Raw genomic sequence first — 72089 nt, 5'->3', positions numbered from 1 at the left:
TTTTGGGGATGCGATGCTTATGTCAAGAAACTTCAACCTAAAAAGCTCGAACCCAAGTCGGAAAAATGTGTCTTCATAGGATACCCTAAGGAAACCATTGGGTATACCTTCTACCTCAGATCCGAAGGCAAGATCTTTGTTGCCAAGAACGGGTCCTTTCTGGAGAAAGAGTTTCTCTCGAAAGCAGTAAGTGGGAGGAAAGTGGAACTTGATGAAGTACTACCTCTTGAACCAGAAAGTAGCGCAGCTCAGGAAGATGTTCCTGTGGTGCCTGCACTGACTAGAGAGGAAGCTAATGATGATGATCAAGGTACTTCGGATCAAGTTACTATTGAACTTCGTAGGTCCACGAGGACACGTTCCACACCAGAGTGGTATGGCAACCCTGTCCTGGAAATCATGTTGTTAGACAACGGTGAACCTTTGAACTATGAAGAAGCAATGGCGGGCCCAGATTCCAACAAATGGCTTGAAGCCATGCAATCCGAGATAGGATCCATGTATGAAAACAAAGTGTGGACTTTGACAGACTTGCCCGATGATCGGCGAGCGATAGAAAACAAATGGATCTTTAAGAAGAAGACGGACGCGGATTGTAATGTTACCATCTATAAAGCTCGACTTGTCGCTAAGGGTTATCGGCAAGTTCAAGGGGTTGACTACGATGAGACTTTCTCACCCGTAGCGAAGCTGAAGTCCGTCCGAATCATGTTAGCAATTGCCGCATACTATGATTATGAGATATGGCAAATGGACGTCAAAACGGCATTCCTTAACGGCTTTCTTAAGGAAGAATTGTATATGATGCAGCCGGAAGGTTTTGTTGATCCTAAGAATGCTAACAAGGTATGCAAGCTCCAGCGCTCCATCTATGGGCTGGTGCAAGCATCTCGGAGTTGGAACATTCGATTTGATGAGATGATCAAAGCGTTTGGGTTTACATAGACTTATGGAGAAGCCTGTGTGTACAAGAAAGTGAGTGGGAGCTCTGTAGCATTTCTCATATTATATGTGGATGACATACTGTTGATGGGAAATGATATAGAATTCTTGGGAAGCATAAAGGCCTACTTGAACAAGTGTTTTTCAATGAAGGACCTTGGAGAAGCTGCTTATATATTAGGCATCAAGATCTATAGAGATAGATCAAGACGCCTCATTGGTCTTTCACAAAGTACGTACCTTGACAAGATATTGAAGAAGTTCAATATGGATCAGTCCAAGAAGGGGTTCTTGCCTGTATTGCAAGGTGTGCAATTGAGCACGGCTCAATGCCCGACCACGGCAGAAGATAGAGAAAAGATGAGTGTCGTCCCCTATGCCTCGGCCATAGGGTCTATTATGTATGCCATGCTATGTACCAGACCTGATGTAAACCTTGCCGTAAGTTTGGTAGGAAGGTACCAAAGTAATCCCGGCATGGAACACTGGACAGCGGTCAAGAATATCCTGAAGTACCTGAAGAGGACTAAGGATATGTTTCTCGTTTATGGAGGTGACGAAGAGCTCGTCGTAAAGGGTTACGTCGATGCTAGCTTTGACACAGATCTGGATGACTCTAAGTCACAAACCGGATACGTGTACATTTTGAATGGTGGGGCAGTAAGCTGGTGCAGTTGCAAGGAAAGCGTTGTGGCGGGATCTACATGTGAAGCGGAATACATGGCGGCCTCAGAGGCAGCACAAGAAGCAATCTGGGTGAAGGAGTTCATTACCGACCTAGGAGTTATTCCCAATGCGTCGGGCCCGATGACTCTTTTCTGTGACAACACTGGAGCTATTGCCCTTGCCAAGGAGCCCAGGTTTCACAGGAAGACCAGGCATATCAAGTGTCACTTCAACTCCATTCGTGAAAATGTTCAAAATGGAGACATAGATATTTGTAAAGTACATACGGACCTGAATGTAGCAGATCCGTTGACTAAACCTCTCCCTAGAGCAAAACATGATCAACACCAGAACTCTAAGGGTGTTCGATTCATCACAATGTAACTAGATTATTGACTCTAGTGCAAGTGGAAGACTGTTGGAAATATGCCCTAGAGGCAATAATAAAATGGTTATTATTATATTTCCTTGTTCATGATAATTGTCTATCGTTCATGCTATAATTGTGTTATCCGGAAATCGTAATACATGTGTGAATACATAGACCACAACATGTCCCTAGTGAGCCTCTAGTTGACTAGCTCGTTGATCAACAGATAGTCATGGTTTCCTGACTATGGACATTGGATGTCATTGATAACGGGATCACATCATTAGGAGAATGATGTGATGGACAAGACCCAATCCTAAGCATAGCACAAGATCGTGTAGTTTGTTTGCTAGAGCTTTTCCAAATGTCAAGTATCATTTCCTTAGACCATGAGATTGTGCAACTCCCGGATACCATAGGAGTGCTTTGGGTGTGCCAAACGTCACAACGTAACTGGGTGGCTATAAAGGTGCACTACGGGTATCTTCGAAAGTGTCTGTTGGGTTGGCACGAATCAAGACTGGGATTTGTCACTCCGTATGACGGAGAGGTATCTCTGGGCCCACTCGGTAATGCATCATCATAATGAGCTCAATGTGACCAAGTGTTTGGTCACGGGATCATGCATTACGGTACGAGTAAAGTGATTTGCCGGTAACGAGATTGAACAAGGTATTGGGATACCAACGATCGAATCTCGGGCAAGTAACGTACCGATTGACAAAGGGAATTGTATACGGGATTGATTGAATCCTCGACATTGTGGTTCATCCGATGAGATCATCGTGGAACATGTGGGAGCCAACATGGGTATCCAGATCCCGATGTTGGTTATTGACTGGAGAGTCGTCTCGGTCATGTCTGCATGTCTCCCGAACCCGTAGGGTCTACACACTTAAGGTTCGGTGACGCTAGGGTTGTAGAGATATTAGTATGCGGAAATCCAAAAGTTGTTCGGAGTCCTAGATGAGATCCCGGACGTCACGAGGAGTTCCGGAATGGTCCGGAGGTGAAGAATTGTATATAGGAAGTCCAGTTTCTGCCACCGGGAAAGTTTCGGGGGTCACCGGTATTGTACCGGGACCACCGAAAGGGTCCCGGGGGGTCCATCGGGTGGGGCCACCTATCCCGGAGGGCCCCATGGGCTTAAGTGGGAGGGGAACCAGCCCCTGTTGGGCTGGTGCGCCCCCCTTGGGCCTCCCCCTGCGCCTAGGGTTGGAAACCCTAGGGGTGGGGGCGCCCCACTTGGCTTGGGGGGCAAGCCACCCCCTTGGCCGCCGCCCCCCCTTGGAGATTGGATCTCCTAGGGCCGGCGCCCCCCTAGGGGCCCTATATAAAGAGGGGGGAGGGAGGGAAGCCGCACTCAAGCCCCTGGCGCCTCCCTCTCCCTCCCGTGACACCTCTCCCTCTCGCTGAGCTTGGCGAAGCCCTGCCGAGATCCCCGTTGTTTCCACCACCACGCCGTCGTGCTGCTGGATCTCCATCAACCTCTCCCTCCCCCTTGCTGGATAAAGAAGGAGGAGATGTCTTCCCAACCGTACGTGTGTTGAACGCAGAGGTGCCATCCGTTCGGCGCTCGGTCATCGGTGATTTGGATCACGACGAGTACGACTCCATCAACCCCGTTCACTTGAACGCTTCCGCTCGCGATCTACAAGGGTATGTAGATGCACTCTTTTCCCTCTCGTTGCTAGAAGACTCCATAGATTGTTCTTGGTGATGCGTAGAAATTTTTTAATTTCTGCAACGATCTCCAACAATAAGTAGATGATGGGTTGCTAGAGTGACAGAAGCTTAAACCCTAGTTTATGCGTTGCTTTGTAAGGGGCTGATTTGGATCCATATGTTTCATGCTATGGTTAAGTAGTTGCAGATGCTTGCAATAGGAGTTAATCATAAGTGGGATGCTTGTCCAAGTAAGGACAGCACCCAAGCACCGGTCCACCCACATATCAAATTATCAAAGTACCGAACGCGAATCAGATGAACGTGATGAAAACTAGCTTGACGATAATTCCCATGTGTCCTCGGGAGTGCTTTTCTCTACATAAGAAATTTTCCAGGCTTGTCCTTTGCTACAAAAAGGATTGGGCCACCTTGCTGCACTTTATTTACTTTTGTTATTTGTTACCCGTTACAAATTATCTTACCACAAAACTATCTGTTACCGATAATTTCAGTGCTTGCAGAGAATACCTTGCTGAAAACCGCTTATCATTTCCTTCTGCTCCTCGTTGGGTTCGACACTCTTACTTATCGAAAGGACTACGATAGATCCCCTATACTTGTGGGTCATCATAGGGCGTGCCGGCACTTCGACGGTGGCAACGAGGGTCTCCGCTCGACAGCGCGCCCCTTCTTCCCAAGAGCTCATGGCGGCGGAGCCGGCCACGAGAGGAAGGGGGAGGGGGCGAGGCCGAGGTCGCCGTGGCGCTCAGGAAAGAGGAGGACGGGGCGGCGCACCGGCCTCGCCTCTGCCAACGATCCCTCCCCCAATGGAGGGCCACGTCGGGGACTAGCCCCGCGAGTTCTTCATCAGGCTGCACCGGCCAGTGCGTCGTCGCCTTCGTCTGCCTGCTCCATTCGCTCAGGAGATGGAGCTTGACCCGCCACAGACCCTAAGGTTGCATATGAGGGGCTGCGGGAACGGCGGCACACGGGTTGATGTCGACTTTCCGGCCCCTCACGTCATGTATCTTCGTCGCGGATGGAAGACCTTCGCTCGTGTCCATAGCCTGACGGAGGGGCTCGTTCTCTACTTCAAATTAATGGAGAACGGCCTGCTCTCCATCAAGGTCTTTGGGGACTTTGGAACTCGCCTAAAGTGTTGCGTGGAGAGCTCCTCCGACGATGAAGACTCCTCCTCAAGCGGGAGTGATGAGGAGGAAAGCGACATCGACGACTAGGGTAGCGGGCGGGAGGATGACGGGTCCGAGTAGGCGTCGGACACACTGTCCCTGGGCGATGCCGGCAGCACCATCATCTGCATCGCCAGCTCCATGAACTTCTCGAGGTCGCCTCCTTGGGCGGTTGGCTTGGGAAGGCCGGGGAAGACGAAGAAGGTGGGTAGTGGGCCGTCAAGTCGGAGTACGCGGGCACCGATGCCTTCATCGCGTATTGCCAGCCCACTGCCTCATCTTTCGGCTCTTCTCCCGGCACCATCATCACCAGCCCTCTTCTGGACAGCCACCGGGATGTTCTTTTGGTGTCTTCTGCTGCTCGTATCTCGCCTAGGCACTCCTTTTGCCCTTCTGTCATCTTGTTCCATTTCCAGAGGAGAGGTACAAGAAAGGGATTACGGGCATCTTATCTCTTTTTAGTTTTTAAGCCTATGGGCCTTTGTAAGATTTAAATCTTGTGACCCCCTTGCTCATGTATGCATTCGGTGCGAATTGTACTTGTTAGCAACGTATTAATGATGAGAAGGGTGTTTGCCGGGTTTTGCTTGCGCGTGGGTGAGGGCCACACCAAGGAACGAGTCCTCGTTATCTTCAGATAAACACTATACCCCGGCGACAGGCCTTGCCGTCTTCCTGCTCTATAGCTCGGCTACACTCACGCTCTTGGCGAAGGTAGGGGCCGAGTAGGATTAGGCCCTTCGCTCGTCCCCTTCCCATCGCACTACAACCAAGCTCCGGACCAAGAGTAAGGTTTTCGGACACGGGACAGAGGGAGCAAGATGGTATGAGGTCGAGCGAACTCTCGTATGTTCAAGTTTCATACGGAGGCACAGAGTGGGGGAAAAAGACTTATCTGATGTCGGAGCCCCCGACAACCATGGCTTGTTGTGACCGGATCCTTAGACCTGCAGCCCCCGGCAACCTTGGCTTGTTGGGGTCGGGGCCTCGGCCTGTTCTCTTTCTTCCAAAATAGCTCAGCAGAAAATGTCCACGCACCCTGCGAACCAAAAAGGACGGGAAGGAATAGAGTGATGCATACTCGACATCTATGCTAAGGGTTAGTCGCCGCCAAGCACTATCAACCCTAACACAGAGAGAGACTCAACCTAGCATGCATGCTAAAACTTAGGGCGCCAGCGCTTCATTTATTTATGTTCATGGTCTGCGCCTGGCTTTGTACAAAGGGTTACATGCCTTGCCGGCAAAGCTTGCACAAAATGTGGTTTGCCGGGGAGCCCGGCAACCGCGCCTTGGGGTAAAACTTGCGAAGATGTTCAATGTTCCAGGAGTTGCTCACTGGAATACCAACTTCGATCTCCAAGCGGACTGCACCGGGCCTGGTGACTCGTATTACCCGATAAGGGCCTTCCCACTTTGGTGTCAACTTGTTGGAATTCTTGGCCGATTGAACGTGCCGAAGAACAAGGTCGCCTTCCTCAAAGCTTCGGGCATGAACCTTGCAGCTATGGTAGCGGCGCAAGGCTTGCTGGTAGCATGCTGCTCGCACAGCCGCCCGAAGACGATCTTACTTGAGGAGTGTTGCGTCATCTTGCCGCAATTGCTCTTGCTCAAGCTCATCATAAGCGAGCACTCGGGGTGACCCGTATGTGAGTTCTGTGGGGAGAACTGGTTCTTCCCCGTAAACGAGGGAGAAAGGTGTCTGGCCGGTGGCTCGATTTGGTGTCGTTCTGATTGACCAAAGAACCGCCGACAATTCATCAATCCAGCGCCTTCCGCACTTGTGTAGCCTGTCAAAAGTCCTCGTCCGGAGGCCTCGCAATACTTCAGCGTTGGCCCTCTCAGCCTGGCCGTTGCACCATAGATGTGCAACAGAAGCAAAATAGACCTTGCTGCCGAGGTCCTGGATGTACTGCATGAAGGTGCGGCTCGTGAACTGCGTGCCGTTGTCGGTGATGACTCTATTTGGCACACCAAAACGGCATACTAGTTCCTTGAAGAATTTTACGGTCGACTGTGCTGTCACCTTTCTCACCGCCTCCACCTCCAGCCACTTTTTGAACTTGTCGATTGCGACGTACAAGTACTCAAAGCCCCCGACAGCACGGGGAAAGGGGCCCAGTATGTCGAGCCCCCAGACCGAGAATGGCCAGGAAAGAGGGATTGTTTGGAGAGCTTGAGCTGGTTGATGAAGCTTCTTTGAATGAAACTGGCATGCTTCACACTTGGTTACTAGTGTCGTTGCATCCTGGAGGGTTGTGGGCCAGAAGAAACCTTGCCAGAATGCCTTGCCAGCAAGGGCCCTCGACCCTATGTGGGAGCCACATATGCCTCTGTGTATTTCTGCCAACAGCTCCAGTCCTTCCTCCCGGGGAATGCACTTCAATTTCACACCGTTCGACCTTTTTCTGTACAAAACGTCATCGACGAACTGATACATGGCAGACCGACGGGCTACTTTCTCCACCTTTTCCTGCTCCTCAGGAAGTTCCCCTGTTTGGAGGAATCAGACGGTATGTTGTGCCCATGCCGGAGCCTGGGGCTTGACGGCAAGGACCAAAGGCATTTCCTCTGCCATGGGAGCGGCTGCCTCTACGGCCAGGGCTTGACGCTCTGTCAGAGTCTGTTGTCCCATGGCAGGCTCAGTGTCCACAACAACATCTTTGTCGGCAGCTCCTGGGAGCTCAACGGGAAAGTACTTGCCAGGGCCTGATTTCCTCTGCTTGTTCTGCCCTGTCAATGGTTCAATGGATGGTTGAGTTAATCGAAGCACAAAAGTACCTGGTTCCACAGGCAATTTGAAGGCAGCGCGTTTCGACAAGTAGTCGGCGATGCTGTTCTCCACTCGGGGAACATGCTCCACTTGTATACCATCAAAACGCTCTTCCAGCTTCCTCACTTCATCTACGTAGGCCTCCATCAATGGGCTTTGATAATCTTTGTTAACTTGCTTGACGACAAGCTGTGAATCACCCCTGACGATGATCTTCTTGATTCCGAGGTCTGCCGTGATCTTGAGACCGGCAAGCGACCCCTCGTATTCAGCAATGTTGTTTTTTGACATCTCCCTGGGAAAGTGCATCTGGACTACATACTTAAGGTGCTCTCCAGTGAGTGCGACGAGCAGCACACCAGCACCGGCGCCTTGCACCGAGAAAGCCCCGTCAAAGTACATAATCCAGTCGCGACTTGTTTCCTTCCCGGGGAGAGCGGTCTCCTGAATCACTTCGTCGGGCGTTGGGGTCCATTCTGCAATGAACTCTGCCAAGACTCTGCTCTGGATTGTCGAAGTACTTTCAAACTTCAAACCAAAGCTCGACAGTTCGAAGGCCCATTCCATAATCCTCCCGGTTGCGTCTGGGTTGTGCAATATCCGTTGCAACGGGAGGCGGGTGACGACGGTGATTTCGAGTGCTTGGAAGTAATGACGCAGCTTCCTCGAGGCCATAAGGAGGCCGAACAGCAATTTCTGCACACCAGAGTACCTTGACCTAGCCCCTTGCAAGAGGGAGCTGATAAAGTAAACCGGGTGCTGCATCATCTTCTTCTTCTGCACCACTTCATTTGGTTGCACAGGCCCTGTCCCGCCGGCGTTAGACTCTGTTGGGGGCCTTGCCTTGCCGGCACCAGGCCCTACCGGGGGGAGCTCTGGCTCGCCATCTGCCAGTCCTGCCATTGCCACTGCCTCTTCGTCGACCTTCCTCTACGCCACTAGCTCGGCGCTGACCACTTGATTTGTTGCCGCTAGATACAGCAGCAACGACTCTTGTGGTTTAGGCGCAACCAGTATCGGTGTAGAGGAGAGGTATTTCTTCAAATCCTGCAGTGATGCTTTAGCCTCTGGGGTCCATTCCATTGTGCCCGCCTTTTTCAAGACTTTGAAAAAGGGGAGGGCACGCTTAGCAGACTTGGAGATGAATCTGCTCATGGCGGCAACGCAGCCAGTGAGCCGACGTACATCCTTGATCCGCTTAGGCGCCTCAATCTGCTCAATGGCCTTGATCTTATCTGGATTCGCTTGGATCCCGCGCTGTGACACAAAGAACCCGAGAAGTTTGCCGGACAGAACACCGAAGACACACTTCTCAGGGTTCAGCTTGAGGTTAATCTTGCACAAATTTGCAAACGTCTCTTCTAAATCTTCTACGAGTGTTGCCCTGTCCTTGGTTTTGACCCTATGTCATCCATATAAGCTTCCATATTTTTATGTAGCTAGGGCTCAAAACCAATTTGGACCGCCCTTGCAAACGTTGAGCCAGCACTCTTCAACCCGAAAGGCATTCGTAAAAAACAATACGTACCACATGGGGTGATGAATGCTGTCTTCTCTTCATCCTCTCTCGTCATGAAGATCTGGTGATATCCTGAGTAGGCGTCAAGGAATGATAACAAGTCACACCCGGCCATGGAGTCAACAATCTGGTCAATGCGCGGCAACGGGAAAGGGTCCTTTGGACAAGCCTTATTGATATCTGTGTAATCAATACACAGCCTCCACTTCCCATTTGCCTTGCGCACCACCACCGGATTGGCCAACCACGTCGGATGGAGTACTCCTCTCACCAAGCCTGCCACTTCCAACTTCCTGATTTCTTCTGTGATGAACTCTTGTCGTTCTAGAGCTTGCTTCCTGACCTTCTGTTTGACGGGTCGCGCATGAGGACAGACAGCAAGACGGTGCTCAATCACCTCCCTGGGAACGCCGGGGATGTCGGATGCTTGCCACGCAAACACATCGACATTCGCCCGCAGGAAAGTGACGAGCGCGCCATCCTATTTGCTGTCGAGGGTGGAGCTTATGGTGAAAGCCCCTCCCGTGCCATCCTCCTGGATGGACACCTTCTTGGTCTCTGGTGGTGCAGCTCTGGATTTCTTGCTCTTGCCGGTGGAGCTCTCTGGCACGTCCTCGACGGGAGCACTACACTCCGAAGAGGTGCACTTGCCGGAGTGGGTGCGAGAGGCCTTACTGGCCTTCTCCTCCCGGGCTTCGGCGGTAGGAGCAAGTGCCTTGGCGGCAGTCGCTGCAACTGCCTCCCGGTAGAGTTGGTCAGTGCAGATCAGCGCATCTTTCTTGTCGGAGGGGACGGTGATGATGGTCATCGGCCCAGGCATCTTCTGTGTGTTGAAGGCATAATGTGAAGCCGCCATGAACTTGGCTAGTGCTGGGCGGCCGAGGATCCCGTTGTAGGGCAAAGGGATCTTGGCTACATCGAAAACAATCCTTTCCGTCCTGTAGTTCAACTCGCCTCCAAACGTCACGGGCAGCGTGACCTTACCCTTCGGCTGACTCCTTCCCGGGTTGACCCCTTGAAATGTGCCCGTCTCTTCGAGGTCTTCATCAGGAATCTGCAGCCTTTTGATCACAACAGGTGAGATCAAGTTCAGACCGGCCCCACTGTCAACTAGCATTTTTGTCACCTTGAGGTTGCGTATTGTTGGCGAAACCAACAATGGCAAACACCCAACCGCAATTGTGCGATCAAGGTGGTCCTCGGTGTCAAAAATGATAGGCGTGCGGGACCACTTCAGTGGCTTTTGAGCATCGAATGATGGTTCCGCTGCTGTGATCTCACGCGTCCACTACTTGAGCTGGCGGTGAGAGGTGTGCAGCGAGGCGCCACCGTCGACGCACATGGCCTCCGTAGCCTTCTGAAACTCATGCTCGTCGGACTCGTCGTCCTCGTTATGACCGTCGTCTTCCTGCTTCTTGTCGCGGCCCCGGGCGGGCCTCTCTTGCTGGTTATCCTTGCCGCGGCGACCTCCTTGGCTGCCACGCTTCTTGCCGGATCCGTCGGCACCATCCTGACCCTTCTCCTTGTCCCGCCTCTCATACTCAGCTTTTTGCTTCTTAGCAAGCAGCTCAACTTGCCGACAGTTCTGGAGGTCGTGGCCCTTGGTGCGGTGGATCTTGCAGTAGTGCTTGTCGGAGCCTCCTGGCTTGTCGGCAGCCGACAAGGCCCGGCAAGCGGCGCACCCGGCAATTTCCTTGCCGGGGTCATCTTCCTTGGCCTTTTTGGCAGAGTTGGTGTCCTTGGATCCCTCAACGGCAAGCACGGTCTTGCCCTTGCGCTTCCTGTTGCGGCGCCGACCCTTCTTCGTCGGGGCGGCTGTGTCTTCGTCTGTGGAGTGGGTTTCCGCACCGGCATCCTCGCCGGGGTACTTCCTCCCCTCTTCAGCTCGAGTGCACCTATCGGCTAGAACATAAAGTTCGGCCACATCTTTGACCTTGTTCATCGCCAGCTCTTCACGCATCTTGCGGTTGTGCACATTCTGATGGAATGCGCTGATCACGGCAGCGGGATGAACATCTGGGATGTTGTACTGCACCCGGCTGAACCTCTGTATGTACTTGCGCAGGTTTTCACCTTGCTTCTGGGGGATGATATGCAAATCTCTTGCCTGGCCGTGAGCTTGGTGGCCTCTAGTGAAGGCGCCAACGAAATCATGACACAAATCCGACCAACAAGAAATGGAATCCGCCGGCAAGTGCATCAACCATGAGATGACATTGGGTTTAAGTGCCAACGGGAAGTAACTGGCAAGCACCTTGTCGTCGCAGGCTCCAGCAGCTTGCATCGCGATGGTGTAGATGCTGAGGAACTTCGACGGGTTGGTCTTGCTGTTGTACTTGTTGCCAACGTCGGGCTTGAACGTGCAGTGGGAGGGCCACTGGAACTGCCGCAGCTCACGGGTAAAGGCTGGGCAACCCACCTCGTAGGGTAGGCCGCTAGAGCCTCCCGGTGTTGGGTGGTCCACAGTGGGCCCCGCCCGCCTATCTGACTAGTGGCGTGCTTCGCGTCGGCGCTCAATGGTGGTTCGAGCGTCTTCATGGGCTCTCTCCTGAAGAACTTGGTGCTGATCACGGTGGCAGGCGTGGGGGAGGAGAGTGCACCATGGCCGCAACACCTCTGATCCTTCCACCACTGGCATGCGGTGGCTCGACGGAGCGCCGGCCTAAGAGCCCCGCTGGTCGCGGATCATCTTTGTTGGCAACGCCGACGAGGCTCCGGATGGTGTCCCTCCACTCGTCGAGCTTCTCCGCAGCAGGAGGAAAGTCGAGGAGCAACTGCGCGCGCGCCAAAGCTTCTGCTGGCGTGGGTGGCGGCGAAAACTGCGTGGACCGTGACGCGCTCCGACTTCTAACCATGTTAGAAGGAGCTCTATCACGGCCTGGCGGCTGCGCGCCATTTTCGCCAGCGCCTCGGCATGTATGGTGGCCTTCTACGTCCCGCGAATGAGGCACAAGACTCTTCCCACGGCGGCCCCGGGGTGACCAGTGTGGTGACGCTGCTCGTCGCGCACAACCTGGGAAGAGTGCGTCGTGGGCGCTGACGTAGGCGTCTTGGAAGTCGCCGCGCTGCCCGTGGGTGGCACGACGCCGCCCTTGGAGGGCCTCACGCCGCCTACGGGGGGGGGGGGGGGGTCGGCTCCGTCTTTGGATTTGGCGGCGTGTGGCCTGTCGTCTAGCGCACGAAAGACGCCGCTCGCCAGGCTTTGACTGCCAGAGTGATGTGGGTGTTCGCGGGCCACGCCTCGGCTTCCGTCTGCCACTGCCCCACCACCCGCCCGCACTGGTACGGGCCGTTTGGCTCTTGATGAACCGATCGCCGTGATCATCTTCTTCTTGGGAGCCATGGCGATGAAGAACTACTAAACTAACTGCTAGACCGTATTTTCACAACTGCGCCCCCTACCTGGCGCGCCAAAGATGTCGGTGGAAACGACACTTATGGAATCACTGGGATCCCTTCTATGGTTGGCGGATGAGGGGTTGTGCAAAGAGTGGGTCTGGCTATCAGTACAAAGATCGTTTACCCTGGTTCGGGCCGCAAGGATGCGTAATACCCTAGTCCTGCTTTGGTGTATATTCGAGTGTTCTTGAGCTCTCGAACTAGCTGTGGTGCGTGCGTAGTCCAAAAGATCCGAATCCCCCTCCAGTACGCCTCGAGCCTCCTTTTATAGACAAAAGGGGTCGCCACAGTGGCACACAGGAGGTGGAAAGGCATATAGTGGTTAAGTATATCCTTTGGCACCATCGGACAAATGCATTTAATGTGCTGCCGACGTGCCCTTCTTGCTTTATCGGGGACGGCAAGGAAGCTCGTCCCAGCTGTCGCCGCCTCGCCTGGCTCCGATGCGCGTCCGAGCTGATGAGGCGTTGTAGTGCCACGTTGGCTGGCTGCTGGGCTGGCGTGGTGGCAGAGTCTTCACGAAGATCTGCATGCCACCACGCAGGTGCTTGCTGAGTTGGCCTGGAGGCCGCGCGTCGCCACGCAGGTGTCTGCCCAGCTGGTTGAGCTGGCAGCTGTATGGGAACGGCGGTGGAGTCTTGGCAGATGTGGGCCTGGCTGTGGCCCCGTAGGTGTCCTAGGCAAGGGTCTTGCCGCGGCATCGCGGTCATGCCCAGCAAGGATCTTGCGGGGGGTCTCGTGGATTTCCTCGGCAAGGATCTTGCCGAGGATCGTCGTCTTCTGGTCCTCATCTGATCTTGTGTGTTTATGATCTTCACAAAGATCTGCATGCCACCATGGAGGTGCCTCCCGAGCCTTGGTTCCAATGTGGTTGCTGGTGTTGGAACCCTTGGGCTCAAGGGTGGCGCGCTCTGCTGGCGTTGGGCAAGTTGCCCCGGCAAGGCTCTTGCCGGGGCTGCGGAGGCCGCCCCTGGCAAGGCTCTTGCCGGGGGAATCCACCTCGCCCTCTTGCTCTTTGTGTCTCTGTCTTGGCGTTGCTTTGGTTGTCTTGTGCTCCGGCTTCCCTCCTCTGCCCTGCTAGGTGTGGCCGCAGGTGCGGCTCTGACTGCCCGTGCACAAGTAAAGGGGTACAAAGGAGAGCCCCAACTTTTGTACACCGATAGTAGGGTCTGCACGCTTAACGTTCGACGATGATTTGTATTATGAGTTATGTATTTTGGTGACCGAAGATTGTTCGGAGTCCCGGATGAGATCACGTACATGACGAGGAGTCTCAAAATGGTCGAGAGGTAAAGATTGATATATTGGACGAAGGTATTCGGACACCGGAATGGTTTCGGGATGTTTCAGATATTTATCGGAAAACCGAGGGGTTACCGGAACCCCCCGGGGAAGTAATGGGCCTTCATGGGCCATAGGGGAGAGGGGAGGCAGCCCACAAGGGGTGGCTGTGCCCCCCTGCCATAGGGAGTCTGAATTGGACTAGGGGAGGGGCGCGCCCCCCTTTCCTTCTCCTCTTCCCTCTCCCTTCCCTCTTTCCCCTCCATGAGAAAGGAAAAAAGGGGGGCGAATCCTACTAGGAGTGGAGTCCTAGTAGGACTTCCCCCCTTGGCGCGCCCCTTGGTGGCTGGCCTCCTTCTCTCCCTCCTTTATATACGTGGGCAGGGCACCCCTTGGTGACACACCAATTGTTCCAAGCCGTGTGCGGCGTCTCTCTCCATGGTTTACTCCGCCGGTCATATTCACGTAGTGCTTAGGCAAAGCTCTGCGAGGATCAAATCACCATCACCATCACCACACCGTCGTGCTGACGAAACTCTCCCTCGACCCTCTGCTAGATCAAGAGTTCGAGGGACGTCATCGAGCTGAACGTGTGCTTAACTCGGGGGTGCCGTACGTTCGGTACTAGATCGGTTGGATCGTAAAGACGTTCGACTACATCAACCGCGTTAACCTAACGCTTCCGCTTTCGGTCTACAAGGGTACATGGACACATTCTCCCCCTCTCGTTGCGATGCTTCTCCTAGATAGATCTTGCGTGATCATAGGATTTTTTTTTCTAAATTGCATGCCACGTTCCCCATCAAGAGTGTGTCTACGTACCCTCGTAGAATGAAAGCGGAAGCGTATATAACGCGGTTGGTGTAGTCGTACTCTTCGTGATCCGATCATGATCCAACCGATCTAGTGCCGTGGACGGCACCTCCGAGTTTAGCACACGTGCGACTCGATGACGTCTCCTCCTCCTTAATCCTGCAAGAGAAGGCAGAGAAGTAGATGGGATCACAACCAGCACGACAGTGTGGTGGTGATGATGGTGGTGGAGCTAGCAGGGCTTCGCCAAGCGCTACTAGAATGAGGACGGAGGAACTACGAAGTAACGGGAGAGAGAGGGCGCCAAGGGCTTGATGTGTCCTCTTGGGGCGCCCCCTCCCCTCTATATATATAGGTGGAGGGGCGTAGAGAACATCCCCTCCAAGCCCTAGGGCGTAGCTGTGACAGCCTGGTTTTTGCCTTCTCTCTTTTTCCGGACTTCATTTGCTTCTGCTTTGAATTTGGGGTTTTTGTATCAATTCAAATGGACTTAAACACTTGGGCATGTCCTTGATTTTCACCCAAGTGACCCCTCCATCTCTCATTCAACATTCTTTCTCTGAAAAATCCCAAAATAACCCAAAGAATATTTTCATAAAAGAAAAATATTCAATTTCTTCTCTGAAATTCAATTCAGAGACTTGTGCTCCAAAGCAACCCTCATTTTTCTTGCTTCCAAAAATCTAAGAAAATTCTCAAATATTCTTTGGACCTTGGCCCACCTTCCCGAGCAAAAATATTGCATGACTTTTTGGAATATTTTTCCTACAGAAAATCATTTCTGTTCTGGCCTCAAAATTCAGTTTCTACAGCAAGTGTATTTTTCCTTACTCTAATGAAGCTGAGTTTTCTTGAGCTTGTTTACCCTCCTAACAAAACCATAACCCCAGAGGACCAGCCCTAATCACCTTCTAGAAGCCCTCCAAACTTGGCGACCAAGTTTCTGACCAGAAACTTGCCAACAAGCTCAAGTCTCATCTGGTCGGCCTGGCAGTGTGCCATCACCCTTCCTAGACCTAACACTGCACGAACAACACCCCAGACATAGTTTGGCATCGAGTGGGCGTCGTCTTTACCATGCCAGCATGGTGACCGCGTGAAGACACGGCTCTGGCAACGCGCCCGACGCGCTCTATGCTGCGCCGGAGTGCTTGTTCATTGCATGATCGATCCAGAGCTCGCCTACGACTGCCGCACCGCGCCACCACCTCCGTCCTTCACCTTTGACCTCTCCCTGGCGCTGACCGATGCCGGAGACGCCGCAGTGGCACGGGCACGACGCGACCAAAGCCATAGTGCGCCCCGTGCCTCTGTCTTCTTCTCCCACCGTCTCCTGTGCTCATCCGCACGCTGCACAACCCCCGCGTGATTGCTGAGTCCCTCCACCCCTCGCTGACACCGCTCGTCGTCGCTCGTCGGCTTCCAGAGGGCTCCGGCGGAGCCATGTACCCCTCTTCCCCTCCGGCTATAAATTCGGACCCCTCCAGCCTCTCCGAGAACTCCAAGCCCACCGCCCAACCTCCACAAGCCCGTAGCATAGCCGCAGCCCGGCCGGGCAGGCCTCTGGCCGCCGTCCTCGACCCAAGGTCGCCGGCGATCCCGACAGCCCTCCTCCTCACTCCGGTGCCCCTCGAGCTCAAGCCACTCCTCAGGCGACTCCCTGGTGGTCCACTGGTGCCGTCCGGACCCGTTGGAGCCCCTGGAACCGCCCCTCTCCGTCGTCTTCCTCTTCTCCGACGAGACCCGACTGCAGCCGCCGCTTGCGAGCTGCTCCGGCCGTCTCTCGTCGAGCCACGGGTATAGGCAGGTGCGCCTTGACCCCCTATCTCTTTCTATCCATCTAGATCCAGCCAAGAACCCCTCCTCGCCGGCGTGAGCTCCGGCGAAGCGCCGCCTCCACCCTGTCTCTCTCCCCCTCTCTCCACACCTGACCGGTTGGGCTCGATGTCAGTCTCTCCACTCGCGCCCGAAGTGGTACGAGTGGAGGCGTATGCTGAGAATACGCCATCGACGTCACCCCTTGGTTTTCTTTTTAATTCAAATCTTTGACCAGGAACTTTGACTAGCCATAACTCTTAAACCATAAGTCCAAATAAGTTGATTCTTTTTGCATTGTGTTTGTTTTGAAAAGTTCTAGCAGCACACCAAAATTGAGATTTTTCCTTGCTGTCTAGAATTTCTGGTGATTTTCAGAGTGGTTCTTGATATTTTATTTTGCTGTTTTTAAATATTTTCAGAGGGAGAAGCTTGTCTTGAAGATAACCAGGAGGAGTGTGAACCTCCTCTACACTAAGGCAAGGCACACCAACATTTGTATGGTGTCATTTCAATATCTATGATTTTTCCAACTTGAATATGACTTATTTTCATGCATTTGATTATTTAAATGAATATTGCTTAGTGCTAGTTATTTTTTCATGCTTGAATTGCTTTGTTATGGTACTGGTTGAATGCATGAGCTAGTTTAAGGCAGTGGAAGAAATTTTTCTTATGTGGTTATGCTTTTATGAATAATAGTAGTTTCTTTACGTGATAAATTGATTTTAATATATTATGATATAACTAAAATGATGAGTGATAAAAATCAATCAAGTAGAACCAGTAAAATTTAATGATGAGTAGTGCAAGAAGGAAACTTTGATGATGTTGATATGTTTACTTTGAGTGGTATGTTTTGCATGTGTAATAGTTGCATGATCATGGCATACGATGACTCGAGTTATTTTATTTTCAAGTTAAACCTGATGTTAATTCAACTTGAACATAACGTTGATCGAGTCATGGTGCCACTGAATCGAGTTTTTCCCAGTGCGACCACATTTGCCTTTATTGGAAGGTCTTGATTCGCCCTGTTGTCATGCCTCTGGTCGGTACCTCCAACGAGGGAAGGTTATGGGCGTGCGGTACCCTCACTGGTGCGCGTCGGTCCTAAACAAATGGTTTTTACCCCTTTCTGCGACGGCATTTGGAACCGTCGCCAAGTGAGTGTGGGCGATAGGGGGGGTCCTTCCCACACGACCCAGAAACCGTTGGGGACATGCCCTCCTGGCACACACGCTCGGCAAAATGAGGTCGTGTGCGACCGGCGAGCACTCAAATATAGAAATACGTATAGTAGTGCTAAAAAAATACAATTATACAGGCGAAATCATTTCTGGTCGTAAGTACATCCCACACAGTCAGTCACCACTAAAAGTTTTCGTTTGTATATACATCCCACACAGTCACTACAAGGAAAACATTTGCGCAAGGTGGCGTAACGCAAACAGTTTTGAAGAGAATGTCGTGTGTGATTGTACATTGATCCAACACGGTTTATTCCTAGAAATTGTGTGCGTTGCCTTAGGTCATCGCCCATGGTGTTTTCTCATTAACCGTTTGCAATAGGAAAACCCAATTAGCGAGCTAATTGGCCTATTATTAATAATCCATTTACTAATATAATTGACATTCATATTAAGAACACAATATATTCCATTTCCATATTTAGGAAGCAGGATTTCATAATTGAAATACGTCGGAGTACAACATGATATAGCTTCAGCACTCAGCTACCCCATTACACAACTGCACCAGCAACAAGTTTCACATGCAACATCTAGAACCTTTCGAAATTAGCATCATAGACGGTACATAGAGAGATGCATCTCATCTGGAAAACTACTGAAGCGGAAGGCGAATATTGAGCCTTCATTCATGTTGAAGGTCTTTGGAACTTTAGGCCAGTGCCTGTGGATGATTGACCGTCCATCCTTCGACCTCTTCAGGAACACTTCAATATTGAATCGTGGTTGTTGTATGAAAACTTTCCTCTCCTCCTGACCACAGAGGTGGTTTGAGAGGTAATCATCAGTGAACCCTGAAAACAAGGATGTGCATAAATATCTTCTCTATATTGGAAACGGGGCAAAGGAATAAAAAAGGCAAGGTATAATAGTTAGTACCATCTTGTAAACCTCAGTGCTTCCCATTGTTTCCCTGCAACGCATATAAGGTAGTTAGTCATCAGGTTAAGTAAGGATTCGCATGCTATCAGTAAAATATGTTGATGAAAAATAAGCACACTGCAGATTCATCAGATTAATTCGAGCCACATTGAAAACCCATTTATCCAAACCAAGCATGATTAAGAACTAGGAAATATAGCACTTGTATATGTTTCTCATGTATTAAGTGCAGCCAAATTCGATTTATTCCTCACATGGTATACAATAAGAGAATGCAGCCACAACAATTGAACATCGCATTGCAGAATTGAACCAAGCAGTTAACTAAACACCACAACAAATGAACCAAACGTTAACTGAGCACCACATTGCACAATATAACATACTCCTAATAGAAGATCAGACATTTAACCAAACCAAGCATGCTTAACAACTTGGAAATATAGCAATTGTATTTGTTTCTCATGTATTTAGTACAGCCAAATTCGATTTATTCCTCACATGGTATACAATAGCAGAATGCAGCCACAACAATTGAACATCGCATTGCAGAACTGAACCAAGCAGTTAACTAAACACCACAACAAGTGAACCAAGCCACAACAAATGAACCAAGCAGTTAACTAAACACCAATTGAACAATATAACATACTCCTAATAGAAGATCAGGCAGTTAACCAAACCAAGCATGCTTAACAACTTGGAAATATTGCACCCTGAAGAATTGAACATCACATTTGCAGAATTGAACCAAGCAGTTAATTGAACACCACATTGCACGACATATAGAACATATAAAATATAGCAGAAGATTGCATGGTAAAAGTAGATAGCACAATTCACTAGAATTTGTTAAAGAAAGGCAGTAGCTAGCAAACTAAACATGGGTCCTTATAGTGAGCTAATAAGACAAGCTACTACTCATTGTCGGAGATATCGATGACGATTGGCTCCTTGGACATGGAAGAGGGCGAGGCCTCCACATCGTGGGTGCCCTCGTTGTAGTGGTGAGTTGCCTGAGCCGCTCCGGGCACCAACCTGCTGGCTCTCGAGATGAGGTAAGCACGTGCACGCTGAGAAAACACCTTGTAGTCTTCGTCGAAGGCACCGATGGTGGCCTCGAGAAAACGCCATGAACTGTCGTTTAAAGCAGCCAACCGTGTCGCGGCGTCGGTGCGCGATGCATCAACGGTGGCCTCGACGGCGAGGTGCTCCTCCAAGATCTGGGGGTCGGCACGAATGGCAGCCATCACGAGCTCATCTGCGCGTGCGGCCGCGATTTGTTTCTCCGCTGCCAAATGCTCCTTGAGGTCCTGGCTATACTGCGTGCACCATGGCTTAGGCCGGCGCTTATTTGTTGGAGGAGTCGGAGATTTGGGTGGAAGGTGTCGCGCTCGCGTCGACGGTCGGGGCATGTGGGATGTGGAAGGAGGAGGATGGGGGTCGGGTGTGGATTACCTGCCTGGATAGCGGAGGCCGAGCAGTGTGAAGGAGGGTCGCCGGCGAGGAGGCGGCGGTGCTGCAAGCAAGGAGTGAAGGTTTCAACTTGGAAAGGAAGGCAGAAAGGGGGAAATGCGGCTTTTGGTAAGGGGGAGGGGCGGGGAGATAGATATTTCCATGGAAGCCAAAAATTTGGAATCGCTTCAGCCAAAAAACTGGCGCGCAAAGTGTCATCAGACACGGTCCGAAGATATTTTGTGCTGCATCTCACACGGTTGGTTATAATAAACTGTGTGGGGTCTACTTGAGTTTTCGTCTTAATTTGAATTACATAATGGGGTCACAGCGGCCATGGACGGTGTTTGAATTGCTAGACCTTTTTTCTGTAGTGGTCATAAAAGAATTGGAATTATTCAGGGTTCGTTTGGACATTTTTATGCATTAAGTGAGTTTTCAATGCATTTATGTGCATAATTCAAATTTGAACTACATGCACATGCTCCAATGCATATAAATTGGGTTGAAAAATCAAATCTTTGTCCTTGGGTGCATGCTTAGGTTCCATGCAAGAAATGGGAATAAATGTCAAACACCCTGCCACCGTCACTCGGCCGCAAACATTGAGATACACTACAAAAAAATACACTTCCGTGATGATACATGTTTGTCACAGTAGGTTGCATTTTTTGTCATGCATGTACATCCATGACGATTTTATGACAGAATCAAGATAGTCATACCTGTGCTGTCGTAGAAGTGTTCCATGACATTACCAAAATTATCATCACGGAAGTGTCCACTTCCATGATGATAAATCGCGCGTCACAGAAGTGCTTTCGTCAAGGGTGACCGACATGTGGCATCCACCGTAACGGAACGCCGTTAATCTATCGGGTCGGGTTTTGGATCCGATAACCCATTAACAGCCCCGACCAATGGGGATTTTCCACGTGTAAAATCATCATTGGCTGGAGGAAACACGTGTCGACTCACCGTTGGGACAAATGTCATCAGCTCATTGGTCCGAAGGCGCCTATGATACGGCGACACGTGGCACGGCCCAACAGAGGCCCATTCCTGTGAAAAGGCTGGCCCGTTTGACTTGGTCAAAAGGTGGTGGGCCAGCCCACGGAAAGCCTGTTAACGGCCTGTTCGCATATAGCCCATTTACAGCCTGCTAACCCAGGGCCCGTTACGCCCTATCCGAATTAGGCCCAGTAGCGTCATCTGGGCCGTCCAATATGATTCAGCCCGTTTTAACTTCCGGCCCATGTGTGGCCCATAACTTCTTTCGGCCCATATGAGGACCTTTGTAACTCTTGGCCCATTAACGGCCCGTGGTGAAACTGGCCCGTAATGAACAGTGTATCACTTTATACCCATTAACGGCCCGTTATTCCATTGGGCCGTTTCCAGCCCAAGTTATCTTTCGGCCTTCTCAGAGCCCATTGATTCTTGGGCTCATTTGCAGCATTCGGTTACATACGACCCGTTACTGTCATTTTCTGCTTGTGGGCCAAATTCAGCCCGTCGTTACAGTCGGCCCGTTTGCGGACCGTTAATACGCTGCGCCATTTTCATGTCAAAAAACCCGTTGGGCTGTTTTCATAGAGTTATCAAATACGGCCTATTAACGGCCCGTTATGGTCCACGAATAGTATGGCCCATGATTAGCGAAATGATGATACGCCCCATAGAAGGCCCATGGATCCTACGGCCCATATGAGGCCCATGGATAGTACGGCCCGTAGATGGCCCATGGACCCTACGGCCCGTAGAAGGCCCATGGACCCTAAGGCCCGTATAGAAGGCCGATGGATCCTACGGCCGGACGAAGGCCCATGGATCATACAGCCTGCAGGAGGCCCATGGTTACAACAGTCCGTGTGTTGCCATGATTATTTTGGCCTAGTTACCAAAAATAGGCTATTGTGGCCACTAGAAAAAAACAGAAAAAGAACTGCAGTGACTACAAGCAAACAACTAAACAAGACAATAAGGAAATAAATAAGCAAGCAATTAACGCTAGCCTATTACCGCTATTACACATATTACATCCACTTGGCATCAAAGTTCGCCACTAGTGCAAATATAGGGAACAAAGCAGCACATTACATACACTGGCCGTCAAAATTGGCCACCAGTGCAAATAAACGCGGCAGCAAAACAAGAGCATAACTGAAACAACTTCAGAAGAGCTCAAGAAACGTTATCCTGGGTATCCACCATGCTGGCAATAAGCTTAGCAAGCTGATTAGCTTTGTCCTGTTTGGCGCTAAAATCCTCCAACGCTTGCTGTTGCACCAGAAAGTATGCATCTGAATGCTCCAGGGACTTCCGCAGTCCTTCCGCTTCTTGTCGCAGCACAGCTGATCGTTGTCTTTCAGCTTGTAGTTGAGACTCAAAAAACCGAACTGATTCAGACAGTGAGTTTGAATAGCTTGTGCAAGCGGTAGTGGCGAGTAACTCGAACACTAAACCAATACAGGACTTTGGGGTTGTCTCGCTGTCTTCAAGATAGTCTTCCTTAGCTGTTTTATCAGCTTTGTTGGAGACCAACAAGGATGTGTCACTATCCTAAACCTTATCTCCATTACTTCCTTTACCATTGCTTAATAAGGCACTCTTCCCCAATATTCTTTCAGCATTCTAAAAGAAGAAACAAGCAGACACATAACAAGTTTAGCATGTACTAGTATATGAAACTCATTTGGTGAACCAGTTCATTAGTAAGGTGGACATGATTAAACTACCAAGTCTTCTATTGCCAAGTACTAGTACATAATAAAAGCATCAAACAAACATATATCTATGTCCTATGGTCACTGCATTGTCTTGCCAAATCAAAATAGAGACACGGTTCAAATCATATCAGTTCAAGACAAAGCAGTAGTGAAAGAATACAAAGCGTGGGAAACTACACGGCACAACAAGATTTCAGATGGGTACCATGGGTCTACATGTACAACAACACTATTGGCTCTGTTGTGATGCTAGTAATGTGCATGATATGAAAGTCAACTGTATACACAATTGAAATTGAAATCAACAGAGCTATTGATAAGAGCAAACCTGTTAAAGAAACATGCGTGAACATACCTGCTGTGCCATTGGAGTTTCGATTGGATCCTTCAATTTAAAAATAAGTTTGTAAGAGTAAATAGAGTGATACAAGAGCAAAGCAACCATAGTTAAAAAAGGCGCGGCTAAGCGAGCGCTTAAGTGCGCCTAGGCTCTAGGCGTTGGCAAAACGCATTGCGCATAACTACGCATAATCTGTGCATAACTGCGCATAAGCATGCGCTTTGGTCAGTAAAGCGCAAGGCGGTGGCAAAACGCACAATTAACGCCTAGCGCTTTTTTGAACTATGATAGCAATGGAATCTTAAATTAGAACAGTTGTTCTTCAGGTTTAGGCACTTGTTCTACATGAACAGAGTACAGTAAGACGCAAGAATATAATACTTAAAAATAGAAAATGAGCTCATAGACCTTACCACATTCTTGGTTCGGGACCAGTACAGAACAAGGCATTCCCAGTCATCGTCCAGTAAATGTGTCTCAGGAGAACGTAAGGGAATTTGATGAGTTTCTTTGCCGGTGAAGTACGTTTTCTTCAGGTAATTCCGATACTGCCACCAAGCATTCTTGAAGATAGCAGAGGTATTAGCACAGGTTACCTCATCCTGAGTTTCCAAATCGGTCCTTCTCTATAGAGAAAAATGAGAAAATTTGCTGTATTGTAACCATCATGGAGGTAGGATGTATGGGACGAAGCAAAGTAATTGCCATGAATAACATTACTTACACATAACTCTTGGACAAACATCTGCAACTCGCATTTTCCTTCATCTTCAGTATAATATTTCCAAGATGGGAAGATACGCACATACGATTTAACAACATCAAATGCGATAGATGCTAAACTACGACTAGCTAGTTGTGCTTCCTCCACAGGAATAGGCATACTAACTAGTGGAGTTGGGGTTCGCCGTGATAGTACTGGCCCTTTGGGCACTGGAGCTGCCTTACTAACTGCTCTTGTTTGGGAGCTCTGTGGTGGAGATGGTGTTGTGTCAACAGGAACTGGGTTACTATCGGTTGGGGTTGGGGTTAGATTGGGTGAAGCTGGTTCTCTGTCCATCGCAGTAGGGGTACAATCTGCGAGAGTTTGGGTTATGTGTGGTAGGGCTGGTTCTTGTGCATGTATAACCGGGGTGCTATCTCCACCAAGAGGTAGCACTGTTTTATTTGAAGACCGTGTTTTTAGTCCGCTAGATACTGGCATCACCCGCTCCAATTCAAATGGCTGATAAACAGGAAACATAGTTGAATGTACAGACATTGTATGAGAGACAGATGCAATAGATAGTGTGGAAAAAAGAGGGCATGAAATAGTTGACATGTATATTGTTTAACTAAAACGGATAGCATGACATAATTTCACATATATGATGTCTATCTAAACTGGATAGCATAGCATAACATAATTCAAAGATATGATGAATAACTAAACAGGATCACATGACATAATTCACCTACATGTTATCTAAGTAATCAGGATCGCATCATTTAATTCACATATGTGATTTATATGCTAAACAGAGGGAATTCGATATGATGTCTGAACTAAGAACATGGTGTTGAATATTGTGTATATGATGTCTAAACTATGCAATGCAAGACACCGTATGCATGATATGAGCAGTATAACCGTGCCAAGTTAGAGCATATACCTCAGTGGGGGAATAGGACTGGTCATCTGTCTCTGAATCCATCTCTGAGGAGCTATCGGGATCCAACAAGAGATCTGCTTCGACAGGTAGCACTGTCTGCTCTGAAGGCCTTGTTTTCACTCCAGATTTTTCCATTTCCCACCCAAATTGCTGATTCACAGGAAGAGTAGTTTAATGTACAAACATTGTCGACAAATGGAAATGTAATGAAGAAAAGGATGGGCAAGATATCATTCAAATATATGATGCCTGGTTAAACAGGATGGCATTGCACATTTCAGATATATTATGGCTGGCTAAAAGACATGAGACAGCATAATTCCCATATATGATATAGAAACTAAACAGGTGGCATTACAGAACATGTCTAAACTAAGCAGATGACATATATGATGTCAAATGTAGGCACTGCAAGGCAACATATGCATGATATGACTAACATCATCATGCCAAGGTAGAGCAAACACCTTGGGGGGTAAATAGGAGTGGTCAGCGGCGTCTGAATCCGCCTCAAAACAAATTTCTTCCTCTGGATTACAATCTGGAGAGGGGTGGGGAGGGTTTGCCATTGAACCCACCATGGAGCGATGTCTGCATGACATTGTATTGCCGCGCAAAACTCTTCTCTTTTTCTCTACATGTTCAGCATGACTGTGTACAATATCTGACATGCATACGAAAGAAATATGGTGAGATTATGTAAGGAGAGCATGCAGAAATTTAGAGTGATGGTAACAACCAATGGATCGACGTTTTTCCGTTGAACCAAAATAGCCCTAATGGATCGACGTGAATGTATAGTAATAAGTGATGCAACAAGTGTACAACCTCTTTGCCGTAGCCGTGTCGACCTCAGCATCATTGGGTTGGTCGCTGAAGCAGTTGAGGCAGAGGTGGCTGTCGGAGGTGTGGAGGAAGATCTGAGGAATCTGTAGACGGCGTCCAGGGCACTGCTCTGTTGTGATGGATCGTTCTGTCGTTGGAGCAGCTCCGGTGAGCCGTAAGACGTCAAGGCTGAAGCAACACAAGACAGACATCGTCAATCTCAAGTGGGATTCTAATAGCATCTCCAATAGATGATGTAAAATGGATGTAAAATTAACATCACCAAAAACCACCTGACTACAACAGATGAGGTAAAAACTGTTGACTCTGAACTTAACTGTCGAAACTGAAATTTACAGTGGAATCTGAATGCTACTGTCGAAACTGAACGCAATGGTAGCAGAGAGGCACTTGACATGTAGTTTAGGGAGGGCCTGCAGTTCATCTTCAATCTGCACCCCCCCTGAGCCGCCATCCACCACCGGCCGAACCGCCGGCCCCAGCGCCGCCTCGCTGCCCCGAAACAACTCGCTACCGCCGCCCCGGCCAACCCTCTAGGCCCCCCGCCCCCACCCTGAACCCTAAGATAGATATGGGGTACCTCTCCGGCGGGCCCCCGTCCCCGCTGCGGGTGGTTCTTCCTTAACTCCGGCGAGCCCCCAACCCCTGAAAATCAACTCACCCAAAAGTCGATTCAGTCGACTGAAGTGTGGCTTAATCGGAGCAGAGCAGCAGCACGAGCGAGGGGGAGAGCAGCAGCAGCAGCTAGGCGAGCGAGCGATCGAGCGAGAGCCAGAGCAGCAGCAGCAGCGCGAGCGAGCGAGCGAGAGCCGGAGCAGCAGCAGCAGATCCGGCTGGTTGGACGCCGCCGCTGAAGGGGCCTCGCACTGGGGGAGAGCCGTCGTGGAGATGTCGCCTGCGGCGCCGGCTTCAAGGTAGCCGCTCCATGGGGGTGCGGGATGGAGCACCGTCGGTGCCGGGAGGTCGAGTTAAGGAGAAGCTGCGATGCGATGAGTGTACAACCTCTTTGGTGGCGCCGAGTAGGCCTCAGCTTCGTCCGAGGAGTCGGTGAGGATGCTGCGGTTCCGGTGGAGCAGGTTAAGGCGGCGCTGTGGGGATGGAGCAGCCACGATAGACGAGGCGATCGTCGGAGCAGCTCCTTGGAGGTGGAGGACGGGGCGGCTGAACCGACGGGACGGCGAGATGGACGAAGGATCCTCATCTGGGGAGGTGGACGAGGGACGTCGAGCTGTTGCGGTGGACGACGTCGTCGGGGAAGAGGCTCCGGCTGGGCAGCTGTGACATGGCGGACGGAGGAGGGTGGGGTTTCGCGGCTACAGCGGAGAGGTTATGGCGGCCTGGGATTTCGAATGGCAAAAAAGGGGCGATGGAAGGGGGTGAAGCATGACTTAGGGACGCGCTTGTCCAAAATGTAGGGTGTGTTACAAAAGTACCCCCACCGATTTGAACTAGCGGCCCTTTCGGCTCATGGTTAGAAGGGGGATTTCGCGTGTCGGGATTTGGCAGCTGGAGGGAGTTTTCGTGCGCGTTGTAATTTCGGGATAGCACGGCGCGGGTTGTGAAGGCGCCAGTTTTGGGAGCACGATATCTGAATTTTTGGGATATAACAAGACGCGGGTTGAATTTTAGGGACCAGCCTAACGTGTAGTAATATTGTACTTGTACGTACCAAATCAATTCGCACTTCCCTCAACCAAAAAGAAAACGAAAAAAATAAAACTATTCACACCACACAAAGAGAGAGTCTTGCCCCGTTTTACTATACAAATGCTATTCAAAGCTACTCCCTCCTTCCATCTATATAGGGCCTAATGCGTTTTTCGATGCTAACTTTGACCAAATATTAGAGCAATGATATATGACATGCAGCTTACACAAAGCACACCGTTAAATTCGTCTGTGAAAGGTTCTTTCAATGATATAATTTCCACATTGTGCATGTTATGTACTATTAATCTTGTCAATAGTCAAAGGCGGTCTTAAAAATCTCATTGCGCCCTATATAGACGGAAGGAGGGAGTATGAATCCATGTTATGTCCGATTAAATTTTTTCGCTTGCTGTATAATGCATGTAACCTACTCATACCAACATTTTAGTGCATTCCAAATGTCTATACTACCGCTGCAATTCGAACTAAATTTGAATTCATTTCTCTATTTCAATAAGAATCTACAATCATGATTGTTGCCAACTTCAACCATCATAGTTTCCTTGCTATCCGCCAGATATAAATCGGATGGCCTATAATGCAGGATGGCAGGCACACCATCATCAACAACTCTGTTTTTTTATAAGAGTAGAGATAAAATATATTAAATGTAGTATAACATGTTCATAACCACACCATGTGTATCACCGTTATATGTATTCACACATGCATCGGTTTGAAACACTATGATAAATTCTTCAAATATCAGAATTCGCTTTTTATAATGAAGTATATATGATCTCTATTCGTCTTTTACACCCACACAACCCTCTTATCTTTGTAGCTAGCGCTAACTTTCTCTTGTGCATGCACACGCCCGCATCCCTCTCACCCTCCCTCAGCATTCTCTAGCTCCATCGCGCAAATTCGTCTTTTCACTTTAGGTCATTCACCCACGGTGTGTGTAGGCCCCCCAGCTCCTTCTTTATGGCACACATCGATCGATATGCCTCTCTAGCCAGGTGTGCCTAGCACAAGCACAAGCTTCCCCTCTTCTCTTGTCACCGTCCATGCCTCACTCCCACCACTCTTTTCATCGTTCTCGTACTCGCACACTCCTCCCCCCTCGATATAGTATGCCTCTCGTACCACCTCCTACATGCATCCCTCTCTCTCCATCCTTCTCCTCGTGTCTCATTTTCTTCTAACACACACATGCATGTATACCGATCGATCTCCCAACATATACCTAGATCGACTTTAACTACCCCCCCATCGATCGACGTACCTCACAAGTTATGTCTCTCCTTTCTCTAACAAAGGGCGATTGATCTTCCTATGTAGTTACGTCTGCTTACCACAGCCACATCGTCCCCCCTCATCATTCGTGCATGCCTCCTGACCCGCCTCTCACACGCACGTGCACAGACAACAAGCAGCCATCTCCTCTCTTATTGATATTGCGGGTGTGCCCTCCGTTTGTCTAGCAAGCCTATCCCACCATTTGTTAGAAGCAACTCCACTACCACCCCCTCCAACACTCTAGCTCTGTCTCTCTCCCAACCTTATTCCTCTCCTGCACATATGCATGGATGCCGATCGATCTCCCTTAATACATGAGGCAGATCGATCTCCTTAATACATGAGGTAGGCATCTCTCCTCCTCCACACATATACCAGCCATTGTACCTCTATAGTTAATTGGGCCTCCCTCTTCCCCCACCACACACCGATAGTCGAGCGCTGCAGGTAGGTATCCATGCCACAGAGACAAACTGCACATGTCCCATCTCACGTTCCAGTAGGCCAACCACTCTATATCTTTGACGTGGGCACACACAAATTCGATGGCACTCTTTATCGATCGTACGCGCACACACACACACACATCATCCCTCTCTTCGATTCTATGGACACCTCAAGCCGATGATACCTCCACTCTCTTCTCATGGATCGCCCCCTCTATATATATGTTATATCCAGGACTCTATTTCACACACATTGCATATGTTAAATTTTTTGATTGACCCCCCCCCAAAATAAACACTCAAGAACCCACACACTATATCTCTCTAGGTTTGTATATCTCTCACACAACCCCACGTAGGTGGTGTACGTAAAGAAGAGAATAGGTGCACCGTGCACGTACTCACGCTTCGTGCCCAACCACACCCGCGCGGGCACACGGTGGAGCTCATTTCTTTACGAAATGGCAGCCCACGTGCTAATTTGAACGCCTGTAGCGGTTATTTACCTAGGGAGGTCGTGTACCACACGTGCACGAAACAAAGTTCGACTTGACGCGTTGCCGCGTTATTTTTAAATAAAGTTATAGCGCTCAATGGCACGTATACAGAATATAAAACGATTTTTATGGAGAAAAAGGTAGTCCGCTCACTATATATAATGGAGCCTGCCTGCCTGGTTTGTCGCTCTTCAGAGTATCTCACACAAGGCTGCGGTGGCCTCTCTCTCTCTCACCGTTGGTCACTGATCTGGCCGCATCCCGTCCGCCGGGGGAAAGGGAGGAAGTGCATCGTTTCTCCGTTTGACGGCGCCGAGGCAGCACATCCCGATCTGTGGTACACGCCGTTCTCTCTAACCAAGCTCCGGCGCGGCAGGGCCTACGCCACCTGCTCGCAGATTCCGCCCGCCGCCGCTCACCTAGTTACATCCCGACGACCTCCAGGTATCCCCTCCGGCCTTGCTCCACTGCTCGTCTTCCCACGTCGCTGCATGTGGATCTTCCATAGTTCTTTGCCCAAAACATAGCTCGTCCGGCGTACTTTCCATATTGCATTCTCGTCCTCACACCGTTTTAGACAAACACAACCGTGTTGTTATCTTCCCTTAGGACAAGGAATATGCTTCTTTTTTGTCGTCGCATGTGTCATCAATTGTTATTGGCCAGTAATTGTTTCCTTTCTACTCATTGCTATTGCGACCTTTTGGTGAACTGCACAAATCACTTTTTTCTTAAGAGTGTTTTGTGCAGTTGTACTAAAATTTCACACGGGCAACGTCTCGACATTTCAGTGCAACTGCACAAAGGGATATTGGTTTTGCTCTATCCTCCTCATCCAACTCCGAGCCTAATCTTCTCCAACTAGTTAGTCTTAAGAGAGACTGCAAAGGTGACCGGCTTCTATTTGTGTGTTTATTGTTTCATCAGCAGTCCTCTATCGTAATCACGCTTAATATCTTTGGAACAGGGACGCTCAGCTCTATTTTAGTGGAACTGCACAAAATGATCAGAATGTTGCATGCTCCAGACAGCTACTTTTTTCCCAACATGCCTTGTTGATTTAGACAGAGCTGGGGGGACGTTGCTGCCAATGAAAGCATGGATCAATTTTAATTTAACACCTTCTCACAACTCTGTCTTCAGTTGTGATGTAATTATTAGCTCTGATCTGCTAATAATTGACATGCATTAGCAAGTAAGTTAGTTTTTTATTGTTTCCGAAAGAGCATCGATGGCAAGACACGCGAAACAAAAGCTGAAAGCTCACACCATTGTACAATTTCATGTCGCTGGAAAATTATTTGTATAGTACGTCAATTATGTAAACAAATGATGGAAGCTTGATAGCATTGCCAGAAGCCTCTTCATCATCCGGGTCCATGTGCCATGCACAAATTATACTCCTTCGTTCCTAAATATTTGTCTTTTTACAAATTTCAAACGGGCATATTTTAGAGTGTAGATTCACTCATTTTGCTTTGTATGTGTACTCCCTCCGTTCCTAAATATTATATTCGTCTTTCTAGAGATTTCAACAAGTGACTACATACGGAACAAAATGAGTGAATCTACACTCTAAAATATGTCTATATATATCCGTATGTGCCAGTCCATTTGAAATCTCTAAAAAGACAAATATTTGAGTAGTCACTCATTGAAATCTCTAGAAAGACAAATACTCCGGAGTATATTTAAGAACCGAGGGGGTAGTGCACAACCGCATGGGAGACTCAGCCCGGTCGTTGCCCCGCATTAATAGTGAGTAATGAGCAGTCAAATCATAAGCCCCACCTTTCCCACTGTAAGTTGCTCTGAAGAAGCAACCATCAATACGCTCTTCTTTGAATCCGCTCATACTACTCCATCCGTCACTGTTTATACAACGCTTCAGAAAAAAGAAAAAAATCTGTGGGACCAAGGCGACTAGCGATCGGCCTGAAAAATAGCATTGGTAGTTAGAGCACGGCGTCTATTACTAGAGGGAATAATGCGTACACACATGCATGCAGTGCTTCCACCCCGAGTACACACATGCATGCACTTACTCCACTCCGTAGTAGTACAGTACATGGAGAGAAAATTGTGGACTTGATTGCGGTTACCACGCCCTAATTAATTGAGCATTAAACCAAACGCGTCTAAAGTCTCTCTGGTGGTGGAAATGCATTGAGAGAAATGCATCATAATGAAGCGCGCCCTGTAAACTGTGACGGAGGGAGGAGTAGTATGAAGGTGCAAAACCAAGTACGCGTATGGCCAGTCGGTCAACGCACCTCCTCTTGGCATATCACTGACATGCGGGACAGGAGTGTGAGCAAACCGATCTCAATTGACGGCAAAGAGCCAACCCGCCGTTCCTTGAGAGAGATGAGGAGCGAGAACACACAGACAGGCTCGCACGGAGGCCAAGATATATTCGAGCATGGTTGGTTGATCGATATCATTCATTACATGTTGGGCTGCCGTTTTCCGCCCTTCTCCGGAATAAACGTGTACTTTATCAGAGATAAAAAAATAAGAGTACAGACGCTCCACCATGCGGTTCTAGTAGTAGTACTACTCGTACTACTGCGCTTGGCTCTTCGCCTCTTCGTGAAGTCGAACAATGATGGTACTCCGCATGTTGGGTACTACAGTGTATGCCTCTAACAATCTGACACCGAATGGACTGATGCATGTCCACCGAGGGTAGGTTGCATTAGTCAAAAGGCGTAAGCGAGCTTCACCTTGTCCTGCAAGCTTCTCCTCGTTCTGCGAGTTGACGGGAGACACCAAAAAGTAGTGCTAGTCCATACTCCCTCCTTTCCGGTTAATATGGCTTAATCTTTTTTGCGGGTAAATGAGAGAGCTTTATTCATATATAAGCATTCTTAGGACGATCAGCCAAGACACTGGTCACTAGGAAGCGAGGTACCCCGCAAAAAAAGAAGTAGGAAGCGAGGTGTTTCATCAAGCCAGCTCTCGGCCACATTCAAAGTGCAGCAAGCACGGTTCGCACGAAGATGCGCCGCAAGGTTTGCTGACCTGTTTACATGTTGAATAACAAAAAAAGAGGAAATATTACCGAGCGCTACTATTTGTAACAGGATATGAGCCAGAATTAAGCGAGAATTGTGGCGAGTGTTCCATGCAATCAACTTCCATTATCACATGCGAGAACCCTCGAAGAGAACCAAATGTGTTGAAGATTACTTTATCACATTTTAAAATTATAATAAGAGTGCAGACGCTCCTCCATCCGGTTCCTAGTACTAGTATAGTACGTACCTTTATAGACTATAGTAGTAGTACTAGTAAACTTTGCACTTGGCTGTTCGCCTATTCGGGAAGTCGAACAATAATAGCACTAGTAGTATAGTGTATGCTTCTGGCAATCTAACACCAAATTAACTGTTGCACGTCCACCGCCTGAGCGAGGGAGAGCTTGCATTAGTCAAAAGTTTCTCCTTGTCCTGCGAGCCACCGCGCGCAAGCTTCTCCCATCCTGCAACCTTCTCCTCGTTCGGCAAGTTGACGGGACACAGCAAAGTAATGCTAGTCCATACTGCCTCCTCTCCGGTTAATATGGCTTAATTTCAAACGAGATAAATACACTGTCTGTCACTGTATGTTTGTAAAAATACGGTTAGTGGACTTCATAATACGCTCATTGCGCTCAATATATATATATATATTTTCCGGTGTTTATACGGTCACTAGCTCATCCTGACTGAGTATGTGTGTGCATGCACGTGTAGGTTGAGCACTTGAGCGTGACCGTGTGTGTTCCGTCGTGTGCTCGGACATGCAAGCATTAGGGCGTCGCGCGCGTTTTTGCGTCCATGTGTACGTGTGACTGTTGCATACTCGTAGGGGGAGTACGTGTAGGGGCCACTAAGGAGTAGTCAAATCACACAGTAAGTTAGTCGGAAGAAGCAACCATCATTTCACTCTTGAATGACACGTACGCAATATAAAATGGTTGATATGGAGAGAAAAAGAAAACCACTATATATACACTAGAAGGAGCCTAAGCTACAAGCCTGCTTGCTTAGGTTGCTCTCTTCACAAGCATAGAACGACGGGCCTGATCCCACAGCTGGGGGAAGGGAACAATGTTCTGCGTAGACGCGGTCGACATCGGCGAGGGAGAAAACCCACAGTCGGTGCGTCCCAATCGGGGGTCACCGCGGTATGGGCCGATGCCGCGTCCCAACCGCCCTTCTAGCTACAGCCCGACGTCCCAGGTAGTCCATCTTCCTTTTGGAGCCGGCTTGCTCCACTGCCGTAGCTCCATCTCCATGTCGATCTTTCTCTACTTCTACCGTCTTCTACTTGTGATGAGTTTATGTCTCATGAACTAGTGCCAGTACTATTATTCTAATCACACTTCTTCAATATCTTTGCCATTAGGGATGCTCAGGTCAATTTTAGTGGAACTGCACAAAAGCATCGTATGATCCGAGGGTGCCAGCCGTCTTTCCTTCGACAGGTTCTACCTGGCCAGGAAATTAAATCATGTTTAGGGTTTAGGGTTTAAGTCGTAGTGACCCCATCAGTAGTTTTTCTTTCATACACGCTCTCACAACTTTTTTCTTTAGTTGTGAAGTAAATATTGGCTATGATCTGTGAATCATTGAGATGCATCAGCATGCGTGTTAGTTTTCCTTTGTATTTGATGGAATGTTGTAACGGGGCAACCTTGGAATAGGAATGAAAATGGAGTGGAAAGTTTCCGTTTTTCCGGAGAAAAAATGGAAACGGAGAGAAACCAACGTTTCATTTCGTTGGATCGCGCCATCGAGCAAAACCAACGTTTAAATCACGTCTGTCATGTTCGTGTCTCACCCTCCTCCACGGCTCGACCCCACACGGTCGCTCGGCATGCCACTCACCGCAAACCGAGTATACGATAACTTTCCCGCCTGCTTGTCGATGGATCGCGCCATGGAGTACTAGCACTACTGGAAGAGATTGACGAGTTGGGGGAGGACAGCTAGCTATAGCACGGACTCCCAAGAACTTTTTACATGCATGTTGTAGCCGGCTATTGCGACCTTTGAACGCGGAGCAGCCACGTGCACCCAGAAGCGGCGCGGGCGACGCTCTCTCGGCCGGCGCGCCGCTTCAATGCCAGCGCCAGTGAGAGGTCGCGTCCGCTCTGGCCGGGCATGAATGCGGCACTGACCGTTTCGGGCTGGAAGCACGCACGGGTGATGAAGAGGGTTCGGGTTGGTCAGGACCGGCCGTGGCAGCGGTCCGGACGTGCGCAAACAAGAGATGTTGTACGTTAATATTGTTGCGTATATAATTAAGAACGTAAATAATGTGCCAGTTGGACAAATATGATTGGAGATGGTGATGGAAATGGAATTTTACGTAAACACGGATATGCTTGTCTATGTCTATGTGTGTATACGCGACGACTCTCGCGACCTGGAAGCGGGGGCGTGTTTTTGATCGAGTTTTCTTTCTTGGTACGTTAGAAAATCTGTTTGTCTAATTCTCATCTAGATGTTATTTAAGGATATCACATCTAAGCTCCCACAAGTATATAATGTAGCAACAAGAAACAAAAAAAACTAGGAAAAAATAGACCACAAACAGAGTGGACATCAACTTAGATGTGACATAACTATGTCACATCTAGATGTGTCCTAGACAGATCCTTAAAAAATTGTCCGCCAGTTTTCGTTTCTTATTTCCGGGAACGCGCGTATTCTATTTAAAACCACTGCTATGGAGAGATTTTTTTTCTGCATTATAGCCTCTTGTTTGATAGAGTTTCTCGCGTCTCGCTCTCTCACCCTCTCCATATATGTTACACGCTGGAGGCTCAGTGTTCATTTTCTAGGGTTTGCTATATTCACAGTCTCTCACCCTCTCTTCACCAGATCTAAACAAGACTGCATTGGCCTCTTGTCTCTCTCTCCCCCCTCACAGCTGGTGAAGGAGGCGTCCGTATCCCGTCGCACCGGGAAGGGGAGGAGGTGCAGCGTTCACTCTATCGCCTTCGGCAAGGGAGGCAATCCACTGCCGGTTGCGCTGTTATCTTTCACCCAGCGCCTAGGCGGGAGGGCCACCGACCCCTTCTTCCTCGCTGCCGTACGTAGTGTGGGCAGATCCGGCCTCCCGCCGCACGCCTTGCCACATCCCGACGACCCTAAGGTATAAGTTTCTTTGAAACCGTCGTTGCTCTAGCTGCATGTGGATCTTTTTCGATCTGTAGTCGAATCTAGGTCTTGGTTCAAAGAGGAAAGAATGGTGCGGTGGGCTGGAGCAAGAATCTAGGACGTGGTTCAATGAGGAAAGGAGGGGCGGAAAGTAGTATAGACTGGCTATCCAGCCGCTTTGTAGGTCGAAAAGGGAAAAAGGGCTAACCCAGTACACACATCTGTAAGGAACCGATCTCTTTGTTGAAAAGGGAAAGAAACTGGGGGGTCGGGTAGTTTGTTCAGGACTAGATTTGCTGCCGTCACATAGGAAGAAGGTTCAAAGAGAACAAATATGGGACCAGCGCATATATGCGCTTGGCTACATACTCTGCATCACCCATTTATATGTGTGGACGTACATGGTGCTGGCATGTCCCATACAGCTATTTTGCTGTTGTTAATCTAAGAATGCCACCGGAAAATTGAAGCAATGCCACTCTTAAAAGTAAATTACATTTTTTAACGAATGTTGTTTCAAGAGAATGTCTCTGCTAATATGAATCAATGCAACCGTTTTAGAAATGCTACTGTCCTACTTTGTTTTCCTTCCAAGATAAGTTAGACGCTTCTTTCTGTCACCGTTTGTTTCATCCTCCTTTATCGGCAAGTAATTGTTTCCTTTTTTGCCTCTGTTAAAACAGGGCTATCGGTTCAACTTGTTGCTATTGCGACATTTTGCTTCGCTACTCGAAACACTTATGTTTTAAGAGTGTTTTGTGCAGTTCAACTTGAATGTCACACCGCTGACTTTGCTTAATTTTGGTGGAACTGCACAAAAGGAGATCGAGATTTGTTTCCAGTCTTCGTGGCGAGTTGTTTCAAATCTTGGTCTCAACCACATGATGTGCAGTGTGCTTTGAGATGTTGTGCTACTTGTTTTGGTACTGTTTTAAATAAATGTTGAATTGAAGCTATTGTATTGCTGTCTTTTCCCATTAAGTAGTGAACAAAAATGGGACCAACCCAGACATGATGCTTGTTGCTTTGTTACAACAAATTCAGCATCACCCCCTTTATAAGCGAGTAATTGATGCCACTCTCAGAATTAACTACTGAATCTTATTTCAAAACTGCAACACTTGTTAGGGATTGGCAGGATTACCATTTTTGTGGCCGCATGTTTCATCCTCCTTTATTAGTCAGTAATTGATTCCTTTTTTGCCTCTGTTTAAATAGGGATATCTATTCAACTTGTTGCTATTGCGACATTTTGCTTCGCTACGCGAAACACTTTGCTTGATTTCAGTGCAACTGCACAAAACGAGATTGGATTTCCTATTCGTGTTGGCAGATTCGTATTTTATCTTGTCCATCTCATGAGAGGTCAGTACAGGCCTTCATCCACATGATTGTGCAGTGTGCTTTGAGATGTTGTGCTACTTGTATTGGTACTGTTTTAAATAAATGTTGAATTGAAGCTATTGTATTGCTGTCTTTTCCCATTAAGTAGTGAACAAAAATGGGACCAACCCAGACATGATGCTTGTTGCTTTGTTACAACAAACTCTGCATCACCCCCTTTATAAGTAGATGGAAGCACATACTGTTGTTGCGCCCACTCTCCCCTGGAACTGTTTATGCTTTTCGTTAATCTAATGCCGCTAGTAAAATTAAGCAATGCCACTCTCAGAATTAATTAACTACTGAATCTTAGTTCAAAACTGCAACACTTGTTAGGAATGGTACTATCCTGCTTTGTAGTTCTTTCTACATGTTTAACCAAGATATTGTTAAGATAATGTCTCTATTAAAATGAATCAGTTGCATTGTTTTAGGAATGGTACTTTTCTGCTTTGTCGTTCTTTATACATGTTGAAACAAGGCATTGCTAAGATAATGTCTCAGTCAATATGAATGAATCACACTGATGGAGAATTGCTACTCTCCTGCTTTGTTTCCCATTAAGATAAAGTAGATCAGTAGATGCTTTTCTTCTGGGAGTACAAGTCATCAACCGTTATTTCTCAGTAATTGTTTCCCTTATACCTATTGTTGCTTACAGGGATATCAAAATTAAAGCTCGGTTTTATTCCGACTTCGATTTTAGTTGAACTGCACAAAAGGAGCCAATGTGTCCAAGGCAAACTGCTGCATTATTGGGTCCAGTTGGTCATTCCACTTTGCAGAAAGAAGCAGTCACTGTTTGCACTACATTACAGAAGGAATGACCAAGAAGCTTTACAGAGTATTATTAGACACCGGTGACATGACTAGTCTGCAGAGACCATTGGCAATTTAACAACACGTGGAGTGCCCTAGGCAAAAAGTGCCCAAACAAGTACAAGAAGCTACGACAGGACTCCACGATCATAGGCATTACATATTTTGAATGGGAAAAGCTTGTCAAAGTTTAATCATTGATGTTAGCAAGAAGACGTTAGTTTAATATATTGGAATTGGAAAACCTTGTCAAAATTTGCTCATTGATGTTAGCCAGAAGACATGCATTTGATATTTTTGAGTGGGACGCCCTTGCTGTGAGCAGCGTTGTCGGAGTAAGTGGCCACGGGTAGCCTAACCGATTACCCCTGGTTCTTCAGAAAAATTATCGGGCCTTTGGGCCTTCAAGCACTCCAAGCATTTGGGCCGCCTTCCCTGGCCGGCTACCTCTAAAGCCGACTCCCGGAAGGCGACCCAGCCTCAGCAACCCCTCCCCAGGACGACTACGGGGTGACAGACTCCAAGAAGCCGGCCAAGAAGGACGCCGACTCCTAGGAGCCGGCCGAGACCACCACCGCCAAAGTTGTTCCCACATAACGGCGACAAGACGGGGTATGGCCACAGTGCGGCCCACTACCCCCGAAGCCCGAGGCGGGCATGGCTACAGGAGGCCGTACGGGACGGCCGTCTCCCGTGCGGCTCGGCACTGTAGCCATGTTAGCCTCGACGTCATCCACGACAGACACCCGTACGGCCCACGGGCGGCGGGCCCCTTTAGCCAGAGAGAGACGTGGAGGCGGCCCGACCTCTCCTAGTCGGCCAAGGGCGTAGCCGGCCCCCCGAAGCCGGCTACTCCCCTCCTCGAAGCAGGAGCCCCATTAAGGAGACAAGACGAGGTAAGGCTACAGTGAGAGCCCCTGAGGCGGCCCACTGTAGCCACGCTTGCCTCGACAAAGCCCTCGTCATCAGAGGCGAGGCTACAGTAAGCAGCCGCCGACAAGACCCTAAGCGGTGGGGCCGGCCTGTCGACCAAGAAGCCGGCAGCCGGCGGGACCCAATAGCCGGCGGAGAAGCCGGCGAGCATAGACACTGACGGCTGGGACCAGAGCCCAGCCGGATTACCATTGTACCCCCGGGGGGTAGGCCTATATAAACCCCCCGGAGCACCCATGCAAGGGGTTGGCCTCTGAGCATAGTTGGCTTCTAAGCATAGCATACACACCATAGATAGGGAGAAGATAGAGCTAGCCTTGCTCTCTTTCTCCCTTGAACCCCAGAACAGCTCTAGGAGCGATTGTAGCTACTTTTCCCTGATCTAGTGATCATGCGGAGACCCCGCAGAGCAGGACTAGGGGTGTTATCTCCTCGGAGAGCCCCGAACCTGGGTAAGATCCGCCGGCGTGCATGTCTTCGCCTCATCCCGTTTCCAGGCACCGGCGACGTCTTATTGGCTCCCACAATGATAAGCCATCCCTTGGCATATGTCGCACCAACCACCCGACATTTGGCGCCCACCGTGGGGCCAGGTGCACCGTCGTCCGGAGACCTGTTCTGGACGGGAACCCTCTTCCTCCCCCACGAGCGCAGCCAGCCTGCTGCGCCCGATGGCGTTTGCCTCGACGCGCTGCAAGGCGTCGACGACGCCTGCGCAGCGAGCTGCCTCGCCGATCTGCTCGGCGAGACTCGCATCTCCGACGAGCCTGCGTCCGACGCAGGTACCGACTACCCCGAGAGCCGCCTCGTCAGCCTCCTTGACCAGCTCCACGTCTCCAGCGAGCCTGCTGCAGACATGGAGTCGGTCGGCTCCACCGACCCGATGCTCATCGACTCCGACACAGCGTCGCTTGACGCCAACCCCTCCGACGTGGTGGTCTTCGACGACCCCCTCCCTCGAGCTGACAGCGGCAGCAGCGCTGTCACCGAAGTGCTGGTCATCAGCCACGTCGCCAACTCGGGCGAGAACGCCCACGACGCCCTGCAAGCGGCGATGCACGACCTCTCCGTCCCCATCCCGGCCGATGCCGACGCCGAGACCCTGGAGGCACGCCGCCTCGCCCTTATCGCGGAGGGCCAGAAGATAGCCTCCATGAGACGCTTCACCGAGGCCCACCAGCGCGAAGTCGACCGCGCCGCCTTCGGAACGCCGCCGCCTAGCGGCCCGAGCCGAGCCGGCTTCGTCCAGAAACGCGGCGCGGCCGTTGCCAGCATGCTGGGCGCAGATCGCCCCGTCTACGCCACCCCGCTCGAGAATCTGCGAGCCGCTCAGGCGGCTGCAGAGGAGCTCAATGGGCTGGGAGCCGATGAGCTCCCCTACATGACGAGACAGATCCAGCAGCTGCTCGACGCGGCTGCAGAACGGCATGAAGCCGGCGCCTGTGCTGATAGTCATCCCCCGCGCCGGGAGCACACCGCGACGTCCCGCTCGCCGACTGCGAGCGGCACGCGCCAGAAGAAAGACAAGGAGCCGGCTGCCAGCCGCAGCCGGACTCGCATCACCATCGAGCGCGACGCGGAGGGCCGCCCTCGAGCAGTAGAGCACCAAGGAAACCTGCCTCCTCCCCCGCGTCGAAGAGAAAAACGCCTCACTCCGCCGCCTATCACACACCCGACTCTTGGCGACCGACTCGGCCGCCGAGAAGGAGTCGGCGAGAACGACGCCCGCCACAGGATCGACCGCCTTGCTCGATCCTTGGCGTTAGAAGAAGAAGACGATGTCGGCCTGCCATGCTTCGGCCCCCGCATCCGCGACGAGCCCTTCCCCAAAGGGTTCTCGCTCCCCAGAGACACGCCCAAGTACAACGGCTCGGTGAAGCCGGAAGATTGGCTCATCGACTACTCCACGGCCGTCAGCATAGCCAACGGCAATCGGCGCGTCGCCGTGAAGTATGTCCCCCTCATGCTGCAAGGCACGGCACACACATGGCTCAACAGCCTCAAGCCCTACAGCATCAACAGTTGGCTGGACTTCACCGATGTCTTCGTCCGCAACTTCACCAGCACCTACAAGCGGCCTCCCAAGCCTCGCCAGCTCTCCCTCTGCGTCCAAGGGCCCAACGAGTCGACCCGCGACTACCTCACGCGGTGGGCCGAGCTCCGCAACTCCTGCGAGGGGGTGCACGAGGTCCAGGCCATCGAGTACTTCACCGCCGGGTGCCGAGAGGGCACCCTCCTCAAGCACCGACTCCTCTGCAACGAGCCGGCTACCCTCGACGAGTTACTAGTCATCGCCTCGGGGAAGGTGATTGCTCCAGCTCCCAAGACGCCGGCTGGCGACCCTAATCGGCGCCCCTACCAGAACGACCACAAGCGCAAGGGCCCCATGCCGACTTCCTCCAGTCGGCACGTGGCCACAGTTGAAGACGAGCAGCCCGAAGAGCGGCCCGCTCCCAAGAAGAAGGGTGGCCGGCCGCCCTGGCAGCCGTCTTTCTCCTACGAACAAGCACTCGACACCCCCTGCAAGTTCCACAACGGCGCGAAGCCGTCCAACCACACAACCCGGAAATGCCACTGGCTCACCCGCATCACCAAGGGCGAGGGGATGTTGCCGCCTCCGCCTCCCGGCCCGCCGCCTCCAGCCCCCCAGCAGCCGGCGGCTCGGCCGGCAGTCGGCGCCATCCAAGACGAATTTCCCGAAGAGCACGCCGCCTACGTCGTCTTCACCAGTCAAGCCGACGACAAGCACAGTCGGCGCCGACAGCATCAAGAAGTTAACGCAATCGCCTCTAGCACCGCCGAGTTCATGCACTGGTCAGAAAAGCCAATCAGCTGGAGCCAGGCCGACCACCCAGAGGTGATGCCTTCGCCTGGCTCCTATGCAATGGTCTTGGACGTCACCCTCGCGACGGAGAGGCGAGCTGCCAGATTTTCCCGCCTCCTGATAGACGGCGGAAGCAGTATCAACATACCGTACCGCGATACCATGGAGAAGCTGAACATCAAAGCGAAGCAGCTCATGCCGAGCCGCACCGTCTTCCACGGTATCGTCCCCGGCTTGTCTTGCTCTCCAATCGGCAAGATCAAAATGGATGTTCTCTTCGGAGACAAAGATCATTTTCGCCGGGAAGCAATATGGTTCGAGGTAGTGGATTTAGAGAGCCCCTATCATGCACTGCTTGGCCGACCTGCTTTGGCCAAGTTCATGGCTGTGCCCCACTACGCCTACCTAAAGATGAAGATGCCGAGCTCGAAGGGGATCATCACGGTAGCCGGCGACTACAAGAAGTCCATCGAGTGCGCCATGGCCAGTAGCCGGCTGGCCGAGTCCCTCGTGGTGGCAGAAGAGAAGAAGATGTTGGAACGGGTTGTGGCCATGGCCGGCAAGCAGCCGGCCTTGCCCCCCAACCCCAAGGATTGTGACGCGCAGGGCTCTTTCCAGCCTGCCAAAGAGACCAAGAAGATACCCCTGGACCCGGAGAACCCGGAGAGGTTCGCTGTGATTGGGGCGAACTTGGACAGTAAATAGGAAGGCGAGCTCGTCGACTTCCTCCGTGAGAATCGAGACATCTTTGCATGGTCCCCAAAGGACATGCCGGGTGTCCCGAAGGATTTCGCCGAGCACAAATTACATGTCCGAGCTGATGCGAAGCCGGTCAAGCAACCACTTCGCCGACTGTTTGAAGAGAAGCGAAGAATTGTGGGAGAAGAGATAGCCCGGCTCCTTGCCGCCGGCTTTATCATGGAGGTGTTCTTTCCAGAGTGGCTTGCCAACGCAGTTCTGGTTCTGAAGAAGAATAACAAGTGGCGTATGTGTATAGACTACACGAGTTTGAACAAGGCCTGCCCAAAGGATCCATTTGCTCTGCCATGGATTGACCAAGTGATAGACTCCACAGCCGGACGCGAGCTGTTAAGTTTTTTGGATGCATACTCAGGGTATCATAAAATCAAGTTGGACCCGGCTGACCGCCTGAAGACTGCCTTCATCACACCCTTTGGAGCTTTCTGCTACCTGACAATGACATTCGGCTTGATAAATGTCGGTGCCACTTTTCAGCGTTGCATGCAGAAATGTCTCTTGAAACAACTCGGCAGAAATGCCCATGTCTACGTAGACGACATTTTGGTGAAGACAGAGAAGCGCGGTACCTTGCTGGAAGACCTGAGAGAAACATTCGCCAACTTGCGCCGATTCCAGATCAAGCTCAACCCTGAGAAGTGCGTGTTCGGAGTGCCAGCCGGCCAGCTGTTGGGCTTCCTGGTCTCCGAGCACGGCATCGAATGCAACCCCGTCAAGATCAAGGCCATCGAGAGGTGGAGATTCCCACCAAGCTGCGAGACGTGCAGAAGTTCACTGGCTGCTTAGCCTCCCTGAACCGTTTTATCAGCCGACTAGGAGAAAAGGCTCTCCCATTGTACCGACTCATGAAGAAGTCCGCTCACTTCGAGTGGAATGATCAAGCCGACCAAGCCTTCCATGAGTTGAAGAAAATGCTGACCACTCCGCCTGTCCTGGCTGCGCCGACTGAGAAGGAGCCATGCTCCTCTACATCGCCGCGACTAGCCGAGTCGTCAGCACTGTTGTTGTGGTCCAGCGCCCGGAGGAAGGCCGAGCCCAGCTAGTCCAGAGGCCGGTCTACTATCTCAGCGAAGTACTATCCAGCTCAAAGCAAAACTACCCGCACTACCAGAAGATGTGCTATGGGGTATACTTCGCTTCCAAGAAACTGAAGCCCTACTTCCAAGAGCACCCCATCACGGTCGTGTGCATTGCCCCGCTTGCCGAGATCATAGGCAGCCGGGATGCATCCGGCCGGGTGGCCAAATGGGCCATCGCATTGGCGCCCTACACGATCTTCTATCAACCCCGTACCGCCATCAAGTCGCAAGCATTGGCCGACTTCCTCGTCGACTGGGCCGAGACCCAGTACCTACCGCCGGCTCCCGACTCTACCCATTGGCGGATGCACTTTGACGGGTCCAAGATGCGCACCAGCTTGGGAGCCGGCATCGTCCTCACCTCTCCCAAAGGCGACAAGCTCAAGTACATGCTGCAGATCCACTTCGCCGCCTCCAACAACGTGGCCGAGTACGAGGCGCTCGTACACGGGCTCCGGCTAGCCAAAGAGCTTGGCATACGCCGGATCCTGTGCTACGGCGACTCAGACTTGGTGGTCCAGCAATCGTCTGGCGACTGGGACGCCAAGGACGCAAACATGGCGAGCTACCGTTTCCTCATCCAGCAGATAAGCGGATACTTCGAAGGGTGCGAGTTCCTTCACGTGCCAAGGGCCGACAACGACCAAGCAGATGCCCTAGCACGGATCGGCTCCACCCGACAAGCCATACCGACTGGCGTCTCCCTCCAGCACCTCCTCAAGCCGTCCATCAAGCCGTCTCCAGAGTCGGATTCCATTTTCGTACCGCCTGCGCCAGATACAGCCGGATCCGACTGGAGAAATCCCGCAGGCGGCACGGGGACTTCGACAACCGGCCCGGGGACTACCGTAGTCGCACCCGGCCCGGGGACTTCCGAACCTGGCCCGGGGACTGCAGCAGTCGGCCCGGGGACTGCAACGACACAAGAAGCGGTGGCCGACTCCAATTCAACGCCACCCAACCCACCCATCCGAGTCATGGTGGCCACATTAACAGAAGAAGAAGTCACAGCTCCCTCATGGGCCCAGCCCATTCTCAAGTTCCTAGTCAGCAGAGAGCTGCCGGCTGACGAGATCTCAGCAAGACTAGTGCAACGACGAGCCGCAGCATATACAATAATCAACAGAGAGCTTGTGAAGCGCAGAGTTACTGGAGTCTTCCAGCGTTGTGTCGAGCCAGAAAAAGGAGTAGCAATCCTCAAAGACATCCACCAAGGCGAGTGCGGCCACCACGCAGCCTCAAGATCCCTTGTGGCCAAGGCTTTCCGCCATGGTTTCTTCTGGCCGACTGCCTTGGAGGATGCTAAAGATATAGTCAAGAGCTGCAGAGGATGCCAAGTTTTTAGTTCCAAGCAACACCTGCCGGCTTCTGCACTCAAGACCATTCCCCTCACCTGGCCTTTTGCCGTCTGGGGACTCGACATGGTGGGCCCTTTCAAGACGGCCCGCGGCGGCCTAACACATCTACTGGTCGCTGTGGACAAGTTCACAAAGTGGATCGAAGCCAAGCCGATTAAGAAGCTGAACGGGCCGACTGTCGTGACATTCATCACCGACATCACTACTCGGTACGGCGTGCCGCACAGCATCATCACCGACAACGGCACGAACTTCGCCAAAGGAGCACTGGCTCGTTTCTGCGCGACGCAGGGCATCCGACTGGACTTAGCGTCCGTTGCCCACCCGCAGTCAAACGGCCAGGTCGAGCGAGCAAATGGACTCATCCTCTCCGGCATCAAGCCCCGACTGGTTGTACCACTGGAGCGATCGGCCGGCTGCTGGCTCGAAGAGCTGCCGGCTGTCCTCTGGAGTCTGCGCACTACACCCAACAAGTCAACCGGCTTCACTCCATTTTTCCTCGTGTACGGTGCTGAGGCTGTCATCCCAACAGACATCGAGTTCGACTCGCCTCGGATCACCATGTACACGGAGGAGGAGGCTAAAGAAGCAAGAGAAGACGGCGTGGACCTACTGGAAGAAGGCCGGCTGTTAGCACTCAGCCGGTCCGCCATCTACCAGCAAGGGCTACGCCGCTACTACAACCGCAAGGTCAAGCCAAGATCCTTCCAAGAGGGCGACCTTGTGCTCCGGCTGATCCAGCGAACAGCCGGCCAGCACAAGCTCTCGGCCCCTTGGGAAGGCCCCTTCGTCGTCAGCAAGGCACTCGGCAATGACTCCTACTACTTGATCGACGCGCAAAAACCAAGAGCACGCAAGAGAGACGACTCCGGCAAGGAGTCGGAGCGATCATGGAACGCAAACCTCCTAAGACGATTTTACAGCTCAAAACCAGTATGTATCACGCTACCCTTTTGTATTAAGTACAAACCAACAGGCCCCCCGAACAGTACTCGGGGACTGCCTTTTATTTATCTATGAATGACGAGTGTCATATCCATGAATGTATTATTACATTTCGAATTTTTGTCCGGCACCAGGTTCGACTAGTCGGCCCGGGGACTGGCCGCCTTGAGCTATATCGAAAGTTCTTCCTAAAGTCAGAAAAGTAGTGCGCCGGCTCCCGAGTCCTCTCTTGTTGAAAGTCGCAGCTCAAAGAACTGACTGTCCGACTAGCAAGAGGCAAGACAGAAAGGATGCCCACACGAAAAATGGCTAAGGAACAACGAACCTATATAGCAAAGAGACGGCCTCCAAACATGCCTGCCGGCTGTCAAAGCAGCCGGCTGGCCGGCTTCCTAAAAACACTTAAGCTTTAGTCCAACAAAGCTAGAGTACTTCCCCCCCCCCCAATCGGCCAGGCACTCCTCCGGCTACAGATTGCAGAACAACTGTTTGACCGGGGAGGCGGCAACCAAGGGAGGACGGCAAAGGAAAAAGCAGAAGGACAAAAAGCAAAAGTACAAGGAAAGGCCAAGTGCATGCATAAGCTATATATACATAAAGCCCCCAACAGGCTGGCAACAGACATAAGTTCGAATACACCCAGTAGGTGGAATTGTGCGAATTTAACCAAACATTGTTCTAAAGAGTAACAAGATAGGAAAAGCAAAAGACGACAGACTAGGGCGCGACATGAAGGCCGAGCTGGTCGGTGAAGGTGGCCTCGCCGGCTGAAGGAGTGGCCGCCTAGCGGGTCTCGGCTTGACCACCACCTACGGCAGGCGACGCACTCGCGCGTGACGTGGTGCTGGAGGTGCGGTCAGGCTGAGGCTGGCCGGCTGCTCCACCAGCCGGCTCGGCGTCTTCACCCTCCTCCTCCTCTTCTTCACCCTCGTCGCTGGAGTCGATCTCCTCCGCCGAATCTTCGCCATGCTCCGGGTCCAGCCCGAACCACTCCTCCGGCTGGGCGACTCCATTGTCGTCCACCTCGGGGGCGAAGACGCTAGTGTCGGTGTAGTCGGCGATCGCCGAAGCCCGCCGAATGATGGCCGGCCGCGCCGGCTCCAGCTCCGTGTCGGCTTGCTGCCGCCAGGTAGCCAACTGGTCTAGGCTCAGGCTGGGATACCAAGCCTTGACGAACTCCAGCGCCCGCCTGGCGCCGGAGCGAGCCGCCGAGGCCTTCCAAGCCTCGAAGCGGCCGACTGCCACCTCCAGCCAGTCGGCAGTCCGACTGCGGGTGCGAGGGACCACTTGGCCGGGCCAGAGGGCGACCAAGACTTGCGCCCCGGCACGCTGAAGCCGGCGGAGCAGCCGGTGAGCCGGCTGGATGCGAGCCTGGATCGCCAGGAGCTGTTCCTCCAGCGAGCGGCCAGCGGTTGGCGAGATCTCAAAGCCGGCCTGCCTTCGTGCTTGGCGACGGGCCTCGATGGCCTGGTTGGCGGCAGTAGAATAGCCAGGGAAATATTCTGCGCGAAGAAGAAGAAAGGAAGAAAAGAACACCAAAATCAGAAAACAAGCCAAAGTGGCAGATGGCAAGAAAGGACGAAGAGGTAGACGTCTTACCATCAACCAGATCTTCGATCTGGCCATAGCCGGAGACCAGAGTCTGCCTGGCCTCTGCCCAGCCGGCCGCCTCCGTCTCGAACTCGGCCTGGAGAGTGGCTTCGCGGTCCTGCGCCGCCTTCAGTGCCGCCTTGTGGCTTTCCTCCTGGTTGGCCAGCTTCTTCACCAGGCGGTCGCGCTCCTGCACCAAGGCGGCGAGCTCGGAATCCTTGGCACGAAGAGCAGTCTGGGACTCCCCCAGCTGTGCCCTCAGACTGGCGTTGGCCGCTGCAGAAACGGAAGAAGAAGAAGAACAGTAAGAAGGTCAAGGAAGATCCGACCCGACTGCTCAGCAGTCGTCCCGAATCTCGGGGACTACACCCAGTGGGTGCGCTGACGCGCCCCCACATGAGATAAAGAACAAGTCACGTACCTCGGCTCTCAGTAAGGTCGGCGGTCTTCTGAGTCAGCTCCCGAGCCTGGGAGTTGAAGGCGGCCGCTCGAAGGTTGTGGTAGTCCTGCAAGATGGATAGAAGACCGAAGTGAGAACAAAAATAGCAAAAGACAAATCCACCAAGAAGTTCCAAGCCGCCTGCTCAGCAGCCGGCTCGGAACTCGGGGACTACACCCAGTGGGTGCGCTGACGCGCCCCCACGGAAGAAATCAAGATCAAGAAGAGAAATCAAGATCAAGAAGAAGCAAGATGGGAATACTAACCCGGATGGCCGCCCGCGTTGCGAGGAACTCGTCGGTGAACTGCCTCAGCGCCGCGGCTTGGCCTTGGAGCCGGGTCCGGACATCCTGCTCAGCCACGTTCATCACGGCCGTCCCTCCGCCTGGCGTCCACCCTGAGGTTGCGCTGGCCGCCTCCGCGTCCTGGGCCGACGAGCTAGAGCCCACGGCCGGCTGTGGCTCCGACGCGGCCTTCTGTGGCTCCGACGCGGCCTTCTCCGCGCGTCGGCTCGGCGGCACCCGGACCGCCACCTCAGCCCTCGCGGCCGGCTCGCCCTCCGCCGACTGTGCAGGCGGCGGATCAGGCCGGCCGCCTTGAGCCGCCCCAGTTGGCGGGGTCGGCTCCGGCGCCTTCTCCAAGATGATGACATCGTCGCTGCTTCCCCCCAGCCCTGGCTGGTCGCCGCTGGCTCCCCCTGGCGAGGGCTCCATGTCCCAGGCGCCATGACGCGCAGCGGGGTGACCATCAAAACCTCCCCCGCCGCCGCCGCGGCCTCAGCCTCTGCCTGGGCCCTGGCTGCGGCCTCGACGAGTGCCTTCGCCGCCTCCTCCTCCCGTGCCACCTGCGCGGTGGCCGCCTTCCGTGCCTCCGCATCCCGAGCCTCCTGCTCCTCCCGCGCCTCCCGTGCGTTCCTTTCCGTCGCCTCCTGGAGGTCGGCACGGGGGTCCACGCGGCGGGTGGTGCTCCCAGAGCCCCTTGGCGACTCGACGACGGAGCCGGCAGCCGCCCGCTCAAGTGACAACGGAGCTCTGATCGTTGAAGAAAAAGACGAGAGCTCAAGAACCACCAAAGAAAAGAAAGAAAGAGAGTACACAAAGAAAGCGAACTTACGCCGACACGGTCTGCGGTTGCTTCACCACCTTGCGGAAGCGAGCCGCCTTTGCAGCCGCCTCCTCCCGCCTGGTGGCTGTCGCCCCGCCTCTGGGTTTCTTCGTTCGGCTGCCGAACAAGCCCTGGGTGGCGCGACGCTTCTGACCTCCACCCCGAGCAGGCTGCGCGGCGGAGGAACCCGCGCCGCGTCCAGATGCCGGCTGGCGGCGCGGGACGGCTTCGGCTTCATCGTCGTCCGGCCAATCGTCAAAGGTGGCACTGAACCCGGAGCCGCCTGTTTCGCCGCCGGCTTGGCCTCCACCCGGCTCGACGTCGTCGTCCATACCGACCGCCCTCAGGTCGGGGTCCTCCAGGTCGTGTTCGGTCCGGTCGGGGGCGAATCGGCGCTCCGCGTCTGACCCGCCGGCCGGCCGAAGCAGACAGCTCTGTCGAAGAACAAGCTGACTAAGTCAGAGTCGACCAAGAGGTGCTCGGCAACAAATCAAAGAGAGAGAAAAAGAGACAAGGGGAACATACCGTAGGCGGAAGATTGGCTCGGCTATATGGCTCCTTGCCGAACTGCCACTCTTCGGTGAGTTTGCAGTTCGCAAGATAGTTCACCATGTAGGCGACCTCCTCGCGCGGCATCTCCTTGGTGCACATTCAGCTCGGATCGAGCTGGCCGCTCATCTGACAGATCAGATGAGGCCGGCTCTGGAGCGGAAGAACCCGGCGCGTGACGAACGCGGCCAGAAGATCGGGGCCCGTCAGGCCCTCCGACTGGACCATCACCCGCAGTCGGGCGACGGCGGCGTTTCCAGCCGGCGACAGCGTCACCGCCCGGAAGGACCACTGGGGCAGCCTGCCCGCCGGTGGGCCGGCTACGTAAGCCGGCAGGTTGATGTAGTCGCCCCGTGGGGCGATGTTCCGCACGTAGAAGTACGACTTCTGCCACTTCTTCACCGATTGGATCTGCGTGATGACGGGGAAGGGGTTGTCGGCGACCGATCTCCGCGACGCAATGAAGGCGCCAGTCTGAGCCGGCACGCCCCGCATGCGCGTGCCCAGCTTCGACTGGAAGAACTCCCCCCAGAGCTCAAGGGTGGGGAGGACGCCGAGGTAGCCCTCGCACAGGGTGACGAAGGCGGACAGTAGCACCACCGCGTTCGGGGTGAGGTGGTGCGGCTGGAGCTGGTAGAAGTCGAGCCAGGAGCGGAAGAAGGCGCTCACTAGCAGGCCGAAGCCGCGCAAGAAGTGCAAGCGGAAGACCACCCGCTCGCGCTCCTGCGGCTCCGGCCTGATTTCCCTCGCCGGCGCGCGACGGACCTCTACTTTGTCCGCGCCAGGCAGCCGCCGCGTCTGGCGGAGGAACTCGACGTGGTCTTCGTGCACGTTGGAGCCGTCCCAATCCCCGCCATACTACTCCGTGGCGGGAGGCATGGCGAAAGCTGGCGCGGCGGCGGAGGAATGCGCAGTGGAAGAGCGCGGCGGCGAGGCGCTGTCGCGAGAGCGGGCGAGCGAAGAAGACGGTGGAAGTAGGAGGAGCGTGCGAGGGCCTGCCGCCCTCCACCTCCCCCTACTTATAGCCTCGCAATGCGAGGCCGAAGAGGCCGGACGTGGGGGAGACGTGGGATTAACTGCGCCCACTCCCCCCACGTCACGCGATTATTGCGCATAAATGCGAGCCGAAACTGCCGCACGGGACGTGCGGACGGTTTCGGGATACAAAGGATCCGCGCCTGGGCCGGGGCGCAGACGTGGCGGGCCCCCTCCCTGCGGCGACGTCCCGTCACGCGCGTGGGCTGGCAGGCTTTCCGGCCACGTGGTTCGCAGACGGCCAGTGGCCGGCCCGCGGCCCGGTACGCGCGCCAGCGGGCTCCCGCCCTCCGACTCCAGAAGATTTCGACTCAGGCGGCGCACCTGACCAAGGCCGGCTCCCAGCTGCCGGCTCGTCAAGAAAGGAAGCTGATCGAGCTTCTCAAACCCTACTCCACCTCGAAGCCCAATCAACTTCGGGGACTACTGTCGGAGTAAGTGGCCACGGGTAGCCTAACCGATTACCCCTGGTTCTTCAGAAAAATTATCGGGCCTTTGGGCCTTCAAGCACTCCAAGCATTTGGGCCGCCTTCCCTGGCCGGCTACCTCTAAAGCCGACTCCCGGAAGGCGACCCAGCCTCAGCAACCCCTCCCCAGGACGACTACGGGGTGACCGACTCCAAGAAGCCGGCCAAGAAGGACGCCGACTCCTAGGAGCCGGCCGAGACCACCACCACCAAAGCTGTTCCCACATAACGGCGACAAGACGGGGTATGGCCACAGTGCGGCCCACTACCCCAGAAGCCTGAGGTGGGCATGGCTACAGGAGGCCGTACGGGACGGCCGTCTCCCGTGCGGCTCGGCACTGTAGCCATGTTAGCCTCGACGTCATCCACGACAGACTCCCGTACGGCCCACGGGCGGCGGGCCCCTTTAGCCAGAGAGAGACGTGGAGGCGGCCCGGCCTCTCCCAGTCGGCCAAGGGCGTAGCCGGCCCCCCGAAGCCGGCTACTCCCCTCCTCGAAGCAGGAGCCCCATTAAGGAGACAAGACGAGGTAAGGCTACAGTGAGAGCCCCCGAGGCGGCCCACTGTATCCATGCTTGCCTCGACAAAGCCCTCGTCATCAGAGGCGAGGCTACAGTAAGCAGCCGCCGACAAGACCCTAAGCGGTGGGGCCGGCCTGTCGACCAAGAAGCCGGCAGCCGGCGGGACCCACCAGCCGGCGGGACCCAAGAGCCGGCGGAGAAGCCGGCGAGCGTAGACACTGGCGGCTGGGACCAGAGCCCAGCCGGATTACCATTGTACCCCCGGGGGGTAGGCCTATATAAACCCCCCGGAGCACCCATGCAAGGGGTTGGCCTCTGAGCATAGTTGGCTTCTAAGCATAGCATACACACCATAGATAGGGAGAAGATAGAGCTAGCCTTGCTCTCTTTCTCCCTTGAACCCCAGAACAGCTCTAGGAGCGATTGTAGCTACTTTTCCCTGATCTAGTGATCATGCGGAGACCCCGCAGAGCAGGACTAGGGGTGTTATCTCCTCGGAGAGCCCCGAACCTGGGTAAGATCCGCCGGCGTGCATGTCTTCGCCTCATCCCGTTTCCAGGCACCGGCGACGTCTTATTAGCTCCCACAATGATAAGCTATCCCTTGGCATATGTCGCACCAACCACCCGATAAGCGTCGAGTGTTTTTTCCTATTCCTGTGTTCAGTTTAGAAGTAAATAGTTACTCTGCTGAGATATTCCTGTGTTAAGAGTTTGTTCTGAATATTGTCTATGTAAAGTCAGGCCTTGTGTTTGATTGCAAAGTTGAGCTTGGAATGTTGTGGCATGCGGCATCACGAGCTGTTCACCATGCCTCCTGAGAATAATGCTTCGTATTGTTTTGCATGTCGATCTAATGCCAGTGATTTGCTTGTTAAGAAGATCATCCTCTTCTGTTGTTTCCGTGCTTAAGAAGTTCATCGTCTGATGTTTCATTCATAGCCTATACGACAAGTCGGGTAGGTTAGACGTGAAACCATATGATCTTCCGACCAACTCATGATATTAGGCCGTGATTGGATCGTCGTTTTCCAACCAAAACCGCTTGTAAAATTGACCCTTGTAAATTAAAGCAGATGGTCTCGGGCGAAGGCGCTTGGTTGGTCGATTTCGACTAGTAAAATATCGGAAGTACTTCACACACGATAAAAACGCTGAACGACACTCGGACGATTGCTAATCTAGCCGTTAGCTGCTGTTTCAGCCTTGCTCATGGATGGCATGATACGCACGTCGTGCATGTATCGTCTGGTAATGTCGTCCATATAGCAGTGCTCGTAAAATATACACTGGTCTCTCAAATTACACGCGTAACCCGCCGGTTTTACTTACAGACCTCGGGCCCTCGGTTTCATTACGCCTGTATTTTACGCGTTGTTTCTGATGACGAGTAAATTACACTTGTATGTTAATACAGGTTTGAAATAAACCAGAGCTACCGAGCGCGGCCTTACCGTTTCATGCCGTCTCAGTTTCTCAAAGGTGCTCATAGGTGTCCGATGATCCTGGCTTCCTGAATGAGCAGCGGGCGCTGTATCAGACCATCCGTAGGGCCCGCGAGGCCCTCTCCGTTGTCCTTCGAGTTGTTGCGCTCGCCGTGGCGCCGAGCATTGTTAACATCGTCAACGAACATGAGGATTCAGGAGATGACTTTATTTTGACTGGATGACACTAGGGACCCACTAGGGCCATAGCCGTACATACGCAAGTGCCTCCTTATTATGTACAACTATTTTTTTTTTGCTTTCTCCTGGTTTCCTGATATCACGGTCCCACACCATTGTCAACCTATGTAGTCAATATAAACGAGAGAATTGCACAAGGTGCGGCCGATAGCTGGGACCAAGCAGCTCGAGCAGTATTTGTGTTTTTGAGGCGTGAGCACTGTAGAGTTTTCTTGGCGATGATTTCGTTGTTGTTCAGAGGAGAGAAGGGTATTAACTGGCTGTGCTATGGCCCGTCTAGCCCAGGCCAGATATCCAGCCCAGATACTAATTTTTTTCAAGATGAAAATGGCTAGCCCAGCTATACGTCTTTTTGAGGAATACCCAGGCAAGGTCAACTTGTTATTCTCCGCCCCGCTGGGCTGCAAATCTTTCCCAGGAGGGATGCATTAGGCTTAACAGGAAAATGGGCTTTAAAAATAATAAATGGGATGTAATTATAAAAACTGGGCAGTAACTATAAAAAATGCACCAAACACGAAATTAGTTTCTAAATATTATTTATGGATTTTGAAAATCTTAAATTTTCATTGTTGCGCGCGCAATGTTTCGTTGGATTTTTACGTAATAAAAATTTATATTTAATCTGACTAGAAATTTCAGGATAAAAATATTTCGGATCCCATCAAAAGGTGGGAAATTTTATTGAATTCTGTCTTCAATGGTTGGTTGAAATTATTAATCGTTGTCCTAGCTAGAAAATGGGCTGTACTTTTAACAAACTATAAATGGGCTGTTGTAAATTCCATTAGAATTCAAAAATGGGCTGTACATTCTTACAAAACGCAAATGGGCTATAAGTTCTCTGCCACACACTTGTGGGCCTACTAAGTGACGCGTCCCCTAAAAAAAATAAGTTGACGCGTATGCAAGGCTTTGTCAACTTATTATAGTCAACACACGGTTCTAGCAGCAGTGGCCGTTGGATGTCTATCCAACGGATGTCGTGCTTCTTCTTCAATCTCGGATATTCTTAGCTTCGGCCGCCCAAAAAATAATTCCTCCCCCTGACATCTGGGGCGCACCGTTTCGGAGGCTGACCTGTGGGCCCACTAAGTTGGAGCGTACCAAGGGCTTTGTCAACTTAGTCAATATAAACGATTCTAGCTTCAGTGACCGTACGATGTCCATGCAACGGCCGTAGTGCTTCTTCAACCTCTGGTCTTCTTGGTCCAGCCACCCAAAGCAGCGCCGGTCGTGCCGCCTGCTCCTGCCTCCCGTGGCCGGCTGTGCTGCCGTGGAGGCCTCACCGCCCCCATACTACTCCCACCGCTGGCCAGGCCATCCCTCCACTCACCCACACCCCCTGTTATTCTGCGGCGACGACAGCCTCACACCGCAGCCGAACCAGTGAACCCTCGTACTCCTCTCCGCGCGGGCTTCCACTGCTGCATCTTCCCCGGCTCTGCTTCGTCCCCTTCCTAGGCCTCGCCGTCGTCCACCGCCCTGGTGCTCTCGGCGCGGCGTGGTCAACGTGGTCAACGATCGACTTCCATCGGAAGAGTACTGTACGTGGAGAGGCTGACAGCTGGGTCCACGGTGGCCGCAAGGAAGTGCCTCCTTATTACGCGCAAAATAATTATTCCTCCACCTGACAGCGGGGACCCACCGAACGGGCCACCTTATTTCGCAAAAAAACGTTTCCCCCCTGACTGCTGGGACCCACCGGACGGGCCACCGTATTTTGCGAAAAAAACGTTCCCCCCGCTGTCAGCTCGGACCCACCGGAAGTGCCTCCTTATTACGCACCAAAAAATGAATACTCCCCATACTAGCTGGGACCCACCTTGGTGGGAGGCTGACTTGTGGGCCTACTAAGTTGACGGGGACGGAGGGCTTTGTCAACTTAGTCAATATGAACATTCTAGCTCCAGTGACCGTACGATGTCCATCCAACAGCCGTAGTGCTTCTTCAACCTCTGGTCTTCTTGCTCCAGCCGCCCAAAGCAGCGTCGGTCGTGCCGCCTGCTCCTGCCTCCCGTGGCCGGCTGTGCTGCCGCAGAGGCCTCACCGCCCCTACTATTCCCACCGCTGGCCAGGCCCTGCGGCGACGGTAGCCTCACACCGCAGCCAAACGAGTGAACCCTCATACTCCTCTCCGCGTGGGCATCCACTGCCGCGTCTTCACCGGCTCCGCGTCGTCCCCTTCCTATGCCTCGCCGTCGTCCACCGCCCTGGTGCTCTCGGCGCGGCGTGGTCAACGTGGTCAAGGAACGACTTCCATCGGACGTGGACTGTACGTGGAGAGGCTGACAGCTGGGTCCACGGCGGCAGCAAGGAAGTGCCTCCTTATTACGCGGAAAATAATGATTCCTCCACCTGACAGCAGGGACCCACCGGATGGGCCACCGTATTTCGTGAATAAAACGTTTCCCCCCTGACTGCTGGGACCCACCAGCTACACCTTCGCACGCAAGGAATTGCGTCCGGGCAAAAAAAAGATTAGCCCCCCTGACTGCTGGGACCCACCAGCTACATCTTCGGACGCAAGGAAGTGCGTCCGGGCAAAAAAAAACCAAAATGATTCGCCCCCCTGACTGCTGGGACCCACCAGCTACATCTTCGTAGGCAAGGAAGTGCCTGACAGTCGGGACCCACCTAGTCGAAGCGTACGTAGTGTTGTCATTCTTGTCGCGAACGTGTACGTACATATATACTGGTCGATGTAGAGGGGCGCACGTGTCGTAGTAGAGGCGCGCATGTCGCATGTACACGTACGTACAGCGGCCAGGGTGCAAGAAAGAAAATACGTCCACATACGTACATACGGGCAGGGTCTCGAACGCCTACTCGCGCATACGTACGGCGAGGGCTCGTGTACATGGTTGGGTCGGAACGGAGAAACAGCGTCGTCGTCGTGTTCGTGGGGAGGCAACGGAATGCGTCGTGTTCATGGGGAGGCAACGGAATGCGTCGTGTTCATGGGGAGGGGTGTGGCGTACCGCAAAACGGAGGAAACAAACCTCCTACGGTCGAAACGGGGGTCCTGTTGATCGGGAGGAGTGTGGCATACCGCAAAACGGAGGAAACGGACCTCCTACGGTCGAAACAGGGGTCCTGTTGATCGGGAGGGGTGTGGCGTCCCGCAAAACAGAGGAAACGGACCTCCTACAGTCGAAACGGGGGTCCTGTTGATCGGGAGGGGTGTGGCGTACCGCAAAACGGACGAAACGGACCTCCTACGGTCGAAACGGGGGTCCTGTTGATCGGGAGGGGTGTGGCGTACCGCAAAACGGGACTCCACGGACCTCCTACGGTCGAAACGGGGGTCCTGTTCATCGGGAGGGGTGTGGCGTACTGCAAAACGGGACTCCACGGGATACTGTTCATCTCCACCGTCGACCTCCTCCAACCTCCATGGGCTACCGTCGACCTCCTCCAGCCTCCACGGGCTCCTGTTCATCCAGCCTCCACCGCGCGCTACTCCACCGGCTACTGTTCAACCACCCCTCCACCGTCTACTGTTCATCCAGCCCTCCACACCACGGGGTCCTGTTCAACCACCCCTCCACGGGCACCCCTCCACCGTCTACTGTTCATCCAGCCATCCACCACACCACGGGGTCCTGTTCATCCAGAGGCAACGCCACCGCTCACTGTTCATCCAACCCCCCCCCCCCCCCCGCAACGCTCACTGTTCATCCAATCGATCGGCTTCAGTTAGCACCAGTAGCGAAGGAATCGCTCGATCGGGTTCAGTTAACAGCCATCGATCGATCGCTCGGGTTCAGTAACGCGTAGCCTGCAGTGCAATCGCCCGGGTTCAGTTAGAGCCAACGCCTCGCACACCCGCGCGTACATGTACGAGAGAAACGCGCATCGCTCGGCCCCCGACCTCCCACCGTAACCGGGAACTCCCCGAAATTTTCCTCCCCCTCGCTTCTACCACGGTTTTTTCCGTCATGGACTGCCCAAAGAATGTCATGCAGCTGCGTCTCCGGCCCGCCCAGGACGAAAAGCCCATTTTCTGTCATGATTTTTTGTCATAGAAGTAGGAGCCCACCACATCTATGATGATACCGGGTTTTGTCACAATTATCGTCATAGAAGTGTCATATGTATGACAGAAAAAATTCGTTCGGCCCAAAATGTCATGGTTGTGTCTTTTTTTTGTAGTGATACCTGGTTTTTAAGTTCTAGTAAATCCAAAACTCGTCTGAAATTCATGAAACTTGGCATGCTATCATGGAGCGGCATCAACATGGGGTGGTAAAGTTTTTGTCCCACTTGGGGCAGGTTTGGGTATATGCTTCTCACAAACTAGAGCTTCTCACAACAAGCATGATGGTTTCGGTAGGGAACGCCCCAACTTTGGGGACGAAAAGATATCCATTGCCTCTAATTGCTTTCAAATTTTTTCTCGTGTCAACATAGAACAACAGGAGTGTTGTGTTATTTTTTGTGATTTTTCGGGGTTCGTTTGGATATTTTTATGCATTATGTGAGTTTTCAATGCATTTATGTGCATAATTCAAATTTGAACTACATGCACATGCTCTGGTGCATATAAATTGGTTGAAAAATGAAATCTATTGTCCTTGGGTGCATTCTTAGGTCCCATGCAAGAAATGGGAATGAATGTCAAGCACCCTGCCACCGTCACTCGGCCCCAAACATTGAGATACCTAGTTTTTAAATTCTAGTAAGTCCAAAACTCGTCTGAAATTCATGAAACTTGGCATGCTATCATGGAGCGGCATCAACATGGCGTGGTAAAAATTTTGTCCCATTTGGGGCAGGTTTGGGGATATGCTTCTCACAAACCATAGCTTCTCACAGCAAGCATGATGGTTTCGGTAGGGAACGCCCCAACATTGGGGCCGAAAGGATATCCATTGCCTCTTATTGCTTTCAAATTTTTTCTCGTGTCAACATAGAACAACAGGAATGTTGTTTTTTTGTGATTTTTCGGGGTTTGTTTGGACATTTTTATGCATTAAGTGAGTTTTCAATGCATTTATGTGCATAATTCAAATTTGAACTACATGCACATGCTCCGGTGCATATAAATTGGTTGAAAAATCAAATCTTTTGTCCCTGGGTGCATGCTTAGGTCCCATGAAAGAAATGGGAATGAATGTCAAGCACCGTGCCACCATCACTCGGCCGCAAACATTGAGATACCTGGTTTTTAAATTCTAGTAAATCCAAAACTCGTCTGAAATTCAAGAAACTTGGCATGCTATCATGGAGCGGCATCAACATGCCGTGGTAAAAATTTTGTCCCATTTGGGGCAGGTTTGGGTATATGCTTCTCACAAACCATAGCTTCTCACAACAAGCATGATTGTTTCGGTAGGGAACGCCCCAACTTTGGGGGCGAAACGATTTCCATTGCCTCTGATTGCTTTCAATTTTTTTCTCGTATCAACATAGAACAACAGGAGTGTTGTGTTACTTTTTGTGATTTTTCGGGGTTCGTTTGGACATTTTATGCATTAAGTGAGTTTTCAATGCATTTATGTGCATAATTCAAATTTGAACTACATGCACATGCTCCAGTGCATATAAATTGGTTGAATAATCAAATCTTTGGTCCTTGGGTGCATGCTTAGGTCCCATGCAAGAAATGGGAATGATTGTCAAGCACCGTGCCACCGTCACTCGGCCGCAAACATTGAGATGCCTGGTTTTTAAATTCTAGTAAATCCAAAACTCGTCTGAAATTCATGAAACTTGGCATGCTATCATGGAGCGGCATCAACATGATGTGGTAAAGTTTTTGTCCTGTTTGGGACAGGTTTGGGTATATGCTTCTCACAAACCATAGCTTCTCACAACAAGCATGATGGTTTCGGTAGGGAACGCCCCAACTTTGGGGGCAAAACGATATCCATTGCCTCTTATTGCTTTCAAATTTTTCTCGTGTCACCATAGAACAACAGGAGTGTTGTGTTATTTTTTGTGATTTTTCGGGGTCCGTTTAGACATTTTTATGCATTAAGTGAGTTTTCAATGCATTTATGTGCATAATTCAAATTTGAACTACATGCACATGCTCCGGTGCATATAAATTGGTTGAAAAATCAAATCTTTGGTCCTTGGGTGCATGCTTAGGTCCCATGCAAGAAATGGGAATGAATGTCAAACTCCCTGCCACCGTCACTCGGCCGCAAACATTGAGATACCTTGTTTTTAAATTCTAGTAAATCAAAAACTTGTCTGAAATTCATGAAACTTGGCATGCTATAATGGAGCGGCATCAACATGGCGTGGTAAAGTTTTTGTCCCATTTGGGGCAGGTTCGGGTATATGCTTCTCACAAACCAGAGCTTCTCACAACAAGCATGATGGTTTCGGTAGGGAACGCCCCAACTTTGGGGGCGAAATGATATCCATTGCCTCTTATTACTTTCAAATTTTTTCTCGTGTCAACATAGAACAACATGAGTGTTGTGTTATTTTTTGTGATTTTTCAGGGTTCATTTGAACATTTTTATGGATTAAGTGAGTTTTCAATGCATTTATGTGCATAATTCAAATTTGAACTACATGCATATGCTCCAATGCATATAAATTGGTTGAAAAATCAAATCTTCGTCCTTGGGTGCATGCTTACGTCCCATGCAAGAAATGGGAATGAATGTCAAACACCCTGCCACCGTCACTCGACCGCAAACATTGAGATACCTGGTTTTTAAATTCTAGTAAATCCAAAAGTCGTCTGAAATTCATGAAACTTGGCATGCTATCATGGAGGGGCATCAACATGGATAGAACACCCGTATGCAAAGTGCGAGCAGGATTTGTGCATCTCTTGAACACAAACGGTTCTTTTGGATGACCCGTGTGAACCACTTACAAACAATTTGGTGCAATTTGCATCTGTCATATTGGGTATGTTGCCATTTGTCAAATAAGATTGACATTTGTTGATCTCGTAACATTGCCATTTGCCAACCTTGTAACACTATGATTTTTCAAAATATGAAGCTAAAAATCACTAGCGGGCGGCGCAGTACTAATCGGTTTGACAGCGGGCGGCGCAGTTCCTGATACGGCTTTAATGCAGACGAGGGAGAGGGTAGTGATTCCCGAAATGTTGAATGGCCAATGATGCATCCTCCTTCAATTAGCATCATGTGAATGCATGAGGGAAGTAATGGGAGGACCGGGAAAAGAGGCAGCATGATGCGAATGCAACACAGTTTGCACTCATATAAAGGCGCCCCTCCATTCCAATGCATCTACGACATCGTACACACCTAAGCATTTGCCTAAGCACCTACACTAATAAGCGCAAAAGTGCCCACTCCAGACCCATGGCGGCGATGCACGTGAGCAGCCAGCGGCTGTGCCAGATGTTCCACGACGCCAGCCTGCGGCATGGCACCATGGATCATCTCCATACGGTGTTGGCGACCGGCTGGTGGATGGCCGCCGTCGACGCCAGCTACGACTCTCAGTTGGACCAGATGATCGTTCGCACCACCAACAGGTTCACCGTCGTGAAGAAGCTCGCGGACGACATTGCCATACTCCTCCAGCCTGCGCGCCCGGGTTCCTCATTGCCTGCCACCCTAATCGGCCTCCATGGTCGGAACCTCTTTGAAGCACTGGTGGCCCTGCGACTGCCCGCCAACGCCACGAAGAATGTCCACCTGGAGGTCGCGCTCGCCGTGAGGCACCTCACCCTGCAAGAAACCGTCAACCTACACATCCATGTGTATGAGTAAATCGTGTACATAGGTATCTACAAGGCCAGTGAGGACGCTACGACGTTGGCCTTCTTCAGCCGGCTGGAAGCCTTGGATGCCTTAGTTGAGAAGCACCTTGACCTCGCCACACAAGCCACCGCTCCTTAGCCGCTGTTCGGTGGCCCGGCCGGTGCACTGAGTTGAGGAGGAGGAGGTCGTACGTTGATGGATGCATCTTTCTTCTTGCCTCTTGTAACCACCACTCCGATCGCATCATCGTGGCCTTAATTCTTATTTTGCTATTGCATTCTCGTTCCAGTCAATACAGACATGTGCGATCCCTTTGCTCAATACAGACATGTCCATTCCAGTCTTATTTTGATTGGCTTGAATGAAGGTCTATCCCGCCGTTAGGCGCCGTAGCGCGCTGTGCTCGCCATTAGGCGCAGCGGCGCGCTCTGCTCGCGTCCGTTGGCGCGCTCGGCTTGTGGACAGCTTTTCCTTGCGTGTTCAACTACTATATGCATATATATATATATATATATATATATATATATATATATATGGTTGCTCGTCGTTGAGGCGACCGCGGAGCGCTCTGCTCGCGTCCCTCCGCGCGTGCTCTGCCAACGGTTGGGCGTGCGCACGATCACGTCGGGGGGCCCATATGCATGCGGTTGCGCCATGCGCGTTGCCACGCGATGCAGTTACGTGCGTCACGCTGAAGTTACGCGCTGCAAATTAGAACTACCATCAGGGCCTACCGATATTCCTGGCCGTCCGGCTTCCCCTTTAATTCCCGCGGCCATTATAACCTTAGTCTCTTCAACCTTTCGATCGCGCCCCACAACACAACAAGCACACCCACGACGACACATAGAGAGGGGATGTCCAGCGATGCTCCAATGGAGTTCGGCGAGCATAGAGTGAAAACCCACGCGAGGGAGACGGATCTCTCGGTGGTGTACACCATCGACCCGGCCGTGGTGGACGACTACATCAACAACGTTGAGCAGTTGTTTGCTGGAGACAAGTACAAGGTGGTTGGCATCGACCTCCAGTACACCGCCGGTCGTCCCGGCATAAATCAGAAGGTTGACGTCACCCAGTTGTGCGTGCGCCATCATGTCCTCGTCTACCACTATTGCATGGCCATAGAGCCTTGCGACCGTTTCAACAGGTTTGTCAACAGCACCGACTACAAGTTTGCCATGGTGGAAACCAAAGACGATGTAAAAGCGCTCAGTATTACGGGCTTGGCCTGCAAGAACCTTGTCGAAATCCGTGACCACTATAGGGTCTGGGGCAGCACGAAGAAGGACTCCCTGGTCGAACTCGCCTCGGCCATCATCGACCCCTACTACGAAAAGATGAAGCAGGATGCCCAGAGAACAAGCCCCCTATCCTGGCGCAGGGCCTGGATGCGGCAACTGGATGAACCTCACCTCAGGTTTGCGGCCAAGAGCGTGTACACATGCTATGAGATGCACAGGCGGATCGTTGACATGAGGAAGTGCCTCGTTACCCAAATCGACAAGCCCGAATCGAGCCACAAGCAGAGCAAGCATCACAAGAAGTAGACGATGATCAGATGATCGTTTATGCTAGTTAATCATGCATGTAATATATAGTTTAATTTATTGGTGTGTGGAAATGTCATGTGTGTAGTAGCCACCTATGTAATTATGCATGTAATAGTTTACTTTGGTGTGTGCAAATGCCATGGTTGTAGTAGCCACCTATGTAAGTGGATGTTTAATTTGGTTATGCAAGCATGTCCTTATAAGTGTGTGTGTGTGTGTCTCTCTCTCTCTATATATATATATATGTGTGTGTGTGTATATGTTGTTGTTCTGTATGCAATCCCATCACACAACACACATGTCTTGTTAAGTTGAACCATTTCTGTTCTCTTGTGTCAACGCAAACAGTTCGTCCGAGTGAACCGCATGCCGTATATCGCACACACCTTCAACTGGCTGGCCGTTTCTTTTGTGTTGCCTAATCACAAACAGTTCATCCGACTGAACCGTATGCTGTACATCGCACACACCTTCATCTGGCTGCCCGTTTCTTTTGTTCCTCCTCATCGAAAATGGTTAATTGAACTGAACCGTATGCCCTGAATCACACACGCAACTAAAATCTGAACTGTGTTTGATGCATCCTCCATCGCAAAAGTTTTGCACCTTTTTTGACGGGTTTTTTACACCACCGTTTGCGATTATGGCATCGCACACAGTTTCGTCGAAGTACCTTGTCCCCATTTGGGACCATTTTGCCACGACGGTGGCCGTTGATGCCTTTGGTAGGCACGGGGCCACCCATGACTTAGCCCAGTCGGGAGTTAGTCCGAGTGGCCGGGAGAGTGTCATGGCAATGGGAGGGTTTCGTCAGAATGCCGTTGGTCCACCCGAATGGGAAGACGAGGCCATGGATTCCGTGGTGTGGGTAAAGTGCGCTACCTCTGTAGAGTGTATTTAATCTATCAATAGTCGCGTCCTCGGTTACGGACATAGATCGTGAGTAAGACACATCTTGGATCAACATTAATAAGTAATCTTGCACACTAAATGTTTATTGTTGGTACTGGTTATGTGATGATTTGTGAGATCATGAAGATGATCGTGGTGGGAACCAAAGTGTTGGTTTCATTTGTGATCCGGGTATGATCACCGTTCGGTTACGAGGTAACCCGTCTGGTAAGAGAGTCCGAGTGACTCGATGCACAAGTTAATTTCACCGCATCAGTGGTATGATTTGCATTGCATTAACCTGATTAATTGTCATGATATTGTTTGCCATTATGCTTATGTTTGTTGTGATCTTGCAAGTACATTCAATGTACTGATCTGGCGTGTCATGCCAGATTTTAGGAAAGTCATATCGGATCGGAGAGCTTCCCCTGTCTAGATCGTGTCCACATCGGTGTCCCTGTGCTATGGAGTTCCACTTCGTCGTCATTCCGCTGCCGCATAGTTATCGTGATCGAGGCCCTCTCATGTTCATTACATAATGTACATATTGTTCAGCCGCACCGTGTGTGCCACTTGGCCTCGGTACGTGATGTAATGTCAAACCTATGTTTCCCCTAGCATCAATAAAGCGGTTGTTTTCTGTACCAAGTTATTTTGTGTTGCCAAAAGACTTGATCTCTGGGTTGGCAATGCAAGGTAAACCGGTTGCTCTGAGCCGGGGTGCCACAGTAGCCAAGGGGGAGAGGACCTGGACTCCAAGTCCAATCCTATTCCTACTTGGACTCCCTTTTTTTTCCTTCTCTAGCCACATGGGCTTTTGAGGACTTGGTGCTCCTAGCCCAATAAGGCCAGGGCACCTCCCCTTAACCCATTCGAGCCCTTGGGTCATGGTGGACCCACTTGTGGACTTTCAGACCCCTCCGGAATCCTCCGAAACCTTCTAGAAGCTTCACGGTACAATACCGAAAAACTGCACCTTTTTCCGGAACCCAAAATATGACTTTCCATATATAAATCTTTACCTCTCGACTATTACGAGACTCCTCATGATGTCTGGGATCTCATCTGGGACTCCGAACAATATCCGGTTACCAATCATCAAATATCTCAATACTACTCTAGCGTCAACGAACATTAAGCGTGCGACCCTGCGGGTTTGGGAATCATGTAGCCATGACCGAGACACCTCTCTGGTCAATAACCAATAGCGGGACCTGGATGCCCATATTGATTCCTACATATTCCACGAATATATTTTATCGGTTGAACCACGATGTCAAGGATTCGGTTAATCCCGTATGCATTTCCCTTTGTCCGGCGGTATGTTACTTGCCCGAGATTCGATCGTCGGTATCTCCATACCTAGTTCAATCTCATTAGCGGCAAGTCTCTTTACTCGTTCTGTAATACAGGATCTCGTGACTAACTCATTAACCACATTGTTTGCAAGTTCTTTACAATGTTGTATTATCGAGAGGGCCCAGAGATATCTCTCCGTCATACGGAGTGACAAATCCCAGTCTCGATCCGTGCCAACCCAACAAACACCTTTGGTGATACCTGTAGAGCACCTTTATGATCACCCAGTTACGAAGTGACGTTTGGATACACACTAAGTATTCCTCTGGTGCCAGGGAGTTGTACGATCTCATAGTCTTAGGAATAGATACTTGACATGAAGAAAGCTATAACAATAAACGGATACGATCAACTGCTAAGCTTACGGTTGGGTCTTGTCCATCACATCATTCTCCTAATGATGTTATCCCGTTATCAAATGACAACTCATGTTTAGGGTTAGGAAATCTTAACCATCTTTGATCAACGAGCTAGTCTAGTAGAGGCTCACTAGGGACACAGTACTGGTTTATGTATCTCCACATGTATTTAAGTTTCCGGTCAATACAATTCTAGCATGAATAATAAACCTTTATAATGAATAAGGAAATATGAGAGTAACCAATTTATTATTGCCTCTAGGGCATATTTCCAACATAAAATGGGTGGAGGTGGCTGCCCCAAGGGGGCCCCCACCTCCCAACACTCTCAACATATGGGGGTGATGTCCCTCAACACAACACCCCAAAGGGGCGCCCCGCGAACACCATCCCGCAAAGGGAGGCTGTCCCCCAGGGGGAACCCCTCCCAACATGATATCCTTTGTGTTTGCTGACCCTTGGGGTTGTCCAAAAAATTCCGGGGCATCCTGGAATATTTTTGAAACCCTTCGAAAATTTTGGACGCACTCCAAAGCATATCCGGCTTGATGGTATTTTGGTTTTCCCCGGAACTTTTTCGGTTACTACGAAGCACTTTCGGTATTCTCTCTAAAACATTTTCATCGTCTCCGAAACTTTTTCATTGACTTTCTCACAAGCTACTAACCTCCTAGTACTCAGCATATAGATGACCCTTAAGTGTGCGACCCTGTAGGTTCGGTGAAATATAGACATGTCCGGAACACGTTTCGATCAATGATCAATAGCGGAACCGTGGACACCCATATTGACCTCTATACCCAAAATAATGAATATTTGAGTGAACCTTTAGTTACTGTGTGCTATTCCTGCTGCTTCGCGATATGTTAGAAATACCCGAGGTGAGATTTATTGGCATCCCCATGAATCAGCAACTTGTTCACTGATACGTCTCCATCGTATCTACTTTTCCAAACACTTTTTCCCTTGTTTTGGACTCTAACTTGCATGATTTGAATGGAACTAACCCGGACTGACGCTGTTTTCAGCAGAATTACCATGGTGTTATCTTTGTGCAGAAACAAAAGTTCTCGGAATGACCTGAAGCTTCACGAAGATTATTTTTGGAAATAATAAAAAGTACTGGCGAAAGAATCAAGGCCAGGGGGCCACACCCTTTCCACGAGGGTGGGAGGCGCGCCTGCCCCGCTGCGCACGCCCCCTGCCTCATGGGCCCCCTGGAGCTCCACAGACCTCAACTCCAACTCCATATATTTGTGTTCGGGGAGAAAAAATCAGAGAGAAAGATTCATCGTGTTTTACGATACGGAGCCGCCGCCAAGCCCTAAACTCTTTCAGGAGGGTTGATCTGGAGTCCGTTCGGGGCTCCGGAGAGGGGAATCTGTCGCCATCGTCATCATCAACCATCCTCCATCACCAATTTCATGATGCTCGCCACCGTGCGTGAGTAATTCCATCGTAGGCTTGCTGGACGGTGATGGGTTGGATGAGATATATCATGTAATCGAGTTAGTTTTGTTAGGGTTTGATCCCTAGTATCCACTATGTTCTGAGATTGATGTTGCTATGACTTTGCTATGCTTAATGCTTGTCACTAGGGCCCGAGTGCCATGATTTCAGATCTGAACCTATTATGTTTTCATGAATATATGTGAGTTCTTGATCCTATCTTGCAAGTCTATAGTCACATACTATGTGTTATGATCCGGCAACCCCGAAGTGAAAAATCGGGACCACTCCCGGTGATGACCGTAGTTTGAGGAGTTCATGTATTCACTATGTGTTAATGCTTTGGTCCGGTACTCTATTAAAAGGAGGCCTTAATATCCCTTACTTTCCATTAGGACCCCGCTGCCACGGGAGGGTAGGACAAAAGATGTCATGCAAGTTCTTTTCCATAAGCACGTATGACTATATTCGGAATACATGCCTACATTACATTGATGAATTGGAGCTAGTTCTGTGTCACCCTATGTTATGACTGTTACATGATGAACTGCATCCGGCATAATTCTCCATCACCGATCCAATGCCTACAAGCTTTTCACATATTGTTCTTCGCTTATTTACTTTTCCGTTGCTACTGTTACAATCACTACAATACTGCTACTGTTACCTTTGCCACTGTTACCATTACTATCATACTACTTTGCTACTAAACACTTCGCTGCAGATATTAAGTTATCCAGGTGTGGCTGAATTGACAACTCAGTTGCTAATACTTGAGAATATTCTTTGGCTCCCCTTGTGTCGAATCAATAAATTTGGGTTGAATACTCTACCATTGAAAACTGTTGCGATCCCCTATACTTGTGGGTTATCAAGACTATTTTCTGGCACCGTTGCCGGGGAGCATAGCTCTATTCTTTGAGTCACTTGGGATTTATATCTGCTGGTCACTATGAAGAACTTGAAAGACGAGAAAACTAAAATTTATCCCTCAACTACGAGGGGAGGTAAGGAACTGCCATCTAGCTCTGCACTTGATTCACCTTCTGTTTTGAGTAAGCTTGCGACACCTAAACCTGCTTCCGCTACAAATTCTGATATGTCACATGTTATTGATGATGCCACTTCTGCAGTGCATGATACTTATGATGAAACTACTTCTATGCTTGATACTACTGTGCCACTTGGTGAATTCTTGATGAACAACTTGCTAGGGCTAGAGAGAATGAAATTATTGAAACTGGTAATATTGATGAAAGTGATGAAGATTCTCCCCCTAGATATGAATTGCCTGTTGTGCCTGAGGGCTATGTTATGGATGAAGAAACTGCTAGAGATTTTCTTGCTTGCAATGATAGAAGTGACCTTAAGAAATTACTAGCTAAGCTGAAACAAAAAATCTCTGAATGCTAGAATGAAATATGATCCTGCTTATGCTACTTCGCCTATCTTTGTTACTGATAAGGATTATGAATTCTCTGTCGACCCTGATATAATTACTTTGGTTGAATATGATCCTTTCTATGGCTATGAATCTAAAACTGTTGTGGCACATCTTACTAAATTAAATGATATAGCCACCCTGTTCACTAATGATGAGAAAACTCGCTACTATTATATCCTTAAGATATTTCTGTTCTCATTAAAGGGTGATGCTAAGATATGGTTTAATTCTCTTGATCCTGGTTGTGTGCGTAGTCCCCAGGATATGATTTATTACTTCTCTGCTAAATATTTCCCCGCTCATAAGAAACAAGCTGCTTTAAGGGAAATATATATTTTTTTGCAAATTGAAGAAGAGAGTCTCCCACAAGCTTGGGGGAGGCTTCTCCAATTACTTAATGCTTTGCCTGATCATCCTCTTAAGAAAAATGAAATACTTGATATCTTTTATAATGGACTAACCGATGCTTCCAGAGACCACCTGGATAGTTCTGCTGGTTGTGTTTTCAGGGAAAGAACACTAGATGAAGCTGAAATTTTATTGAATAATATGTTGACCAATGAAAATAACTGGACACTTCCTGAACCAACTCCTAAGCCAACTCCAAAGAAAAGGGGTGTTCTATTTCTCAGTCCTGAAGATATGCAAGAGGCAAAGAAATCTATGAAAGAAAAAGGTATAAAAGCTATAGATGTTAAGAATTTACCTCCGGTTGAAGAAATACATGGTCTTAATCCATCACCTATTGAAGAAACACATGGTCTTGATAACCCGACACAGGTAGTAAAGGTAAATTCTTAGATGAGTCTGCTAGCCAATGCTTAGATGAGTTTAATAATTTTATTGTTAAACAAGAAAATTTCAATGCTTATTTTGGTAGACAATTAAAACACAATGCTTATATGATTGAACACTTGAGTGATTATATGTCTAGAGTTAAAGGTGAACTTAAACTCATTAGTAAACATGCTTCTATGGTTACCACTCAAGTAGAACAAGTACTTAAGGCTCAGAATGATTTGCTCAATGAATTGAATAGTAAGAATAATGACTTTGCTGTTAGAGTTGCAACTAGAGGGGGTAAAGTGACTCAGGAACCTTTGTATCCTGAGGGTCACCCTAAGAGAATTGAGCAGGATTCCAAGAGAAATAATGTTGATACACCTAGTCCTTCTAAAAGGAAGAGAAAGAAAAATGATAGGACTTTGCATGCTTCTAGTGAACCTGTTGTTGACACACCTGAAAATCCCAATGACATTTCTATTTCTGATGCTGAAACACAATCTGGTAATGAACATGAACCTAGTGATAATGTTAATAATGATGTTCATATTGACGCTCAACCTAGCAATGACAATGATGTAGAAATTGAACCTGTTGTTGATCTTGATAACCCACAATAAAAGAATCAACGTTATGATAAGAGAGACTTTGTTGCTAGGAAACACGGTAAAGAAAGGGAGCCATGGGTTCAGAAACCCATGCCTTTTCCTCCCAAACTATCCAAGAAAAAGGATGATGAGGATTTTGAGCGCTTTGCTGAAATGATTAGACCTATCTTTTTGCGTATGCGATTAACTGATATGCTCAAGCTGAATCCTTATGCTAAGTATATGAAAGAAATTGTTACAAATAAAAGAAAGATACCGGAAGCTGAAATTTCCACCATGCTTGCTAATTATACTTTTAAGGGTGGAATACCTAAGAAACTAGGAGACCCAGGAGTACCCACTATACCATGCTCCATTAAAACAAACTATGTTAGAACTTATTTATGTGATCTTGGAGCCGGTGTTAGTGTTATGCCTCTCTCTCGTAGACTTGATTTGAATAAGTTGACACCTACTGAAATATCTTTGCAAATGGCTGATAAATCAACTGCTATACCTGTCGGTATTTGTGAGGATGTGCCTGTTGTAGTTGCAAACATTACTATTTTAATGGACTTTGTTATTCTTGATATTCCTGAGGACGATAGTATGTCCATTATTCTTGGAAGACCCTTTTTGAATACTGCAAGGGCTGTTATTGATTGCAACAAAGGCAATGTCACTTTTCATGTTAATGGCAATGAGCATACGGTACACTTTCCGAGGAAACAACCTCAAGTTCATAGTATAAACTCTATTGGAAAAATTCCATCGATTATTTTTGGAGGTTTTGAATTTCCTCTACCTACTGTCAAGAAGAAATATGATATTCTTATTATTGGGGATGTGCACATCCCCGTTGAGGTAACATAGTGTTATTCGAAATTTCTCCGGTTTCATGTTATTCAAAATGGGTTTGTTAACAAGACCTGATCAACCTTGTTAGTGGATTCCTTTTGATGAGCATGAGATGGATGAAGTTAGAAGGCACAACCTTCTGTACCCTCCTTTTACTTTCTGTTGTTTAGTTGAAATAAAGTAAAAATAGTATTTTCTGTCTGTTTTCTGAATTATCCGTGCAATAAAAAGTACCCCGAAAATAAAAGTTCTCCAAATGCCCCGAAATTGAAATATGATTTTTTTTCCAGAATATTTGAGAATATCTGGCACTGAGAACACAGCAGCGGGAGCAAGCACCTGGCCACGAGGGTCCAGGGCGCGCCCCCTGCCTCGTGGGCCCATGGTGGCTCCCCTCCACTTATTCCTGCACCCACACACTCCTTCTACCTCCCAAAAAAAGCACCAACCAGCTCAAGCACGAGTTCTAGCTCATTTTGCTGCGATTTTCGATCTCCTTGCTCAAAGCACCTCTCACAAAACTGCTTTGGGGGATTGTTCTTCGGTATGTGACTCCTCCAATGGTCCAATTAGTTTTTGTTCTAGTGCTTTATTCATTGCAAATTTGTGCTGCCTAGGTGACCATGTTCTTGAGCTTGCATGTCAAATTTATATGGTTCCAAGTAGTTCTAATGCATGATATAGTCTCTAGGCACTTGTGGGAGTAGTTGCTATCAATTTTATTGAGTTTGGTTCACTTTTATTTTGAAGTTACTAAAAATTTCAGAAATTTTTCAGAGGAAGAAATATGTTTAGGAAAATGTACCAAGGTGTCCCTGCAAGGAAGCAAGGACCCAGGCTCGCAATGCGCGATGCCGACGATGAACCACCAAGGAACGCTCAAGTGCGGGCTTGTGAATGGCCTTCAGAGGACTTCATGGATCGAGCAGGAATCAAGGAAGAATTTAACGCATATGTGCGTAACGCTGATCTTGTGAGGTTCGGGGCAGATAAGTGTCGTCAGTACCACTATCTCACTGATTCCTTTGTGAGAAGGTTTGAATTTTCATCATCACGCAATTCTCAAACTGTCCTGTTTGATCTTTATGAAAATTCTTATACTATAGATTTAGAGGATTTTAGCACTGCTTGCAAACTTCCACAATGGGGTAGTCCTAGTGAGCCTCGCAAATCTGAGTTTAGAGATTTTCTTGCTAGTATAACTGTGGGGGAGTCTAGAGATATAACACAAGCTACCATAGGGAGCATTCATTTTCCTGCTATACATTATTTTGCTCTCTTCATAGGTAGGTGCATAAATGGTAAGGATGAAGCATGTCACATGTGTGTCCCTGACCTCAGTGTTCTCAAGAGTGCCGTGTTAGGAGATAAACATTGTAATTTGGGAGCCACTGTTGCACGTAGGTTGCATAACAATAGATTTAATGGAGATTTCTTTGGTGGAATTTATGCAACCCGTTTAGCTAATTTTCTTGATATACCTATTCGTGATTATGATATGGAATTGCCTCCTTCTTATCTGGATTTTAATGCCATCGTTCACCATCAGTTTGTTGAGAGGAATGAACAGCCACTCCAGTATCGACTAATCTTTGACATGCTTCACGCCGTCAATATTGTCCTCCCTGCTCCTACTCTCTTTGACTTTCAGGCAAAGGGGAGATATTTCATAACCAGGGAGGAGGCAGATGAGTATGAGCGGAGGATAAGGGCAGCTCGCCTCCAAGCTGAGGCCCACGATGCAATAGCCGTTGCTTCTCAGTACGACCCCAACTATAACTTTTGATATCCGCCAGGCCAGCCGTGGCAATAGACCAACTTAGGCCAAAAGCCTAAGCTTGGGGGAGTACGTATTTCTCACTGACATTACCTTTATGTTCACACACTCATTGCTAGTTGTCGGTGCTCATACTTTTTTACTGTAATATCCATGCCAGTTTATTTTCCTTTTTATGCTTTCTTCTTGTGTGTT

This window comes from Aegilops tauschii, chromosome 2 (genome assembly GCF_002575655.3).
Source record: "Aegilops tauschii subsp. strangulata cultivar AL8/78 chromosome 2, Aet v6.0, whole genome shotgun sequence".
Classification (NCBI taxonomy): domain Eukaryota; kingdom Viridiplantae; phylum Streptophyta; class Magnoliopsida; order Poales; family Poaceae; genus Aegilops; species Aegilops tauschii.
This window is presented reverse-complemented; position numbering follows the sequence as displayed.